Raw genomic sequence first — 72,089 nt, 5'->3', positions numbered from 1 at the left:
GGAAAAGTTGGGGTACTAAACATGTGCAGTAACCCCTTCGATCCCCTAAATGAAGCTGTGAGCTAGGTGATCTCTTCCTGATTGTATGGCACTGTACCCAGATCTCCTGAACAACTTCTCTCAGAGTACAGGAGCATTTCAATTAGTTTCTAATTTCTTACAAAGGGAATTTGTCTGTGAATTGTGGCTGAAGCAGTGCATTTGTAGGGGAGAGGGAACGAGGATCTAGAGCTTCCTACACTCCCATCGTGCTGAGGTCATTCCCTCTATTTTATTTATCTTTAGTCTAATTTCTACTATTTCTTTCTTTCTGCTAGTTTTAGGTCTAAGTTGCTCTTTTCTCTTCTAGTTCCTTTATGTGTAAAGTTAGGTTATTGACTTGGAGTCTTTCTTTTTTCTTAATGTATTTAAACTATAAATTTCCCTCTGAGCACTGCCTTCGCTGCATCCCATAAGGTTTGATAACGTGTTTTTACTTTCAGTCGTCTCAGAGTATTTTTTAATTTCACTTGCAATTCTTCTTTGAGTCATTGGTTTCCAAAGAGTATACTTAATTTCCACATATGTAGAATTTCCAGTTTTTGGTCTGTTATTGATTTCGTGTTTCATTCCATTATGGTTGGAGGAAATACCTTGTATGATTTCATTATTTTGAAATTTATTGAGGTTTGTTTTGTGGGCTTACTATGGTCTATCCTAGATAATTGTCCATGTGCACTTGAGAAGAATGTGGTTTTTTTCTGTTGTTAAGTGGGTGTTTTGTATATGTCTGTTAGGACTTGTTGGCTTATAGTGTTCAAGTCCTCTCTTTCCTTATTGATTTTCTGTTTAGTTGTTCTATCCACTATTGAGAGTAGGGTATTGAAATTTCCAGTTATTATTGTATAACCGTCCATTTCTCCCTTCAATTTGTCATTTTTTGCTTCATGTATTTTGGGGCTCTGTTATTAAGTACATATATGTTTAAAATTATAATATCATCTTGATAAATTGACATTATCAACATATAATGTCCTTCTTTATAACAATTTTTGACTTAAAGTCCATTCTGTCTGTTATTGGCATGGCCACCTCAGTTCTCTTTTGGTTATTATTTGCATGGAATATCTTTCCTTATTCTTTCACTTTCAATCTGTTTGTGTCTTTGAATATAAAATGAATCTGTTTTAGACAATGTAGAATTGGATCATGCTTTTTCAGAATCTGTTCTGCCTATCTGCCTTTTAATAGGAGAGTTTAATTCTAATAGCCATGTTTTCTAGTTTCTGTGTTTGGTACTTTGACATCTGGGGCCTTGTTGACAATAGAAGAACTGGTTCTCCCAGGCTTAGCTAATTCCTAGAGATAGCAAACAACTCAGCTGTGAGCACCCCTTTCATTTGCAAACCAACCAATTCAGAGCCTATACCACCAATCACATCCTTTATCAGGCTCCCACACTCTGGACCACTATCCACTAGCCCTAATCACTGCAGGGCCAGGTAACAGACAGCTAGAGGTACCACTGAGCCACTGAAATTATTCAGATTAGCCAATCCCAAACCTGCTTACGGTACCACACCTGTTCCTTCCCACAGAAGCCTCAATAAAGGCTCTTGCCTTCATCTTTTCCTCACTTGTTCTGCCTCACCACTGACGTTAGTGCTTCCCCATGTGGCTGTGTGTGGCATGCTGTACTTTCTGTTTCTAGGGAACTGTGATTATAAAAACTTCTTTCTCCATGACAGTTATTTCTGTATCTGTGTATCTTATCATACGTGATTAAAACAAATCCTGGGTACCTTGAAAACATTAATTCATTTACATTTATTGATAGGGAAGAACTTACTTCTGCCCTTTTGCTATTTGTTTTCTATATATCTATACTTTTTTTGTTCCTCAATTCGCCATTACTGCTCTTTTTCTTTGGGTTAATTTATTTTTTCTTGTGTACTCTTTTGATTCTGTTCTTATTTCTTTTTCTGCATATTTTTTAGTTTTTTGTTTTTTTTTTTTTTTTTTTTTTTTTTTTTTTTTGAGACAGAGTCTCACTTTTTTGCCCAGGCTAGAGTGAGTGCCGTGGCGTCAGCCTAGCTCACAGCAACCTCAAACTCCTGGGCTCGAGCGATCCTTCTGCCTCAGCCTCCCGAGTAGCTGGGACTACAGGCATGCGCCACTATGCCCGGCTAATTTTTTTTTTTTAATATGTATATCAGTTGGCCAATTAATTTCTTTCTGTTTATAGTAGAGACGGGGTCTCGCTCTTGCTCAGGCTGGTTTTGAACTCCTGACTTTGAGCAATCCGCCCGCCTCGGCCTCCCAAGAGCTAGGATTACAGGCGTGAGCCACAACGCCCGGCCTAGTTTTTTTCTTTATTGGTCCCCCTGGAGAACACAATTAACATCTTAACTTTGTAACAAGTTTTTGTTTTATGTAACAATATCAATTTTTTTTTTTTTTTTTTTTTTTGAGACAGAGTCTCGCTTTGTTGTCCAGGCTAGAGTGAGTGCCGTGGCATCAGCCTAGCTCACAGCAACCTCAAACTCCTGGGCTCGAGTGATCCTTCTGCCTCAGCCTCCCGAGTAGCTGGGACTACAGGCATGCGCCACCATGCCCGGCTAATTTTTTATATATATATCAGTTGGCCAATTAATTTCTTTCTATTTATAGTAGAGACAGGGTCTCGCTCTTGCTCAGGCTGGCTTTGAACTCCTGACCTTGAGCAATCCGCCCGCCACGGCCTCCCAAGAAACAATATCAATTTATATTCAATACAAGAACTCTATTCCTTTATAGCTCCATCCCCCTTTTATTATTGACACAAATAGTATCTTTATACTAAGTGTGCATATTAACATGGCTTTCTAGTTATTGTTTTATGCATTTGTCTTTTGTCATATAGGGAAAAAAAAGCACAGTTATAAATCATATATACAATACTTCTTGCTTTTATATTTTCCTAAGTAGTAACCTTCACTGTTCTTTATTTCTTTATATGACTTTGAGTTACATGTCTTGTATTCCTTTATTTCAGCTTGTGAGTCTTATAAGACTTGGCAGATGTCAGTAAATACAGATGCAAATGAATCTGCCTTCTATAATATGAATGTACTTTAAGTTATTCAACCAATCCCCTATTAATTGACATGAAATTATTTCTATGTTTTACCACTAACTTGCTTGTACACATGCTTTTGCTTTTATAGATTAGATTTCTGAAAGTAAAATTGCTTCATCAAAAAGGTATGTGTTCTCTTACATTTCCTAGCCTCTCTTGCACATATGTTGAGGCCATAAAATGTAATATAAGACACTTCTAAGGCTTATAAACAACCCTAGGTGATCCCTCTTGCTCTTCTGTCAGTAACCTTGGAAACCATGTTTGCCATCTGGAATACATCACTACAAGAAAAGTGCAGGCTAGATACCTGAAAAATCAATGAAGCAGAGCCATGCAAGAGAGCCAATAACCCTCATTGAACTGTAACATGAAAGAGTAATCAATTTTTTTAAGACACTGAGATTTTTGGATGTATTTTTATTAGTTAAGCATCCTAATATACTACTTTAATCTCACCTCCAATTTCAATCTTCTCTTCACAATTAAATACTTATCAGTTTGATACACACTCATCCAGAAATTTATATATCTCTGTTTTGCAATTTAACTAAATTTTATCATAGTAAATCTACCATCCTCTTGTATGTATTCAACAGTATTGCTGCAGATGCCTCACTATAAGAATCTCATTCTTTTTAACTATCATGTGATTTTTCTTGGTATAGACAGACAACAGTTTGTTTGACTAAATTCCTATTGATGACTTAGTCTGATTTCAATACTTTGGCTCTTACAAACAATGCCACAATAAACATCCGTCTCTGCTTTCCTGTGCACATGTGTAAATATGTCACTGCAGTAATTCAAAGCAATGCAAGTGTTGGGCTGTATAGTATACACATATTTTTACTGGTTTATTTTTTTCTTTTCCATTTATAAGAGCTATTGGGATATTAGGGATATTTTCCCATTATTTATCATGGTATTAAAATATTTTCTCAGGCTATTTCTTGCCTTGGCACCTTTTATATTTTTTTCCTTTATGACTTCTGGGTTTTCTTGCTTGCTTAAGAAGATAATAACTATCATACAATTATAACAATTTTTTATTAATTTTTATTGTAATATTTTATTTTTGTTTTTCACATTTTCACATTTAATACACTTGGGATATATGTTTTTGTATGTGGTGAGTAGGAATCCATGTTCATTTTTCTTCTGATTGCATGGCCCATGTTGCTTGATTCTTTTGTTAAGAAAACAAAAAACTATTTGCAAATATGTGAAATCCTTAACCACTTCGGTATGGCGCTCACCGGCCACGAAACCTTGCCCACAGCCGGCACTCATAGTCCGCACGATAGTTTGTGCTGTGCATTGACCACGAATGTGTTTTGCTCTTGTGTGATGAGGAAAGCTTTAAAGCACTGAAAGCTTGTTTTACTTTACAGGCAGCTTTACTTGTAGTGTAAATCAGAATAGGTAACACACACACACACATATGTATATGTTTTCATTATGTTATTTTTAAATGTTTATAATATTATTTTGATAAATGAAAAATTAGAAAAGTCATATCATGGCTGTAGGCTAAAGTCGACAGTCTGTGTGCCTTCATATCACGGCTGTCGGCTAAAGTCACTGTGCGCATTCCTCTGTGGCTATCAACTATAGTGGATGCTGGTACCGAAGTGGTTAAATAAATATGCTTATAGCTAAACATTTGCTCATCATCATGATTACTTCCTTAGGACAAATTTGAAGCAGTAGAATTATTGGAACATGGAGTATATAAAAAATATGCAGCCTTTGGGATTTATTGTGAATAGGAGTACAAAAATGAATGTAATTATTTACTCTCTCACTGAGTATGAGAATGCCTACATCCTCAATAAAATTTGAGTATTATACGTAAAAATATGTTTGCCTGTTTAATATGTAGATAGGAATACTTTGTCATTTTCATTTTTTTAAAATTTGTCTTTGTACCTATTAGGCTGAATAATGTTTATTCTCCACATAGATTTATTTGGTGGATACCCTATTTATGTCATTTCCGGAATTTTCAGGGTATAATAATCACCATTTTGACTTTTGGGAGCCCTTAATTATGAATTATAAACCAGTAGGGTCTTTGATTATAAGAAGACTCCCTCAGCATAGTTCAGCTGAAACAGGGATCTATAGTGAGGGTTTATGAGGCAGTAGTGGAGACCATGATTTCATAGGAATTGCAAAATGGAGATTCCAGGGCCAAATGCTCAGAGATTCTTATTCAGTGTGTTGGTAAGAGTATGTGTGTGTATGGGGAGATGTGCGCCAGAATTGTGCATTGTAAATAAACACTCCAGATGATTATAATGTAAGGAGATGACTCTTAGAGTTATACAGTGTTAGAATAATTTTATAGACTAAATTTGGGGAATAATCCTTTGCCTGATAGGTTTCTTTTGAAAATATAAATTATAGTTTCTATAAAAGTAGAGACATTGCCAATTTTATATCATCAGAAGCAAAACTGGGCACTAGAATTCTAATTAAAATAAGTATTTATTAAGTACCCACTATGTGTTAGTCATTGTACTAATCGATAGTATAATGAAAAAATATGACATATTTTTTGAAATGCAAAATATAAGAAGTCCAGTTTAAATGTTTAAATATATATGTACATACATCTACACATATATGCTTTGTAAGACTAATATATATGTCTAAGTATATATATTCTTAATATATATTAGTTATATATTAGTCTTAATATATATTAGTATATATATTAGTCTTACAAAGCATATTATGTGTATATGTACATATACATTTATATATATTAGTACATATGTACACACACATATCTAAGTCTTATGACACATTTTTACACATGTTTCAGGAAGGGAAAGGATGGAGAGCAGGGAACTGTTTCTGCATCAGTTTGGGCAATTTACACATGTACCCCCGAGGGTCATCTGAACCAGTAAAGCAGGCCTACCAGGAACCTTCAGGGAGAGATCACCCCACAAGAGAAGGGGGACAAAATCTCATTCCTTAGACTTACAGCAGCAACTGAGTACAGCATGATGCCTCACTCAAACTTGTACCTTGGTCCAACTCCCAAATGGACTCATAACGTCCGATTCCCTGTGGAGAGGAAAGGTCCCATGATTGAAAACAGAAGGGGCTGTTTGGGAAGGACTCTGCGAGAAGACATTGTGGTCCAAGCAACCCTAGAGAAGTCCCACTTCTGTTAAGTGGCACTATAAAGCAGAAAGAGACCTTTAGAAGATAGAGTGGGAGTTCAACCCACTGGGGACTCCAGGAAACTCAGTGGGGTTTGGCACTTAGGGACCCCACTGCACTAGCAGCAGTGGGGCCAGCAGAGAGCAAAGGACACAGCAGAAGAGGCAGAGCAGTGCCCAGCAGGCATGGCAGGACCCCGGGGGAGGAGACAGGGGTAAAGGGCTCAACAGCAGAGGACTAGCATGAAAGCCCCCACCTCTGCCTAGTGGACTTGTTGAGTCCACAAGTTGATTCATGCCAGGCCCTCCCTCAAATAATTGGTGCTTCTATCCTATGGTGGTTTGGGGGTTCTGTATGCACAGGTGGGGACAAGATCCCATCAAGCGCCCCTCAGAGTTACTGCCTCATTTCTTCCTCACAGCAGCCCCGTGAGGCAAATATTTTCCCCATGAAAAGACTGAGTCTTAAACATGTGCATCTATAATAACAGCCAGTTTATTCCTCTGGCTAAGAGATCCAGAGGCAATCTGAAGTTTACATTTCTTTTTTATACATCTGTTATTGAGTTTATTAAGTGTTTCACTGCTTTCCAAAGGTGATTGACAAGTTGTTATATTGTGTCTATTTTAGAGGGTATTTTTTTCTTTTGGTGGCACAAGTAATACATACACACAAACATATATTCATTTTTTGGAAAATGAGAAGATGTAGATAGTCAAGAAAAAAGAGAAAGAAAATACAGATCGCACAGAGATTCACTGTTAACCTTTGGTGTATAATAAATCAGACACTTTCCTCTGCATTACGTCATATAGAAATGTACATATAAAGTGTATGTATACACATACATATATACACACTGTTTTTTCAATTTGTTATTTTCACTTTACAATATACAATGAGCATCTTCTCATGCAAATGAATGAGACCCTTTATTAAGTGAGTAAGATTGGGTCAAAAGATGAGATGTTGACAAGTCATATGTAAATCTAAGCAACACCGAAGGACTGGGGTAAACTAATGACAATATTTAGCAAGGAAATGCAAACAGAAAGCAGTGGCAATATTAATAACAGAAAATAACTGAATTTTCAGAGAAATGCATTAAATGGGATAAGGACGGTCCCGAGAATGCCTATTGTTAGAATGCAGAGCCCTGAATCTCTTTCTCAGCCCCCTTATCTCCTCCAAACACCTTTCCATCTCATCTCCCTCTCTTGTCATTTCCTCATCCTTAAAATGCCTATAGTCTATGTCCTCTTTAAATTCTTCAAGAGACTGAAGCAGCCTCTGTCTGAAATTCCATTCGGTTTGTTGGCGTTCAAATTCTCCGTAGGGGCATTCTTCCTCCCTCTTTGGCACGCTGCATTTGGGCTTTCCTTCATTTTCTTTGCAGGGTTTTTGCATGATGTTGTTGTTTCCTGCTTAATGAAGGGGAGAAAATGTAGAGACGGATTGCTTAGTCACTTTTAAATGGGGATTGTCAGTTTCTCTTTGAAGCAAGATGCTCGCCTTAATCTCCCACCCCCGCCCCACAGGTCCAGCCTCAGACATTCCGGCAGCGGCTGCAACGCGGCTCCCGCGTCCCCCGCCCCTCCCCCACCTCCCCCCACCCCTCCCCCACCTCCGCCCCCACAGCCGCCCCCACCCCTCCCCCACCGCTGCCCCCCACCTCCATCCACCTCCGCCTCCTCCTTCCTTCCCCTCCAGGAACCCACCATTTCCCCAGCAGACAAGGTTAATGGCCTCTCTGATGGGCGGGAGAAGGGGAGCAGACGCGGAGGTGGACGAGAAGAGGTGAACCGTGAAGCCGCAAATTTTACCCTGCTTTCGCCCTTCCCGACTCCCACCCTCAGAGATCTCGGTCTAAATGCCTCCCTCACACTGACCTGTGCCGACGCGGGGTTGTTTCCTGCTCTTTTTCTTGCTTCAGATGTCTGTTAGCACAGACCCTCCGACCTGCAAACAAAAAGGAAGGGGGCGGGGAGAAGGGAGTTCTCCGTGGATCAACCGGCAGCTCCAGGGACGAGACACTCGTTATTATCTTGAATCCGGGATTCTCATCTCCATCGGTCGCCCCCAATTTTCCTACCTCCTTGTTCCCTTCCGATCCCTACCCTTCGCGCCAGGATTTCTGTTCCCACCTCCCACCCCTCACCCTCAGGCCTGGTCCTTGCAAGGCCCATGGTCGCCCTCCTCCTTCTGCCCCACCCAACCACGGCGGCAGGCCAGCATTGAGAAAGCGAACTATTTTCAAGGTATCTCTAAATTTCTCTCGTCCCCATCCCAGGATGATTTCAGCCTTTCTCCACCTACCAACCCACACCCCAGGCCTACCATTTTATCCAACGGAATTGGAGAAAGACCAGAGAGAAGGATAAAAAGAAAGCTTGCCAGGATGAGAAAAGCTGATTATTTCTAAACTATCACTGAATATCTGGGTGTCTCTCAAGAGACTTCAACCTCCCTCTCCCCCCCACTTAAAAAGCTACAATTATCTCCGACGATTTTGCAGGGGAGCAAGCCTGGACCTATTCCAATAACTAGATTCAGCCACTACTGTCCCCGGGGTCTCAGTTGTTCCTTCATACCAGCTTGCTGGGATTTAAGGAATTTACCTCTTCCTTCCCTTCGCCACAAGCACCCACGTCTGCAGAGCAGTGAGGAGCTGGTACCCAGAGGAGAAAGAAGCCCAGGAATATAAGGACTTCAGTTCACAGCAGCTCCTGATCACGTGAGGATTATGTCATCCTCCAACTCTGGTCCCCACTTTCCCCTCCCACCAGCAATGCTGCAGAAGTGGATGGCTTACCAACCTCCCACCCCCAACCACACCAGGCCCTGTCACTCACTTTTGTCTTTGCTAATTCCAGAGGTCAAAAGTGGCCCCTTCTCCTTGTGATTGGAATTTGCCTTTCTCTAATTACCAGGGAGGGACTGCATCTTCCCATAGTTATATTAACCATTGTTACTTTTTTAGTGGTTGCATGGAGAGAGAGGATTACTTATCCTTTCCTAGGCTACAGGAACAGAAAAGTAGCTACCTTTCCTCTACCCACCCTCTTCTCAGCCACTAACAGCTACCATTTAACTTGCAAATCCTGGAAACCCAATTGGAGGGAGTGGGATGAGTTAGGAAAGGAGGCAATGATTAGGATTGTGTTTTTTACTTTTGTCCTGATAATTTCTTATTATTTTCCAATCTTTCCATAAACTTATTATAAACATTTAATCATCACAAATATGATGAAGATATGTACCTTTGGAAATATTCAAGATAGGAAGATAAAAAGACCCAGCCACCTGTTTCTGCTGCTGAATTCATAACATAAATATAAACCCTTCAAGCAGACACATTTCTGGAAGTTTAAAATGGACAGGGAGGCTGGGTGCAGTGACTCATGCCAGTAATCGTAGCACTTTGGGAGTCCAAGACAGGAGGATTGCCTGAGGTCAGGAGTTCAAGACAAGCCTGAGTAAGAGTGAGACCCCTATCTATACATAAAATAGAAAAATTAGCTGGGTGTCTTGGCACACATCTGTGGCCCAAGCTACCTGGGAGGCTGAGACAGGAGAATTGCTTGAGCCCAGGAGTTTGAGGTTGCTGTGAGCTATGCTGACACCACTATAATCTAGCCTGAGCAACAGAGAGGAACTTGTATCATAAAAACAAAAATGTACAGGGAGGTTGGAACCTACATTTTGAGGGGCTTCTGAGTATGTGAGGTTCTTTCATTTAGTGAGTCACTGAGACCATAATCCCATAGCACCTTGCCCTTAGATTTTCAGATCTCAAAAGTCAGTCACAAATTTTTACTACTTTGATATCAGTATCATACCCACTCTTTCCCAGTTTGTCCCATGCCCATACTCCCTTTTTTCCTTCAATACTATGCCCAAAATATCCCAACTTTCCTCAACACCCTCATTCAGAACAGAATAGCTTTTCATTTTCCCCAAACATCTTCATCCTAGTTATCTTTTCCTAGACCTTATTCAGCCATTGAGGAATTAGAAGTTACTTGGAGCACTAACAGACACTGGTCACATTTAATCATTCAACACACAAAACTCTTTGTTGCTAAGGACTTTGGTACTCATGTAAGTATATTTGTTCTTGATTTCTTAGCTTGAAATATATACAATGAAAGAAAGGGGGATATGTAAAGTTCTTAGAATTTGTTTTTAGAAAGACCGTGGCTCATTATGAATGTAAAATTGCCACCAACCAGTTAGATGTAAATGGCTCCAGAAAAGGGTAAGTGGTCAGAAAGAGAAGAGGTCTTAAATAGAGTGGAGCAATGTTGTCACAGATATTAACAAATGATTAGTTGTGACAAAGGCAGAAAATTACTTAGGATGGAAAGTTCCTAAATCTTCTGTGAACAGCTTTTCATGCAGATTGTTAGACTCAGAGTTATGAAATGGCTGGAAGGATCTAAGTGCTGAAGAATTTGCATCTTTTTTTTCCACTAAGAAGGTTTTTGAAATTTATATAGAAAAAATACAATAAATAAAGCCAGCCATAAGACAAACATAGAACTCTGAGAAGGATTTGCTAATGAGATCATGGACAAATGGCTATAAACTGTAAGAAATAGGCCAACAATTCAATAAGCAAATAAGCAAAATATATGAATATCTTAGTAAGAAGAATGGCATTGGACAGATCCTAGTTTGAATGAATTGCACTTACCTTTTGTGTAAACTTGGATGTAAAACTTGGGTACTAAAACTTCTCTGTGCTTCATCTATAAAATGGAGCTAATAGTTTTAAATATCTCAGAGTTGTCAGGACTAAATGACATAAGTTACGTAAAAGTAGTATTACTGCATACAATTACCAAAAGCAGGCCTGGTACTGGGGTGGGAGGCTGAAGCCTAGGGCTGCTGAGGTCATCTTGGCAGTGGAGCAGGCCCAGAGACTGATCCCTCAGCGAAGGCCTGGAACCTGGGGCTGTGGGATTCAGCCTGGTGTGGAGGTCGGCTTGGAGGCTCAGCCTGCAGTTACTGGCCTAGAGTCTGAGGCCATGGGGGCCTGCCCAGTACAGACTATTACTGGGGTGGGCTCAGTGTTGAGGTCCAAGGCAAAGTCTAGTACTCACTTCCCTTTCCTTCCCCCAGGTGGTTGGTATCTCTCTCCATGCTGTGCAGCCTGGGGTTGAGGAAGGGGTAACATGGGTAATGTAAAACTGTCCTTCCCACCCTCTTCAATGCATGTTTTCTTATTTCTGTGCTACACTCAGGTGCTGTAACCTCTCATCTGGTCTCCTCATTTCTTATGAAGGCATTTTCATGCATGGATAGTTGTTCAAATAGATGTTTCTTTGGGAAAACGAGTACTGGAAAGTCCTGTTCTGCCATCGTGCTGACATCCAGCTCCTCACATCTCAATTAATTTTTTTTTTTTTTTTTGAGACAGAGTCTCGCTTTGTTGTCCAGGCTAGAGTGAGTGCCGTGGCGTCAGCCTAGCTCACAGCAACCTCAAACTCCTGGGCTCGAGCGATCCTTCTGCCTCAGCCTCCCGAGTAGCTGGGACTACAGGCATGCGCCACCATGCCCGGCTAATTTTTTTTTTATATATATATATCAGTTGGCCAATTAATTTCTTTCTATTTATAGTAGAGACGGGTCTTGCTCTTGCTCAGGCTGGTTTTGAACTCCTGACCTTGAGCAATCCGCCCGCCTCGGCCTCCCAAGAGCTAGGATTACAGGCGTGAGCCACCGCGCCCGGCCTCAATTAATTTTTAATAAGGCAGAAAAAGAGGGTAAAAAAAGGAATAATGAAAAGATGAGACATATGAAAGCAAATGGCAAGATATAAGGTTTAAACCTAGTCGTATTAATAATTACATCAAACATTAATTGCCTAAGCATACCAAGTCAAAAAGGAGAGTGTGATAGTTGATTTTGAGTGTCAACTAGACTATATTAGGGGATACTCAGCTGATAAAGCATTATTTATTCTCAATGCTTTAGAAGGCACTGAGTCAATCCCTCTTCTGCTGAAAGTGAAACCCAAGTGGTTTTGCTTTTGATTAGAGTGATTGGACTGCCATAGATGTGTTTGTGAGGGTGTTTCCACCCTCACAACTTGGTGGACTGAATGGGGAAGATCCACCCTGAGTGTGGATGTGCACCATCCAATCAACTGGCTGACTGATGGAACAAAAGAGTAGAGGAAAGGTAAATTCTTACCATCGCTCCAGTGGAGCCAGGATGATCTTCTCCTGCCCTTGGACATCATAACTCCAGGTTCTCTGGCTTTTGGACTCTAGTACTCACCACCAGCAGCTACCCAGGCTCTCAGGCCTTTGGCCTCAGACTGATAATTACACCATTGATTTCTTGGTTCTGAGGCCTTTGGACTTGGACTAAGCCACTACTGGCTTTCCTGGTTCACTAGCTTGAAAATGACCTATTGTGAAACTTCTTAGCTTCCATAATCAAGTGAACCAATTCCCCTAATAAATCCCTTTTCATGTATCTGTCTACATATCCTATTGGTTTCATCTCTCTGAGGAACCCTGACTAAAACAGAGAGGTTGACAGATTGGGTAAAAATGCTAAAACACTTATGTGCTTTCTATGAGAAACATACTTTGGGCTGGGCATGGTGGCTCACACCTGTAATCCCAGTGCTTTGGGAGGCCGAAGCAAGAGGATCACTTGAACCCAGGAGTCTGAGACCAGCCTGTGCAACATAGTGAGATCCCGTCTCTAAAAAAATATTTTTTTTCAGATTAGCCGAGCATGGTGGCATGTGCCTGTAGTACTAACTACTTAGAAGGCTGAGGCGAGAGGATTGAGCCCAGACGTTTGAGGTGAGCTATGATTGGGCTAGTGCACTCCAGCCTGGGTGACAGAGCAAGATCCTGTCTCAAAAAAAGAAAAAAAAGAAAGAAAAGAAGAAAGAAAGAAAGAAAAAGAAAGACACTTCAAATGTTAATATAAAGGCAGAGATTGGTTAATAGTAAAGGAATGAAAAAAATAGCACGGAAACACTAGTCATACGAAAGCTGGAATGATTAGATGAAAATCAACACAGTAGATTTCAGAGCAAGAAATGTCCATGGACAGATGAATGAATAAATAAAATGTGGTACATACATACAATGGGATATTATACAGAGTTAACATGTTTATCCCTGGGGTAATAGAATTAGAGAAATGATAGGACCTTACACCTTCAGAACTCAATGAAAGATAGTCACAATGATTTATTAGATATCCACTGGTATGTGTCAGATGGGTAGGTAGGGAGGCAACAAAAGCCAACCACAAGGACATAGTGTTTACACTCTAAGAGACCTCTGAGAACCTTAGCTTTGGTGGCATCTGCTATGTGCTGAGCATAGGCTAGTTGTGTAGGCTAGTGGGCTACACCATATGACCCCCTCATCAACCTATGAGGTAAATAACCTTTTCTATATTTGACACATGAGAAATTTGATGTTTGTCCATGGTTACAAAGCAGGTCATCTGTCTGTGTTCTGTTCTTCATGCCCATTTTCCTCAGTTATCAGCCAGTTCCTAGCGGGCTTGTAACTGAGCTTTTTTAGCCGCTCCTTGGTGGTCATCAACGACATAAGAAAACAGATGCTGAGTAAATCAGTATCCATGGGTAAATGAAAGTGTTGGGGATACTGGCACAATTAGAAATGCAATGTTTTAAAATTTTTATATATAAATATAAAAAAATATGTTAAGGCTGGTCAACTGGAGCCATTTGGAGAATTAGAGAAAGGGGATAGATAGGCCTTCTTGTCAAGGGTTCATAGCCAGATGCCTATATTACTCAAGGTTCTCCAGAGAAACTGAAGCAAAAGGATGTATGTGTGTGTGTACATATATATATCATATAATGCATATATAATATATATATAACATATATACACACACATATATACACAGAGAGAGAGAGAAAGAAAGAAAGAAAAAAAGAAGGAAGGAAGGAAGGAAGGAAGGCAGGCAGGCAGGCAGGCTCAAGATGGCCAACTAGATACAGGTAGTATATGCCTCCTCCATGAAGAGGAACCAGAATAGTAAGTACTCATGTTTTGAACAGATTGTCTAGGAGAGAACACTAGGATTCACCAGAGAAGTGACAGGAAACACCAAAAGTATTTCTAAGGAGAAACTAAGGAGAGGGGTCAAGGCAGCTGCCTGACTGGGGACTGGCTGAGATCCAGGAGAAGCTCTTGGACGTGGGGAAACAGTAAGAGAGAAATCTCCAAGGCTTCACATTCTGAAACAGGCTTTTATAATCTTGGCTATGGAAGAAAACCTCAACTCACTTGAACCTCAGGCCAAATATAGGGAGCTGCCTACAGAATGCACAGAGATGTTGCACCAGAAAGAAAACCCACACAGAATCCCACAGGCATCAGAGCCTAGAGCTCCTCCAGTCGCATGCCATTCTGAGAGCCTAGATACAGGAGATCTATAGAGAGGGCTGGTGCCCCTGAACTGCTCTGAGGAAGGAGAGGGGAAACTGAGGGCTCCCATACAACCCTCGGAAGGGCTCCACCACCTTGCTTCAGGCTGCTGTTGAGATTGAAATGTGAGTTGATCACACTCTGCACAGCTTCTTGCTCACACTGTCTGCCTGGAACGGGCCCCACTCTCTCTTGTCACAGGCTCAAGGTACCATTTTGAGAGTTTAATGCTGTGATTCACCCCACCCTCAGGTCAAGTGTAGGCAAACACAGCTACAGCCACCACCTGGCTGAGGAGGGACATGGAAACCAGGCATATCTAGGATAATACCCACCACTCCGCAACTGGCTGCTGTGAGACCAAGACGCGGATGGATTGTACTCCCTACTGCTTCTTGCCTGCACTGCTTGCCTGGGTGGGGTCCTACCCTCTCTGGTTGCAGGCCCACAGCCAGTGCCATTTTGAGAGTTTAATTCTGGGCTGTGCCCTGCCCTTGGGCTGAGTTCATGCCAATAGTTGCAGCTGCTGGCTAGCCAGGGAGGAAAAGGGAAACCAGGCTCTCCTATGCATGCCTAGTACAATACCCCATCCTGCAATGAGCTGCTGTGAGACTGAGACATGAGTGGACTACATTCCCTACAGCTCTGCCCTCAGGCCAAGTTTCAGGTGATGCAGCTGTAGCTGCCACTCAGCCAAGGAGGGACAGAAGAGACCAACCTCTCATAAGCATACCTAGGACCATACCCACTGCCTGCTACATGTGGCTTTTGGACTGCAGACTAGCCCAAAGACTAGCCCACACAACCCACTGCAGCTACCACCGACACCAACATGGACCTTTTGGTGTCAGTGGGTTACTCAACCACTGCTACTGCCATCACCCATGTCACATCAGCTGCCCAGGGGCCTGAGAACCTGCCCATACACTTGGCCAACTCCTCCCACTATTAGCTTCTAAGCAAGCCACCTGGGAGCCTAAGAGTTGGCCCTCCAGGGCCCACTAACACCATTGCCAGTATGAGCTGCTCTGGTGCCTAGAAGCAGGCACACTCAGCCCATTGCTTCAACCACTAAGGCCCGAAGACTGGCTCAGTTGGTGTCCAAGTTACCAGTAAAACTTCACCATAGTCTGAGTAAATCACAGATACCACTAACCCTGCATAACCGCTGAAGAAATCATATAAAGATCACTACCACGGGCACCCCAAACCAAAGCCAAATTGTCCTACCAAACCAACAACATATATACATCTTTAGGAAAAGATTCTTCCCTACAAAAGCAATTTCAAAAAATTGGAAGAAATGACAGCTATACCAAATACACAGATAAAACAGAAGGACACAGAAAACATGAAAAAGCAAGGAAATATGACACTACCAAAGGGCCAAAACAATTGTCCAGCAATAGATCCCAGTGAAAAAGAACTCAAAATGCCAAAGAATTCTAAATATTGATTTCAAATAATCTCAATGAGATGCGAGAGAAATCTGAAAACCAGCACAAAGAAATCAGAAAATCAACTCAGAATATGAATGAGAAATTTACCAAGGAGATAGATATCTTAAAAAAAATTCTGGAACTGAAAAATTCACTGAAGTACATACAAAATACATTTGAAATCTTCAATAATATACTATGACCAAATAGAAGAACAAATCTCAGAAACTGAAGATAGGCCTTTTGAAATAATCCAGTCAGCCAGTCAGCCAGAAAAAGGGAAAAAAGAATTAAAAGAAGGAACAAAGCCTTCAGGACATCTGTGAATACATAAAGGAACCAAACTTATGAATTATTGATATCCCTGAGGAGGAAGAGAGATCAAAAAGTTTAGAAAACCTATTTAAGGAAATAATTAATAAAAGCTTCCCAGGTCTTGTAAGAGAGTCAGATATCCAGGTACAGGAGGCTCAGTGATACCCAGGCAAATACATTGCAAAAACGACTTCACCAGCCGGGCGCGGTGGCTCACGCCTGTAATCCTAGCACTCTGGGAGGCTGAGGCGGGCGGATCGCTCAACGTCAGGAGTTCGAAACCAGCCTGAGCAAGAGCAAGACCCTGTCTCTACTATAAACAGAAAGAAATTAATTGGCCAACTAATATATAAAGAAAAAATTAGCCAGGCATGGTGGCACATGCCTGTAGTCCCAGCTACTTGGGAGGCTGAGGCAAGAGGATTGCTTGAGCCCAGGAGTTTGAGGTTGCTGTGAGCTAGGCTGACGCCATGGCATTCACTCTAGCCTGGGCAACAAAGGGAGACTCTGTCTCAAAAATAAATAAATAAATAAATAAACAAACAACAAAAACAAAAAAAAAAACCGACTTCACCATGGTATATTACGTTCATAATGTCTAAAGTCAAAGTGAAATAAGGAATTTTAAAATAAGCAAGAGAAAAATGTCTAGTCATCTATAAAGGAAACTTCATCAGAGTAACAGTGGACTTCTTATCAGAAGCTTTACAGGCCAGAAGAGAATGGGATGATGTATTCAAAGTGGTGAAAGGAAAAAAAAATCTGTCCGCCAAAAATTTTATATCCTGCCAAAATAAGCTTCATAAATGAAGGAGAAATAAAGTCTTTCCCAGAGAAGTAAATGCTGAGGGAATTCATCACTACTAGACTGGCCCCACAGAAAATACTCAAAAGGGTCTTAAACATGGAAACAAAAGGTTGGTACTCACCATGACTTGCAAGTCTTATAAAACAATCACACAAAGGAGGAAGAGAAAATAATCAAATGACAGCATCACAGAATTTCTTCAAACCACAAAGATGAAAAGACAGAAAAATAGAAACAAAGAATTTATAGAACAGCTAGAGGATAATTAACAGTATGACAAGAATAAAGCATTACATATCAGCATTAACCTTGAACATAGAGGATGGTGGTCTTTTGAGATGCTAATATGCCACCTTCCTTATTTGCTGGCAAGTCAAACTTCTGTTTCCTTTTCCTCAAACCATTTGTCTTCATTCTTCATTTTCACTGATTCAGCCTCAGAGACAAGTACCGAACTTTTGGTAACAAAATTTGGCATTGCTGGGTGGGCCTGTCAGCACCCCAGTGGGATGGCACCCATGATCGACTGCTGCCATGGCTGGAAGAGGTGGGGAGCAGCTCCAGTCAAGCCATGGATCTTCGCCAGTAGGAGCATTGTCTTTTCAGGATGAGAGATTGAGGGACTGGCCCAGCAGCTGCCAGCACCTGTTTAGCTCTGGGGAACTCCCATCTCTTCTTTCCCAGATTAGACACAACTCCTCGAAGACTGAAGCTTGTTGAGGAAAAGGAAATGGATTTGTAAAGAGTCGCAATGCCTTGGCCCTTCAAGTGAGTCCCCTGGTATATTACGTTCATAATGTCTAAAGTCAAAGTGAAATAAGGAATTTTAAAATAAGCAAGAGAAAAATGTCTAGTCATCTATAAAGGAAACTTCATCAGAGTAACAGTGGACTTCTTATCAGAAGCTTTACAGGCCCCTGGTATGCACACCAAGACCCTTCCCCATTTGGGGAAGGTTGTGAACCTTCCAGCTCTGTGATAGAGCATTTGTGGCACTGCTGGTGTGGGAGTCATGATTGAGCAGGACTAAAGAACCTGGGGGGGGGTTCATCCCCTTTTTGGTTAAGAGAATTCATTCTCTTTTGTGCAGCTCCCATTTGTTTGGTAGGCCTTGGCATTGAGATTGCTTGCCTTAGAAATTTCCTGTACCACAAAGAAGACAGAATAATGGCCTGCAAACATATAAAAAATGCTCAACATCTCTAATCATCAGAGAAATGCAAATCAAAACTACAATGAGATACCACCTAACCCCAGTGAGAATGGCCTATATCAAGAAATCCCAAAACAACAAATGCTGGCGAGGATGCGGAGAGACAGGAACACTCTTATGGGACTGCAACTATATGGGACTGAACACTCTTATGGGACTAACAGGAACACTCTTATGGGACTGCAACTCTTATGGGACCGAACACTCTTATGGGACTAATGTGCAACCTTTGTGGAAAAGAATTTGGAGATACCTCAAACAGCTAGAAATAGAAATACCATTCGACCCAGCAATAGCATTGTTGGGCATCTACCCAAAAGAGCATAAGACATTCTACTATAAAGACATCTGCACCCGAATGTTTATGGCAGCACAATTCACTATTGCACAGTCATGGAAACAACTCAAGTGCCCGTCAATTCATGAGTGGATAATTAAAATGTGGTATATGCTCACAATGGAATATTACTCAATCCTAAGAAATGACAGTGAGCTAGCACCGTTTATGCTATCCTGGATTAAGCTTAAGCCCGTTATCCAAAGCGAGGCGACACAAGACATGGAAAATGGGCCCCACATCTACTCGCCATCAAATTGGTACTAATTAAAACTATGGTTCTCAAATGGTGGTAATGTTCACCAGGGATTCGAGGGGGAGCGGGATGTGGCGAGCATTTTGGAGGGGAAGGGCATAACTCTAACCCTTCTTAGGGAGAGGCAGATATACAATGTAACCAAAATGTCAAAAAAAAAAAAAAAAGAAGAAGAAGAAAAACTTTTTATCCGGTGGTGGACAGGCGGGAGGGGGGAGGGGGAGAAGGGTGTATACTTACATATTGTGTGCGGTGCGCACCACCAGGGGATTGGACACACTTGAATCTCTGGTACATTAGGGGGAGAGAGGGGGGCAGGGGCAATATTTGTAACCCTAACAATATTTGTACCCCTATAATATGATGAAATAAAAGGAAGAAAAAAAAAAGAAATTACCATCTACTCATCAACTTGTGCTTGTCATTGTTGTTTGTGAGTTTTGTTTTAACATGGGAGACTCCATTTCTATTCCATGTGTAAGTCCCTTGGGGAGAATCTTGGCTGAATGGCCAACTTATAGCTATAAGCCTACATCTAAAAAGAGAATGGTGTTTTATTGTAATACTGCTTGGCCAATGTATGTCCTGGAATGTGAGGAGAAGTAGCTGTTGAATGGAACCTTAAATTATTATTTGTCAAAAGTCAGGTAAATAGGATGAGATTCATATGTACAATCTTTCATGCAATTGCATAATAAAGAGGCTAAAAGGCCTGGGACAGAATTGATGGTGTAAAGGAAACCACCACTAGCGTGTGAGGATAATCAAACCCTGGGTAAGAAAATTGACGAGGAATTAGCCAGGTTGAATCTCATGAACCCTTTCAATCCAAACCTCACAGAACCCATTCCCCCACCACCAGCTTCCCTCTACCTGCCGCTGCTGGTGGAGGGGCTCCCAATTAGGGAGGGCATGACTGGAACTAATTCTTTGGTCCCATATCTACTGGGTTATGACTCAGGAGCAGGAATGGTCTCTCCTTTCAAGACCCAGCAGGGAACGCAATTTGGCCAGAGGGCACCCATAGCCAGGGCAGGGCAGTTTTCACTATGGCAATGTCTGATGGGGGCTTGAATGCAGGACAACTGGCAGGGTATTATTGGGCTTACACCTCATTTTCCACCTGAAAATTTACACATGGCTAATATGACATTTATAGGTCAGAGTGCTCTCCAGATATAAGGAGGAAACTGCTGCGTGTAGAAGGGGTAATAATTGGCATGAATCCCTCACAGTTTGTTGATATGCCTTTAAAGTATATAAGGCTAGAGAAGAACAAAAACTAAAACCTATGTGTGTTTTGTCCCAACCAAGGGTCCTTTGAGACAGTCAAAAAATGAAAGGATGGAAAAGGCCACCCAAGGTTGAAGTACAATCAGGGTGCATTTTGTAAATAAAGAGGAAGGATGTTGGAAAGAACACTGCCTGAAATTGTAGAGAGCTCTGGGTAACAAGAAACTTTCAGGAGAGTAAATGGTTTCTGGAGTCCAGGACTCAGATGGTGAATGAGGGGACCAGAGCTCCATGCATCATTGGTGGGTCTCATCCAAATATTCCCACAGGAGCCCCAGGCACAATTGACAGTGGGGACTCAATTGTTGCACTTTTAATTGACACAGGAGCTACCTTTTCTGTTCTAAACTCTAAACTAACTTCCCTTAGCAAGGACACAGTGGCATTGGTTGGGGTAACTGGTCAAACCCAGCAACAACCCATGCTCCAACCTCTTGAGTGTCGACTGGAAGAACAAAAGTTGAGACACAGTTTCTAGTATATGCCAGACTGCCCAATACCTCTCCTAGGCTGTGATTTGTTGTGCAAGTTGAATGCTCTAATAACTTTTTTTCTGGAAAAGAAACAGCTCCATCTGCAGGTCCCACCCAAAAATGCTGTCCAGTTTCAATTTCTGCTCACCGACAAAGAAGCAAATTCCATTCTTCCTGAGGTCTACCAAAAAGCGAGTAAAGCCATATGGGCCAATTGGACCCCAGAATGTGCCATAACAGCCACCCCAATTACTGTTCTGTTAAAAGAAGGAGCCTCATGCCCTCATAAGAAACAATACCCCCTTAAAAAGAAAGCATTGGAAGGAATTGAACAAATTTCTAGAGGATAAACTAATTCATCCCTGTCAGTCCCTTATAATATGCCAGTTTTATCTGTCAAGAAGCCTCATACCGATGAGTACAGATTTGTACAGAATCTACCCACCATTAATGATATCATATAAAACATACACCCTATGGTGCCAAACCCATACACACTTTGTACAGCAGTACCAAGTGACTGTGAATGGTACTCAGCACTGGATTTAAAAGATACTTTCTTTTGCATTCCCTTGGAAAAAGAGACCCAACTCCTTTTTGTATTTGACCAAGGTATGGGCCCCTTTCCTTCATACAGAGTGACAATGGACTTTCCTTTATATCAGAGGTAACTCAACAAGTAAGTAAAGTCCTGTATCTAGAATGGAAATTGCATGCATCCTGGAGACCTCAATCTATGGGGAAAATGCAGAAAATAAATCATACTTTAAATAAAACTATAACAAAATTGATGCAGGAAACTCATGTAAAATTGGATAAGGTGTTGCCACTGGCTCTCCTCCAGGTAAAGGTAGCCCTTAGAAGCAGGCTTAAGTTAAGCCCCTGTGAAATAGTTTATGGGAGACTCTTCCTAGCACCCCAGGGTAAGTATGATAATATAACCATAAGTGGAAAAGCAAACAGAGTAAAACAATATGTCGAATAAATAAATCAAATTCTAACTACTATATAAGAGTTTGCCTCTTTCAAGTCCTCACCCCAGTTGGAAGCACCCCTCTATCCTTTCAAACCAGGTGACTGGATGTTGCTTAAAGCCCAGAAAGAACATGTACCCAAACAACAACTGGCAGAGAAGTGGAAGGGACCCTATGAAGGTCCCTAATAATTCACACCTCATTGAAGTTGTCAGAAGTAAAACCTTGGGTCCATAATACCAGAGTAAAGAGGTGTCTCGTGGAAGAGGAGGACACAACCCTCCAGTAGATGGGCCAGCCTTTAGGTGATCTAAAGTACCTGTTTAAGAAAAAGGAAAAATGAAAACATTGATATTTTTGCTAACCCATTTTTGGCTATTCTGTCTATAGGATGGAGAGACAACTCCTTAATGAGGATTTCCCAAACTATTACCACTTCTGCTGATCTGTCTCACTGTTGGGTTTGTCATTGCAACTAAAAGTTCTGTATTCAGAGGTTCCATGTTTCTTTATTACCCGGCCCCACATCAGACATTATGTACAAGGTGACAATAAGGACCCACTGTCCTTGCATACCAAGTGGGGCAAAACCCCTCTCATCAGGTATCCTCCATTTCACCTTGTCAATCCTCATGGTTGTAATTGTTACTTATGCCCTTTTTCACCTGGTAATCTGTTACATTCTTTATTTTTTGTAAATCTACTGCCAAAGCTTTGATAAACCAGAAAAAACAATGGCATAAACAAGTACAAAGCTTCTATCTAAAATGCCCTAATTCGGTAGGAAGCAGCTTGACGAATACACCACCCCTTCTTCCATAGATATGAGAGGATAAAATTGACAGTGGGGAATGTGTAACAGAGGTAAAAGTATGAGAACAGACAATAAAATATTTTATGAATTGTCTCTTTAACCACCCCATCCCACCCTTCTTGGAAATTAAAACCTGCATTCCTTCCCGACACCAGTAATCAAAGAGGCAGAAAAATATTCTTTGCTGTTTATTTTCTAGTATCTTAAACCACAGGAGATGGCACAGCAGAATTGTCAAAAGATTATAGTTAATGGAGATAAGGTCAACTGAAACTACCAACTAGAATTAAACAACAATAGCATGAAGCCATGACATGTGACCTGGTCACATAGACCCAAGCCCAACCTCTGAAAACCCTCATTTAAAAAGCCCTGTTTTTCTTCTTAAATGTAAGATGATGGTCTTTTGAGACATTAGTATGCTGCCCTCCTCATTTTCCAGCAGATTAATAAACTTCTCTTTCCTGTTCCTAAATAAATAAATAAAATTTTAAAACTTTTGAACAAAATGAGTTAAATGTTCCACTCAAAATAGATTGGCACAATGGATTAAAAAAAACAAAAAATATGATTTAACTATGCTGCTTACAAGAAACACACCTTACCCATAAAGACACACATAAACTGAAAGTAAAAGAGTGGAAAAAGATATTTCATGCAAACAGAAACTGAAAGTGAACAAGAATAGCTGTACTAAATACTAGATAAAACAGACTTTAAATAAAAAATAGTAAGAAAAGTCCAGGCGTGGTGGCTCACATCTGTAATCCCAGCACTTTGGGAAGCCGAGGTAGGAGGATCGCTTGAAGCCAGGAATGCAAGACCAGACTGGGCAACATAGTGAGACCCCATCTCTAAAAAATAAAAATAGCTGGGCAAGGTAGCATGCACCTGTAATCTTAGCTACCTGGGAAGCCAAAGCAGGAGAATGGCTGGAGCCCAGGAGTTTGAAGCTGCAGTGAGCTATGATCATGCTACTGCATTCCAGCCTGGATGACAGAGAAGGAGACACTAACTAAAAAAAAAAAAAAAAAAAAAATCAGAAAAAAAGACAAAAAGGTCCTTATATAATGATAAAGAGATCAATTCAGCAAGAGGATATAACAATCTAAAATATACATCCACCCAATATCAGAGCTCCCAGATTCACAAAACAACTATTACTATACCTAATGAAAAAGTTAGACAACAATACAATATAGTATAATAATAGTTGGGGATTTCATCACCCCACTCACAGTACTAGACAGATCATCAAGACAGAAAATCAACCAAATAATATTGGATTTAAATTGGACATTAAATCAAATGGTCTTAACAGACATTTACAGGACATTCTACCCAACAAATACAGAATATACACCCTTTTCAGCAGCACATGGAACATTCTCTAAGGCATACCACATGTTAGGCCAAAAAACAAGTCTTAAAATTTGAAATAAATCAAAATCACATCAAATATCTTCTCAGACCACAGGGGAATGATGCTAGAAATCAATGCAAAAAGGAACTTTAGAAACTATATACATATATACATGTAAATTAAATAGCATACTCCTGATTGATCATTGGGTCAATGAAGAAATTAAGACAGAAATTAAAAATTTTTTTGAAACGAATGAAAATGAAAACACAATATACAAAAACCTATGGGACACAGAAAAAGCAATGCTAAGAAAGAGGTTTGTAGTATTAAATACCTACATCAAAAAAGTAGAAAGATCACAAGTTAACAACTTAACATCATACCTCAAGTAACTAGACAAACAAGAACAAACGGAACCCAAAGTTAGCAGAAGAAAAGAAATAACAAAATCAGAGCAGAGCTAAATAAAATAGAGACAAAAAATATACAAAGGATCAATGAATTGAAAGTTGGTTCTTTAAAATGATAAATAAAATTGGTAAACCACTAAGTAGACTAACCAAGAAAAGATCAGAGGATATCAAAATAAACAGAATCAGAAACAAAAAAGTCAAGTGATACCACAGAAATACAAAAGATCATCAGAGATTTTAATGAACAACTATACACTCATAAACCAGAAAACCTAGAGGAAATTCCTAGAAACATACAATCTTCTGAGATTGAACCAAGAAGGAACAGAACTCCTAAACAGACATATATAATGAATAGCAAGATTAAATCAGTAATTTAAAAACCTCTCAACAAAAACAAGCCCAGGACTGGATGGATTCACAGCCAAATTGTACCAAACATAGAAAGAAAAACTAATACTAATCCTCTTGGAACTGTTCCAAAAAATTGAGGAGGAGGGAATTCTCCCCCACTCATTCTATGAGGTCAGTATCACCCTAATAACAAAACCAGACAAGGACACAACAAAAACTAAAAAACTATAGACCAATATCTCTGATGAACATAGATGCAAAAATCCTCAAAAAAAAAAAAAAAGTAACAAACTGAATCCAACAGCACATCAAAAAGGTAATACACCATGATCAAGTGGTTTTATAACAAGGATGCAAGGATGGTTCAACATACACAAATCAACACATGTGATATATCACATAAACATAACTAATTATATGATCATTTCAATAGATTCAGGAAAAGCATCCAATAAAATTCAGTATCCTTTCATGATAAAAATCCTCAACAAACTAGGCATTGAAGGAAAATATCTCAAAATAATAAAGGCCATATACAACAAACCCACAGCCAGCAATCATACTTAATGGTGAAAAACATTCCCCCTAAGAATTGGAACAAGACAAAGATGTCCACTTTCACCACTCTTATTCAACGTAGTACTAGAAGTCATAGCCAGAGCAATCAGGCAAGAGATAAAAATAAAAGGCATCCAAATTGGAAAAGAGGCAGTGAAGTTTTCCCTGTTCACTGATGATATGATCTTATTTCTAGAAAATCCTAAAGACTACACCAAAAAAGCTCTTCGATTTGATAAATGACAAAGTTCAGGAGACATAATCAATGTACAGAAATCATTAGCATTTCTGTACACCAAGAACAATCTAGCCAAGAACCAAATTAAGAGGGCAATCCCATTTATAATAGCTACAAAAAAACACCTAGGAATGTATTTAACCAAGGAGGTGAAAGATCTTTACAAGGAGAACTTAAATACTGATGAAAGAAATTGAAAAGGACATAAACAAATGGAAAAACATCCCATGCTCATGAATTTGAAGAATTAATATTGATAAAATGACCATACTGCCTCAATCAATTTGCAGATTCTATGCAACCCTATTAAAATACCAATGCCATTTTTCACATAATTAGAAAAAAAGTCTGAAATTTCATATGGAGCCAAAAAAGAGTTGAAGAGCCAGAGCAGTTTTGATCAAAAAATAAAACTAGAGGCATCACATTGCCTCACTTCAAATTATACTACAGGTTTATAGTAGCCACAACAGCATGATATTAGTATGTGAATAGACACATATATCAATAGAACAGAATAGAGAACTAATAATAAAGCCATATATTTACAGCCAATTGATCTTTGACAAAGTTGACGGGAACACATAGTGGGGAAAGGACACCTTTTCAATAAATGGTGTCAGGAAAATTGGATTGCCATATGCAGAAGAATGAAACTGGATTCCTTTCTTTCACCATATACAATAATCAATTCAAGATTGATTAAAGACTTGGAATGTAAGGCCTGAAACTATAAAAATACTAAAAGAGAACTAAGGGAAAACTCCTCTGCTGGACATTGATCTAGGCAAAAAGTCAATGGCTCAGACCTCAAAACCACAGGCAACAAAAATAAATATAAACAAATAGGACTTAATTAAACTACAAAGCTTCTGCACAGCAAAAGAAATAATTAGCAGAATGAACAGACAATCTACATAATGGGAGAAAACTATTTGCAAACTATACATTTGACAAGAAACTGATATCTAGAATTTACAAGGAATTCAAACAACTCAACAACAGCAAAAATACAAATAATTCCATTAAAAAGTGGCCTAAGGACATAAATAGGCATTTAAAGAAAAGACAAATGGCCAACAAGCATATGAAAAAATGTACAACATCACTAATCATCAAAGAAATGCAAAGTAAAACCAAAATGAGATATCATCCTACACCAATCAGAATGACTATTATTAAAAAGACAAAACAGATTGTGGTGAGGATACAGAGAAAAGGGAACATTTATACAATTTTTGTAGGAAAGTAAATTAGTGCAACCTCTATGGCAAACAGTATGGAGATTTCTCAAAGAAGTCCCATATAATCCAGCAATCCCAGTTCTGGGTATCTACCCAAAAGAAAAGAAATAAATATATAAAAAAGATGCCTACACTCATGTTTATCACAGCACTATCCACAATAGCAAAGATATGGAATCAATCTAAGTGTCTATCAGTGGAAGATTGGATGGAGAAAATGTGGTGTGTATATACACAATGGAATACTATTCAGCTGTCAGAAATAATGAACTTATTTGTCTTTTGCAGCAATGTGATGGAACTGGAGCCCATTATCTTAAGTGTAACAACTCCGACACAGAAAGATAAATGCCACATGTTCTCATTTATAAGTGGGAGCTAAATAATATGAACATATGGAAGCAGAGTGTGGAACAGTGGACAATGAAGACTTGGAGGGGTGGGAGGTGGGTGAGATATGATGGATGATGGGAGGTTGCTTAGTCCTATGGGTACTATGTGTGTTTCCTCAGAAATGTATGCACTCAAGGCCCTGGCTTCATCACAATGAAATAGATCAATGTAACAAAACTGCGCTTGGATCCAATGAATGTATACAAATAAAAAATAAATGGAATGAAACATAACAAAAAATATATATAAAGAGATTTATTTTAAGGAATAGGTTTATGCAATTACGGAGACTGGCAAGGCCAAAATTTGAAGGGTGAGCAGGCAGGCTGCAGACTCAGGAAGAGCTGATATCGCAGTGCAAGTCTGAAGGCTGTCTGCCGCCAGAATTCCCTCTTGCTCAGGGGAGGTCAAGCTATAGCTCTATTAAGGCATTCTACTGATTATATGAACCCCACCCACATTATGGAGGGCATTCTGCTTTATTCAAAGTCCACCAATTTAAATGTTGCTCTCATCCAAATACACCCTCACAGAAATATCCGGAATAAAGTTGCAGCCAGTAGTAGAGCTCACCATAGGAAGGAACAATTAGAAAAATATTTTAAATATTTAATGGCTTAATATTTTAAATTCAGGTTAATCATGAAGACATTTTTCCTCCTCTAACCAGAGTGCACTTTCTATGCTATCTGGATTCACTTGAATAGCACTTACATAGTGTGTACGCTGAATACCAAATATTTAATTAATTAAAAACCAGAAACATTAAATATCTAGAAAAAGCACAGATATTTTCTTTTCTTTCTTTCTTTTTTTTTTGAGACAGAGTCTCACTCTGTTGTCCAGGCTAAAGTGCTATGGCGTCAGCCTAGTTCACAGCAACCTCAGACTCTTGGGCTCAAGCAATCCTTCCGCCTCAGCCTCCCGAGTAGCTGGGACTACAGGCATGCGCCACCATGCCCGTCTAATTTTTTCTGAATATATTTTTAGTTGTCCAGCTAATTTCTTTCTATTTTTAGTAGAGACGGGGTCTTGCTCTTGCTCAGGCTAGGCTCAAACCCCTGAGCTCAAACAATCAATTTGCCTCGGCCTCCCAGAGTGCTAACAAATATTTTCAATAACACTTACAAGTAACCCATAGGTCATAAAAGAAAGAAAAGAAATCACAGGCAAATTTGGAAAATTTCAAACTCAATGATAACATATCACATTTGGGAGATGCTGTTAAAACAGTGCTTAGGGGTAAATTTGTAGTTTTAAATGTCTATATTACTAAACAAGAGAGGCTAGAATCAATTATTTAAGTTTCCATCTACAAAAACTAGAGAATAAAAGGATGTTAAACCCAAAGTAGATAAAAGAAAATAATAATTAAAGCATAAATCAATGAAATAGAAACTAATGTTTAACAAAAGAAAAAATGAACAAATCCAAATGTTGATTCTTTTAAAATATTAATAAGATCATTAAACTGCTAATAAATAAACAAAGAAAGGAACAAAGAAATCACAAAGTGCCCATATCGGGATTGAAATAAGGATATCATCATAATAATTAATAGACATTGATGTCATACAGACATTAATATACAGTAGGGGAACCTTATGAGCAGTGTTATATCAATAAAGTCAATGATATAGATGAAATGAACAAATTCCTTGAAAAGCAAAACTTCCTATACTAATTTAAGAAGAAATAGAAAATCTGAGTAGCTCTACATAACATAAACTCATATCCAAAAAAACTTTCCACAATTGTACTGGTGACCTGAAAAAAAAATCAAAAAAGCAATATTATTGATAATAACTACAAAAAATAAAATACTGAGGAATAAATTTAACCAAGCAGGTAGAAGACCTCTACAAGGAAAACTACAAAACACTGATAAAACAAATTGAAGAGGACACAAACAAATAGAAAGATATCCCACCCTCAAAGATTGAAAGTATTAATATTATTAAAATGACCATACTTCTCAAAGCTATCTACAGAATCAATGAAATCCCTATCAAAATACCAATGACATTTTTAATAGAAATTAAAAAAGCAATTCTAAAATTTGTATAGAACCACAAAAGACCCTGATAGCCAGAGCAAGCCTAAGCAAAAAGAATAAAGCTGGAGGCATCACACATCTGACTTCAAAATATACTGCAAAATGGCCGGGCGCTGTGGCTCACGCCTGTAATCCTAGCTCTTGGGAGGCCGAGGCGGGCGGATTGCTCAAGGTCAGGAGTTCGAAACCAGCCTGAGCAAGAGCGAGACCCCGTCTCTACTATAAATAGAAAGAAATTAATTGGCCAACTGATATATATATATAAAAATTAGCCGGGCATGGTGGCGCATGCCTGTAGTCCCAGCTACTCGGGAGGCTGAGGCAGAAGGATCACTCAGGCCCAGGAGATTGAGGTTGCTGTGAGCTAGGCTGACGCCACGGCACTCACTCTAGCCTGGACAACAAAGTGAGACTCTGTCTCAAAAAAAAAAAAAAAAAAAAAAAAAAAAAAAAAAAATATACTGCAAAACACCTAAGTGGACACATAGATACTACAGTAATAGGGTATTGGGCAGGGGGGAGGGGGGCGGGTGTATACATACATAATGAGTGAGATGTGCACCATCTGGGGGATGGTCATGCTGGAAATTCAGACTTGGGGGGGAAAGGGCATTTATTGAAACCTTAAAATCTGTACCCCCATAATATGCCGAAATAAAAAATATATATATACTGCAAAAGTATATAGTAAATAAAACAGCATGATATTGATATAAAAACAGATATGTAGACCAATGGAACAGAATAGAGAACCCAGAAATAAATCCATGTATTTACAGCCCACTAATCTTTGACAAAGCTGACAAGAATATACATTGGGGAAAAGGACACCCTCTTCAATAAATGGTGTTGGGAAAACTGGATATCCATATGCAGAAGACTGAAACTGGACCTCATCACTCACCATATACAAAAATCAACTCAAGACAGATAAAAGACTTAAATGTAAAACACCAAACTATAAAACTACTAGAAGGAAACATGGGGGAATTACTTCAGGACATTGGTCTAGGCAAAGATCTTATGGCTAAGACTTAAAAAGCACAGATAACAAAAACAAAAATAGATAAATGGGACTATATTAAACTGAAAACTTCTGCACAGCAAAGGAAACAATCAACAGAGTGAAGAGACAACATGTGGAATAAAAAAATAATTATTTGTAACTATTCATCTGATAGGGGAGTAATATCTAGAATATATGAGAAACACCACAGTTAAAAAGATAATCAGATTTAAAAGTGGGCAAAGAATATGAATAGACATTTCTCATAAGAAGACATACAAATGGCCAAGAGGTATATGAAAGAATGCTCAACATCACTAATCACCATGGAAACACAAATCAAAACCACAATGAGATGTTATCTCGTACCAGTGAGAATGGCTCTTAGCAAAAAGATGAAAAGTAACAAATGTTGGTGAGTATATGGAGAAAAGGGAACTCTTATACACTGTTGATGGTAATGTAATTAGTACAGGCATTATGGGAAATAGTATGGAGGTTTCCCAAAAAACTAAAACTAGAACTATCATATGATTCGGCAATCCCACTACTGGGTATTTATCCAAAGGAAGCAAAATGAATATATCAAAAGGATACAGGCACCCCCATGTTTATTGCAACAATTTTCACAATAGCCAAGATACAGAATCAACCTATGTGTCTAACAACAGATGAATGAATAAAGAAAGTGTGGCATATATACACAAGGGAATACTATTCAGCCACTAAAAAGAATGAAATTCTGTCATTCACAGCAACATGGATGGAACAGAAGGACGTTAAGTGAAATAAGACAGGAACAGAAGCTTAAATACTACATGTTGTCACTTACATGTGGAAGCTTAAAAGAGTTGATCTCATAGAAGTAAAAAGGAGAACAGAGGATGCTAGAGGCTGGGAAGGGTAGGGGAAAAGGAAGGATAGAGATTTGTTAAAGGATACAAAATTGCATCTAGATAGGAAGAGTAACTTCTAGAGTTCTATACCACCATACGATGACTATAGTTAACAATAATATATTACATAGTTTCAAAAAGCTAGAAGGAGGACATTTAATGTTCCCAACAAACAGAAATGATAAATGTTTAAGATGATAGATATGTTAATTAGTCTGATATGATCACTATACAGTATATGTATCAAAACATCACTATGTACCCCATAAACATGTATACTATTTATGTGTCAATTTAAAAATTTTAAAAACTATAACTAAAACTACCATACAGTCCAGCAATCCCACTATTGGGTATTTATCCAAAGGAAAGGAAATCAATATATCAAGGGGATACCTGCAATGCAGCCCCATGTTTATTGCTGCACTATTTACAATAGCTAAGATATGGAGTCAACCTAAATGTCCACTAACAGATAAATGGATAAAGAAAATGTGGTATATATACACAATGGAATATTATTCAACCATAAATATCATTCGCTGCAACATGGATGAGCATGGAGGACATTATGTTAAGCAAAATAAGTCAGATACAGAAAGATAAATACTGCATGTTCTCATATGTGGCAGCTAAAAAAAAAAATTGAGCCCATGGAAGTAGAGGGTAGAATTGTGGGTACTAGAGACTGAGAAAGGTAAAGGGGAAAGGAGGATAGGGAGAAGTTAGTGGATACCAAATTACAGCTAGATAGGGAAATGAGTTCTGGTATTCTGTAGCAATGTAGGGTGAATATGGTTGAATATAATTTATTGTCATTCTCAAAAGGCTAGAAGAGGCCGGGCGCGGTGGCTCACGCCTATAATCCTAACACTCTGGGAGGCCGAGGTGGGCGGATTCCTCGAGGTCAGGAGTTCAAAACCAGCCTGAGCAAGAGCAAGACCCCGTCTCTATTATAAACAGGAAGAAATTAATTGCCCAACTAATATATATAGAAAAAATTAGCCGGGCATGGTGGCGCATGCCTGTAGTCCCAGCTACTCGGGAGGCTGAGTCAGCAGGATTCCTTGAGCCCAGGAGTTTGAGGTTGCTCTGAGCTAGGCTGATGCCACGGCACTCACTCTAGCCTGGGCAACAAAGTGAGACTCTATCTCAAAAAAAAAAAAAAAAAAAAAAAAAGGCTAGAAGAGAGGATTTTGAATGCTCACAACATAAGGAAATGATAAATGTTGAGGTGATGCATACGCTAATGATCCTGATGTGATCATCACACACTGTATACAAGTATCAAAACATCATTCTGTATCCTATAAATATGTACAATTACGACATGTCAACTAAAAGTAAAAGGGGGAAATGTGGTAGAAAGAAGTTCTACATGGGCAGTGCACATGTAGGTGTAATAGACAATAAGCCTTTGGCTTATTACCCATGTTAATGTAATTGTTTTCATGATTCTCAAAAAAAAAAAAAAAGGGCTAAATATTTGGATACAAATTTCACAAAAGTAGGTTGGGCATGGTGGCTCATGCCTGTAATCCCAGCACTTTGGGAGGCCAAGGCAGGAGGATCACTTGAGTCCAGGAGTTTGAGACCAGCCTGGGCAACACAGTGAGACCCCATCTCTACAAAAAATAAAAATAAAAAAATTAGCTAAGTGTGGTGTTGTGTGCCTGTAGTCCTAGCTACTTAGGAAGCTGAAACAGGGGGATTGCTTGAGCCCAGGAGTTTGAGGCTGCCGTGAGATATGATGACACCACTTCCCTTCAGCCTGGGCAACAGAGTGAGCCTCTGTCTCTGAAGAAGAAAAAATGTCATAAAAGTGGATATGCAGATTTCCAATACGCATATGAAAAGATGCTCAACATTGTTAATCCTCAGGGAGATGCAAGATAAAGCCATATTAAGATACCACCATGCACCTACTAGAACTACTAAAATTATGAAGACTAATAATATCTAGCATTGACCAAGATGTGGAGCAACTGAAACTTTCATATTTTGCTGGCAGGTATTTTTTTTACACTCATTTATGTTAATTTCCAAAATTCAACCATTTTGCAAAACTATTTGGTAGTTCCTTAAAATCTCAAACATACACTCACTGTAAGACTCACTAATTCTGCTATTAGGAATCTATTCAAAATAAATTAAACTATATTTCCACAAAAATATTTGTACATGAATTTTTACAGTAATTTCATTTATAAATGCCTATTATTCGAAAGAGTCCATCGACAAGTGAACAGCCAGAGAGGAAATAAGGTCACCAGCCAAAAGCCCACTAGAAACTAAATCCTGCCAACAACCTTGTGAGTTAGGAAGTGGATCTCCCCTCAACTGAGCCTTAAGATAAAACTGCAGCCTTGTCAACACCTTAATTGTAGTCTTGTGAGAGCACTTGATGTAAAGCCGCCCAACTAAGCTGTACCTAATTTCTTGACCCACAAAAACTGAGATGATAAATGTTTGTTGTTTTAAACCACTAAATATTGTGGTAATTTGCTATGGAGCAATAGATGACTAAATACATAGTGATAGGAATCAGGTTACTGGTTTTCTGGAAGGTTATTGGGGTACTGACTGCAAAAAAGTATGACTTTCTGGTATAACAGATATGTTCCATATCTTTTAAAAAATGATACATAATATTTGTGCATATTTATAAGGTACATGTGATATGTTGTTATATGCATAGAATGTGTAAAGATCATGTCAGGGTATTTAGGGTATTCATCACCTCAAGTATTTATCATTCCTTTGTGTTGGGGACATCTCAAATCCTCTCTTCTAGCTATTTTGAAATATAAGACATATTGTTGTTAACTATAGTCACCCTACTCTGCTATCAAACATTAGAATGTATCCCTTCGATCTAACTGTATGTTTGTACCCATCAGTCAACCTCTCTTTGTCTCTCTCCCTTCCCAGACTATAGTGTCTATCATTCTATTCTCTATCTCCATGACATCAACTTTTTTAGCTCCCACATATGAGTGAGAACATATGCTATTTTTCTTTCTGTTCCTGGCTTATTTCATTTAACATAAGAACTATTTTGATCCATGTTACTACAGGTCAATGGGGGCTAACATTACTTTCTAGTCCTCTGTTGCTAATTTAAAGTCATCTTTAAGTGAGATTCTGTGATGTTAACATTAATTAACTCAACCTGGCTTATTAATTTTTCTGGTCACTCAGTCCTGAAATATCAGAGCCTTGTTTGATTCTCACCCCTTCCATAAGCGGCAAGTACCTGTCTTTCTTCACTGTGACAGCTGAATCTGTCACTCTCCTGGTTTAGGCCCTTATCATCTTACATCTGAACTATTAGGGCAGCCCATTCTCTGGTGTCCCTCCTTCCATCCTCTCCCCATTCCCTTCAGAGAGGTTTAAGATGTTCAAAGTTACATAGCAGGTTAGTACCGAGCCTGGGGATCAATCCAGGTTTTAGAATGAGAACTGGCTTAATATATCTGTACTTTTTCTCCCATTTCTCTCCATTCAACCTCCCTCCTTTTGTTCACTGATGAGCCAATAGTGATTTGGGGGGGTTTCCAGATGCCCAGCACTGCCCTGTGTGCATTGAATGAAAAGGAATAGGTCTCAGAGGAGGGCTCTACACTTGTGAGAAATATGTTCTCTCTGGGTAGGATGAATACCCCTTCACATAAGGCCATTTGGAAAAAGACCTAAAGGAAAGGGTGGACTGTCAGGCTGATGGGTTCGAGAAGACAATGGCCAAGTTGGCCCAGAATAGAGAAAGCCTCAAGGAGAAAAAGTACCTTGATCTTGGTCTCAGATGATGGGCAGGACCTAGAATTAGGATGTAAAGGAGGGAGGAGACTTGTCTGAAGAAAGTCTTACTGTGTCCTTATCGTGGACTGTCTCATAGTGCTTATGGATAGAAGTCCACTTGCTCCTTCTTTAGAAGTGTCTATTAATGATGCCTATTGTCTGAAGTTGGTTCCATGCAAGCACTAACATGAAGTTAGGAAATCTGTGTTCTGCACTCTCTTAAGGACTTTCTTGCTTATTTCCAAGTCATGAAATCTGGATTTGTCAACTTTTCTGTACAGAACTTAGACAATTGCACTAAAAATATACATCTCTCTTGAGCCCATAAATCCATTCCTAGGCATCCATCTTAAGGAAATAATCGATGATACTCCCTAAAATTTAACTACAACAAAATTATAGTAAATATAGGTGGTCAGGGTTGCTTTATACCACATTGGTATTTACCCAATTTTTCGTAGACATAGAGAAAACTTTATGTTTTGCACTATACTGAGTTGTGTGTGGATGTATTCCAGATTATTAACTTTGCCAAAGTTTGGCCACTGATTGTAATGTTACTGCATCTCTTATTTAGCCAAGACTGCTAATTGTCCCCGTGACAATTTCCTTCATCATGTCCTAAGTAACAGGTCTTCCTTCCCTAAAGTTTTAGAAGAACTCTTTTTTTCCCAGCATATTATGGAGGTACAAATGTTAAGGTTACATATAATGCCCTTGCCCCCCTCCCCCCTCAAGTCAGAGCCTCAAGTGTGACCATCCCCGAGACGGTGTACATCTCACTCATTATGTATGTATATATCTGTCCCCTCCTCCCCCCCTCACGTGCGCAACACCTGATAAATGTTATTCCTATATGTCCACTTAGGTGCTGATCAGTTAATACCAATTTGCTGGTGAGTACATGTGGTGCTTGTTTTTCCATTCTTGGGCTACTTTGCTTAGTAGAATGGGTTCCAGCTCTATTCAGGAAAATACAAGATGAGCTATATCACCATTGTTTCTTAGAGCTGAATAGTACTCCATGGTTTACATATACCACATTTTATTAATCCACTCATGTATTGATGGACACTTAGGTTGTTTCCACAACTTTGCAATTGTGAATTGTGCTGCTATAAACATTCCAGTGCAGGTGTTTTTTTTTGTAGAGTGTCATTTGTTCTTTTGGGTAGATGCCCAGTAGTGGGATTGCTGGATCAAATGGTAGATCTACTTGTATCACTTTAAGGTATCTCCATATTGCTTTCCACAGAGGTTGAATTAGTTTGCTGTCCCACCAGCAGTGTAGGAGTGTCCCTGTCTCTCTGCATCCATGCCAACATTTATTGTTTTGGGACTTTTTGATAAAGGCCATTCTCACTGGAGATAAGTGATATCTCATTGTAGTTTTGATTTGCATTTCCCTGCTGATTAGAGATGTTGAGCATTTTTTCATATGTTTGTTTGCCATTATTCTGTCTCCTTTTGAAAAGTTTCTGTTCATGTCCTTTGCCCACTTTTTGATAGGGTTGTTTGATTTTTTTCTTGCTGATTTTCGTAAGTTCTAAATAGATTCTAGTTATCAGCCCCTTACCAGATGTGTAGCATGCGAAAATTTTCTTCCATTCTGTAGGTTGTCTGTTTGCTCTCATGACTGTTTCTTTGGCTGTGCAGAAGCTTTTTAGTTTGATCAGGTCCCATTTATTTATTTTTGTTGCTGCTGTGATTGCTTCTTAAAAGAACTCTTGATCACTCAACTAGAAACTAACATTTCCTGGCCTTCCTTGAAGCCAATTATGCCTACATGTCCAAATTCTTTGCAGTGGAGTGTAAGCAGATATGGTATAATAAAATATAAGAGTATAACAATGGGAAAAGCAAAATATGTCAATATAGATTATTTGGCTTAAATAAAATGATTATCTATTCATACAATTGAGTGGAGTGTACAACTTCTGTATAATTTCTTTAAAAGGGAAATTGTTTGCCTTCTACTTCCTCTTTCCTCACTCCTGTGTTCTAAAACTGAAAGTACAAGAACAACAATCTTCAGAGATGTCAGAGCAACAAAGTAGAAGGCATATGCTTCATGGGGTCCAGGTGCATCCTGATAGCAGAGCTTCCTGAAGTGCTGCCTGAAGAGTTCCCTCCTATGGGGAATGTACTTTTGTGAGATGATGTCCTGTTCCCAGTAGTCCTCTGCCTTAATCATCAGAAGTCCTTTTTGTTCCTCAAGTTCCAGGGCTGTAGACATTCTATGCTTTGTCAGGAGGTTAATCCTCTATCTGGGATTGATTCAAGGAGACTCTCTTAGGATCCTGCCCCAGAGACACTCCTTTTGCACAGACAGCCATTTGGTGAACTTTTAAATAAAGTACAAAATATATATGTAAAAGTGTCCAAATCATAAGTACATAGCTCAATGAAGTTTTACAAAGTAAAACCATTTAACCAGCACTTAAAACAAAACAACAAAAAAGGAAAAACAGAACATTACGAACACTGCAGAATTCCCATTCCAGTCATTACTCAGGACTGCCACTACCCCGAATTCTAACATCACATAGTAGTTTTGCTTATGTTTAGACTCATAAACTGGAATTATACATTGAATATTCTTTTTCTTTCTGGCTTCTTTATGTCAACATTAGGTTTGCAAGATCTATCTATATTGTATGTAGGTGTAATTTGTACATTTCCATTGTTGAATAATATTCCATTGTGTAAATATACAGTTTATTTATACATTTTCCTGATAAATAACATTTGGGTATTTGCTAATCGTTAGCAATTTAAAAAGTGCTATTATGGATATATGTGTAAATGCTGTTTAGTAAACCAATGCATGCATTTTTATTACAGGTATATTTAGAGTGAAATTGCTGGGCCATAGAGTACACATATGCTTACTTTTAATATATTCTGCCAGTTTTCCAAAACAGTAGTACCAGTTCTAGTTATACCACATCCTTGTAAAATAGCTAGTATTTTTGTCTTTATTATTTTAGACATTCTGGCAGGTGGTGACATCACATTTTGGCTATAATTTGCATTTTTCTGTGAACAATGAAGTTTAGCATCTTTTCACAAATTATTGGATATTTGGATTTTCTGTTTTGTGGAGTGCCATTTTTAAGATGTCTGCTCATTTTTCTATTGGATTTTTCTTTTTCTTATTCATTTATAAGAGTTCTTTATACATTTTGGATATAAGTTATTTGTTAGATATATATGTTGCAAATATCTTCTCCCAGTTTGTAGCTTACTTTCTCATTCTTCTAATGCTGTTATGATGAATAGAAGTTTTAAAAAATATATATTAATAAAGTACAATCTACAACATTTTCCATCATGGTTACTGCTTTTTGTGTCCTCTTTAAGAAAATTGCTGGCCGGGCGCTGGTGGCTCACGCCTGTAATCCTAGCACTCTGTGAGGCCGAGGCGGGAGGATCGCTCAAGCTCAGGAGTTCAAAACCAGCCTGAGCAAGAGCGAGACCCCATCTCTACTATAAATAGAAAGAAATTAATTGGACAGCTAACATATATATAGAAAAAAAATTAGCCAGGCATGGTGACACATGCCTGTAGTCCCAGCCACATGGGAGGCTGAGGCAGCAGGATTGCTTGAGCCCAGGAGTTTGAGGTTGCTGTGAGCTAGGCTGATGCCACAGCACTCACTCTAGCCTGGGCAACAAAGTGAGACTCTGTCAAGAAAAGTTTGAGGTTGCTGTGAGCTAGGCTGATGCCACAGCACTCACTCTAGCCTGGGCAACAAAGCGAGACTCTGTCAAGGAAAGAAAGAAAGAAAGAAAGAAAGAAAGAAAGAAAGAGAGAAAGAGAGAAAGAGAGAAAGAGAGAAAGAGAGAAAGAGAGAAAGAGAGAAAGAGAGAAAGAGAGAAAGAGAGAAAGAGAGAAAGAGAGAAAGAGAGAAAGAGAGAAAGAGAGAAAGAGAGAGAGAGAGAGAGAGAGAAAGAAAGAAAGAAAGAGAAAAGAAAGAAAATTGCTTACTCCAATGTCATGACGATGATCTCCTGTGTTTTTCACATTAAAATTACATTTTTACCTTTCCCATTCAGATTTGTGATTCATTGGGGGTTTTCTTGTGCGTGTATTATTTAAGGTGGAGTCAACATACATCTTTTCTCCATATGAATATCTAACTGATCTGGCACCACTTTTTTAATACTTTCCTCCCACTTCATTGAACTGTCATCTTTATCATAAATCAAGTGACTGCATGTGTAGGTATGTTTCACAGGTCCATATAAGATGGATAGATAGAAAGATATATACACATTTTAATCTTTGAGACAGTATCATACTATATTATACTCATAGTATTATGTAAAGTTTTGATATCTAGTAGTGAAGCCTTGGAGCTTTCTTCAACTTCAAAGTATTCTTGGCTATATTTGGCTCTTTGTATTTTCATATACATATTTGAAATCTGTTCATCAACAAAAGATGACCTGCTGATATTTTTACATGGATTGCACTGAATTTATAGATGAACTTGGGTATAACTGTCATCTTTAAAATATTGAGTGCTTAATCCATGATCATGGTAGATCCCCACACTTATTTAGTTCTTCTTTAATGTTTCTTAAAACTATGTACAGGTCTTACAAGTATTTAATTAGATTTATTCACAGATATTTGATTTCTATCAACTTTATTGGACTATAATTTACATAAAATAAGATATGCACCTTTTAACTGTATAGTTCAATGATTTCAACAAATATATTCACCAGTGGAATCACTATCCCATCAAGATACACAACATTTCCCTTAGCTGAGAAAGTTCCATTATGCCCCCCCCCCTGGTTTTTTTTTGAGACAGAGTCTCGTTTTGTTGCACAGGCTAGAGTGAGTGCCTTGGCGTCAACCTAGCTCACAGCAACCTCAAACTTCTAGGCTCAAGCAATCATGCTGCCTCAGCCTCCCAAGTAGCTGGGACTACACGCATGTGCCACCATGCCCGGCTAATTTTTTTTCTATATATATTAGTTGTCCAATTAATTTCTTCCTATTTATAGTAGAGACGGGGGTCTCACTCTTGCTCAGGCTGGTTTCGAACTCCTGACCTCGAGCAATCCGCCCACCTCGGCCTCCCAGAGTGTTAGGATTACAGGCGTGAGCCACAGCACCCGGCCTCATTATGCCCCTTTGTAGTCAGAAAAACCTCCAACCTTCAAGCCAGGCAAACATTGATTTGATCCAACTCATATCAGCACAGATTACTTTTTCCTGTTCTAGAATTTATATAAATGCAGTTATGCAGAGTACACTCTTTTGTGGCTAATATCTTTCCCTAAGCATTTTTCATAATTTTTTTGAGATTCATCTATGCCATTGTTTCTATCAGATTATTCATTTTTTATGCTTAGCAGTGTTTAAAGGAATACAGCACAATTTGTTTATCCATTCACTTATTGATGGACATTTGGATTTTATCCACTTTGGAACTACTATACATGAAATTGTCATAAACATTCCTGTACAAATATTTTCGAGGAAATATGTTTTTATTCTGCTGGGAAAATTTCTAAGAGTGGCATTTCTGAGATATATGGTAAGTATAAGTTTAACTTTTAAAAAAACTGCCAAAAAGTCTTTCAAAGTGGTTGAACTTCTCACCAGCAGTAAATGAGAGTTTTAGTTGTTCAGTATCTTCAGAAGTCAGACTTTTTAACTTTAGCAATTCTAATAGGTGTGCAGTGGTATTTCATCCTGGCTTTATGTTATATTTCCTTGATGATTAATGAGGTTGAACATCTTTTCATTAGCTCATTGGTAATTTGTACATGTACTTTTGTGAAATGTTTAATCAAATGTTTTGATCATTTTTGTTGTATTATTTGCCTTTTATGTTGAGTTTTCAGAGTTCTTTATATATGTTCTGAATTCAAACCCATTGTCAGATAGACATATTGTTAATATTTTCTTCCCGCTTCTTCCCACTTCATTTTCTTAACCATGTCTTTTAAAGGTTAGAAGTTTTTCATTTTGGTAAGTTCAATTTCTCATTTTTTCCCTTTGTGATCTGTTCTTTTCGTGCTCTATCTAACAAATCTTTATCTTCCCAAAGATTGTAAAGTTTTTCTCTCTGTTTTATTCTAGAAGTTTTATAATTTGGGCTTTTATACTTAGGCCTATGATCCCTTTTTAATTAATTTGTATGTAATATAAAGTAAAAGGCAAGATTCCTTTTTTTCTGTAAGAATTTCCAGTTTTTTCAGCTCCATTTGTTAAAAAGACTATACTTTCCCCAATGAATTACCTTGACATCTTTGTCAAAGATGAATTAGCAAACTATATACGGATCTGCTTCTGGACTCTATTCTGTTTCATTGATCTCTATATTATTAATACTCCATCTTAAGTCTTGAAATCATATAACATAATCTTCTAGATCAGTGGGGTTTTTCTTCAAAAATATTTTGTCTATCCCAGGTCCTTTGCATTTCCATATAAATTACGGAGTAAGTTTATCAATTTATGCAAAGATGCTTGCTGGAGTTTTGATTTTGATTGCACTGAATTTATAGACCAATTTGAAGAGATGTGATATCTTAACGGTATTGAATCTCCCACTCCAGAGCCATGGTTTATCTTTTCATATATTTCAGTCTTTAGTTTCTTTCAGCAGTATTTTCTAATTGTGTATAGGTTTTCTTCATGCTTTTGAAATTTATTCCTAAGTATTTCACATTTTTGGAAGCTACCATAAGCGATTTATTTTTACATTTCAATTTTCAATTGTTTATTAGTAGTATATAGGGATATAGTTGAGTTTTGTATATTTATCTTATAACTGCAGTCCTCCTAAATTCAATTTTTACTCCTATAGTAAATTTGTTGTAGATTTCTTTGGGTTTTCTGAATACATAATTATTTGATCTGCAAATAAAGACATACTTATTACCATTTGAATCAGAAATTTGTGAAGTAGGTTTTATTTCTTTTTTTTGTTTGTTTTTTGTATTTTTAGTTCCGAAAATCGAACAAGGCTCTGTTGTACTACATACTCATTGGCTCACTTCATGGAAGGGCTTCATGTGTCCAGGGGCCCTTTATAAGGGGAGCCATCAGCTGCCCTGTCCTCTTCCAAGTTCTAAAAAAGGAGCTGCCTGTAGAGTCTATATTTATATAATGACTTAGCAGAACAGACAGGTGGTTGAGATTTTTTCCCCCAACTTTAATCCTGTTTTTCAAATAAAACTATTTTTTCCTTTTAAAAGAAGTATATTGAAGTTTTGTTTAATATAAAAAATAAAACAGAAAGGTATTAAGAATGAGAAAAATCCACTCCTTAGGACTCTTCCTAACACACCTCTTCTATGCATTTTAGGATTGGTAGCAGAGAGGACAGCAGACAGAAGGAGGTGCATTCTGGGAGCAGAAGAGAGGGAGAGGAAGTCCCCAGAGAAGTGGAAATGGCCAACACCCCGCCCCAAGAAGATACTGCCCTTACCTGTAATGCAGATAAAGGTCCACTAACCCACAAAGAAGGGAAGGTGACAGGGCCTGGCCCAGGGATGTTAAAATGGACTTGGGGTGAGGATGCGGGGCGGACCTGGCCAACAAGCCCCGCCTGGCTTGGTAGGAGGGGCCAAAGGCCGGGGGCGGGGCTGCTGGCGGTGACAGCAGCCTCACGTGACCGGCCAGCGCTGACTCGCGCCTCACTCTGGTATCGGACCCGCTGTCGCTGTCTCCCTTCTCAGCGGCTGTACCTGCGCCCGGTGGCCCTAACGGTGTGCGGGCTAGGGGCGGCCCCGAAAGCAGGAGGCGGCGGGGGAGCAGGTAAGGGACCCGGAGGTGGTCCCTGGGGTTGGCGTGGGAGAACGGCCCCTGTCTGAGGACCCCAACCCCCGGGGGTCCGGCTGCCCCGCGGCGGAGACGCCGCAGGTTGGCGACTACAGTCCCTAACCCCTCACGCGGGCCTACCGAAGATGGCAGGCCTTTCGTGTGCGGAGGGGCGCACGGTCCCGCAGGAGCAGGTGGTTCCTGAGGCTTCGACCCTTTGGAAACACCTGCCTTCGCCAACGACGCCAGCTTTTCCTACATCCCGCCCCGCCCCCGTCCTTCTTGGCGCAGAAAATGGTGGGCTGCGCGCGGGGCGGGGCGGGCGCCGGGAGACGCGGGGCGCGGGCGGCGACGAGGGGGGGAGGGAAGGGGCCGGGAGCGCTCGGCTGCAGCAGCCCCCGCGCCCCCGACCCCGGGTGTCTGCAGGTCTGCGGGACCAAGTGTCGCAGCGGCGCACCTCGCAGCGAGGATCGGAAGGAGGAGGAGACTGCGAGGATAGGCCCAGGTCGGTGCGGGGACAGGGGGGGTGCGGGGGAGGAATGTGCGGAAAGCCCAGTGTGAGACCCCAACCCTCGTCGCCCCCCCCCCCACACCCCCGCCCTCGTCATCCCCGTCCTCCATTTTGGTGCCTGCAGAGGCCTGGACGCGGATCTGCAGGGAAAATGGTGGGCTTCGCGGGAGGGAGGGGCTCGGAGGGGGCCCCTAGAGGGCGCGCGGGGCCTCTCAGGTGGGAAAGGAAATTCTCGAAAGGCCTTTGCAGCGCAGGGCTCTGAATTGTGAAAGGTGCGTAGTAGGGCCTCTGTCCTCGGTGCTGATCCGTCCACCTTTTCTCTCTCTCGTCTCCTAGGAGTAATGGAGTCCAAAGAGGAACAAGTGGTAGAAAATCTCAACATGGAAAGTGCCAACCCGGAAAATGAAGAAAAGGAAGAAAAGGAGCAAGCTGCTAATAAAGGGAAGCCCTTGGCCCTCCCTCTGGGAGCTGGGGAACACTGTGTGCCTAGAGGGAATCGTAGGCGGTTCCGTGTTAGGCAGCCCATCCTGCATTATAGATGGGAGGTAATGCATAAGCTTGGAGAGCCACAGGCAAGGATGAGAGAAGAGAATATGGAGAGGATTGGGGAGGAGATGAGACAGCTGATGGAAAAGCTGAGGGAAAAGCAGCTGAGTCATAGTCTGCGGGCAGTTAGCACTGACCCCCCTCACCATGAGCACCATGATGAGTTTTGCCTTATGCCCTGAATCTTGATGTTTTCCCTGAAGTTAATAGGGAGACCCCTGCTTCCTAAACTTGCATATTTGTGATGTACCTTTGTTGTAAACCTTTTGATGTTACTGGTTTCATGTGGGTCTCCTATTAACAGCTTCTAATCAATGTTGTGTTTTTGACCCAGTTTGTAAGTTTCTGTCAGCAGGGGAGTTTACCTATTGCATGGAAAGATACCCATTATATATTGTGAAGTTAATAAAGCAGTTTAAAAAAGCATTCTCTGTATTCTTTTTACACTTCACATCTTATATTTATATGAACATAAATAGTCATTTATATAAAGTAAATAGTGTTTATCTCTTTGTGGTAGAATTGTGAGGGATTTTTATTTTCTTTCTGCTCATCTATACCTTCGTATTTTTCAAAACAGAACACAATACTTATATATGACTACCTTACAAAAGAAATGTGAACACTTAATAAACACTTATGATAGAATCTCAATTTTACCTTACCCCTGGGATATCTTATTTAGAAATATAAGATAATGAGAAGAGACCCATCTCTTTAAAGATCATTATATTTATCAGTAAGATGAAGATAATAATCACTTTTCAGGGCAGCTTTGTGGACCTGATGAGGTCATAAGTTTGCGAGCTTCCCCCAAGTTCTTGTTCCCAGTGACACATATGACCCAACCCTTTAGATATTCCCCTCAGTTATTAGAGCAAGTTTCTAAGGCAAGGTCTTCCCTATACTCAAAAGTCTAGTGGGCTAAATAGTAGGTAGGTTCTTCCATTCCTCTGTTGCTGTGCCCCATTCCCATCCTCTCCCCTGGGCGTTGCTCTATCTGCTAGATCTTGCTGCCCACACTGGCCCCACCACTGTAGATGTTCAGGAATCTTCAAGGTAAGAAGGTCCCACTGATTTCTCTGGGACTTCCAGTGAGTGAATCCTTGTTCTCCAAAGGTGTGGAAAAATCCCCTCTCCCCATTTAGCTTCATGGAAAGACCTTGTCTGTCTAGTTCTTTCCTTAGGGGTAGTTCTCTTCCAGGAACTTCAGTTCAGGCTACATAAGATGTCCCAGTTCAGACTACACAAGATGTGTGAGAGAACACAGCTCACTTTGAATCTGAGACCGTCCCACCTCATACCAGCCCACATACACCTGAAACCTATGAATGTATAGAATTTTGTTATCCTTTATTGAATTGGATACCAGGAGATCATGTCAGTGAATCAGTGGATATCCAAATGTGAGGTTCTTTATGAGAAATCCATGGGAGGATGATTGGGGTTAAGTGTCCCAATAGAACTTGGGGAAAAAGCCCCCCTCAGTTTGTGCTAAACAGATGAAATACACACATTTTGTATATGAAGACAATCTTATGGAAGTAAACTTAAAAGTTCTGATTGTAGAACAGGAGTTAGCAAATAGCCCATGGGCCAAATCTGTCCCAGTGCCTATTTTTTGGCCTATAACTAAGAATGATTTTTACATTTTTTAATGGTTGAAAAAATTAAGAATATTTTATGATGCAAAAATATATGAAATTCAAATTTTGGTGTCCATAAATAAAGCTTTATTGGAACATAGGTATGTTTACTCATTTAAATATTGCCTATGGCTGTTTTTGCACTACAGGGAAAGAGTCAAGTAGCTGTGAAAGAGACAGTATGACCTGCTTGCAAAGACTAAATGTTTTTTTATCTTGTCCTAACAGAAAAAGTTTGCCACCCTGTGCTCTAGAATTTAACATTGCAATAGCACTTACAAAACCAAAGGGAAAAAGTGGATAGGCAGGTAAAAAGGTCATGTAGCATCACAAACTCCAGACATCTTGAATCAGATGCCTAGGTAATTCCATAGCCCCTCTTCCTCTTGGAGGCACTTGAGACACAGGGCACATTCATGCAAGACAGAAGTTTATACAGAGAAAGGCTGGAGTAGAAGGGGTAGAAGAATGGATGAACAGCAAGGCTTATACCCTGCCAGACATTTTACTCCTGGTTGCCAATGTTAGCATGAGCTTCAGTGGGGAAAAAAAGGGGTCTGCCTGTACTGACCTAAATGTATTCAGCAGTTCCTTCATAAAGAGAAATGAAGCTCACACGTGAATTGACAGCATATCCACAATAGAAGGTTAGACACACAAATGCCCAGAAAAATATGTACCTCTTCCACATCCAGGCAGAGCCAAATTGTCCTGTCAGTTTCTCAGAGAAAGTTGGGTTTAGGATTCTAGTCTATGGAAAGAGTCCTCTGCTAACCTGTTTTTCTTGGCTCTTAACAGAGTGGTTGTGTCCAAAGGGGCATCTGAAAAAGTAGCATGTGAGTGCTCAGGCTCCTCATAAAATGAGCAAAAGGCAATAGAGAGCAAGGCATAAGATTCCCTTAAGGGGAGAAGCCATATCTAAGGTTCTGGACGCATTTGCCTATATATCATTTCTTTCTGTTATGTGGTAAGCATCATTTTCTGCTTCAATGTGGACATTCTTCACAAAAGAAATAAGACAAATTCTTCCCATAAAAGCCTAAAAATTCTGACAAAGAGCAGGCAGTGAGATTGGGGAGTTTGCTTTGGTTCTTAAAAAAAAAAAAAGATGTTCAGAAAGAAGGTTTGAGATGTAGATATGGTAGTCCCAGGCATTCCTTGACTTGTGGCAGCATAACTCCTATATCTGCTTCTCCTATCTGTGTCTTTCTGTGTATCCTTTTCATCTCTTATAAAGATATGCTCCTTGGATTTAGGGACCACCCTAATATAATATGATCTCATCCCAATCCTTAATTACATCTGCAAAAACTAATTTCCAAATAAGGTCAATAAAGTCACATTCTGAGGTTCTGGATGGACATAGATTTGGGAGGGAAATATTCAACTCATTACAAGCAATGAATAGCCAGATTAAAATTTAAAACAATATAATTTATAATAACACCAAAAATATGAAATACTTTGGGATGAATTTGACAAAAGATGTGCAAGGTTTGCACACTGAAAAATACAAAACATTGATGACATAAATTAAATCCCAGAAGTTTTTTATAGCAATCGATAACCTGATTCTAAAATTTATATCAAAATACCCAAAAGACTGAGAATAGCCAAAACAACTTGAAAAGAAGAATATTTTAGAGGACTTTCATTATTTTATTGCAAGACTTACTATATAAAGGTACTGTAATCAAAACAGTGTTCATAGCTCACTGTAACCCTGCAGTATTTATCAGCATAAATATAGACCAATTGATCAATGGAACAGAATAAAAAGTGAAGAAATAGACCCACACATATATGCCAATTGATTTTTGACAAAGATTCCAAGGTAATTCAATGGAGCGCAGGCATTCATTTCAACAATTGGTGTTGAAACAAATGGATTGCCAGTTTCAATAACAATAATAATAATTAGAAGAACTATGTTTCACATCATATAAAAATTGGGATCAAAGCATATCATAGACCTATATGTAATAGATAAAACAAAGTTATTAGAAAAAAAACATAGGAGAAATTCTCATTGACCTTTAGTTGGTAAAACATTTTAAATTAGAACTCAAAAACATAAACTCTAACAAAAACATAAATCAATATGTTGGATTTTATCAAAGTTTAAAGTTTTTTTCTCTTCAAAGGACAATGTTGATTCTCAGAGATGGATAAAGATGAATTGGTAGGAATCCCATAGCTCCTCCCTACAACAATAAATAAGGACACATGTTAAGAGAGTACAAGTGACTTGCTTGAAAGCCACATAGCTAAGAAGCTGTAGGGCCACAGCCAGACCTGAGCTGGACCGGAACTTATTCAACAGCAAAAACCTGACATTCAGTCTTCTAGTTCTAGACAAAATGGAGTAACCTCATCCCTTCCATGCCTTCCCTCTTACAACTAAAAACCTGTAGATGTAACACAACAAACAAGCCTAGGAAGACTCTGAAAGGTGGGAAGAAGTAGACGGACTAGGAACCTTAAGGAATGACATAGCAGTGAGTTCCCTTGGTTTTCTTATTGTCTCCCACATATATCCTGAATAGGACATTGCAGAAACCTCTTATCAGGAGCATCCAACCATCACAAACAAGAAAGGCTTCAAGAAAAAAAGTTCCTTCTAGCCAATGACCAAGAAAATGGTTATTTAACAGAAAAAATTTTTGGCAATAACTACCCTACTCCAGAAAAATGCAAACAGAAAAGCTCTTTCCCAAACTTGCAGTTTCAGGTGGAGTAAGAGGGAACTAACTTTCCATCTCACTCCACACCTCACCACTTGGAAACTCTCTGACTCCACAGCCCAGATACTATTGGAAAGACTGAAAGGAAGCCAGTCTTCCATCTTTGGCCAAGGGTATGCAGGAAGTGCTCCAATTACCTCTCCAGGGTAGTGTCAGAGGGGTCCAGTGGCAAGCAGAGCCTCTACTCCTACCCAACAGCAACTAGATTTAACAAAGCTACGCAAGGTGAGACTAGTCATTATAGGGTTTCACCCCCTCCTCAGTTCAGCAGGGTCTAGCGGGGAGCTAAGTCTGGGCCTCCATCTGGTATCAAGGAGTCATTCAATAGGGTGGGAGGTGGAGCCAATTAGCACTGGCTTCCCTCCTTCCTCTCCTCTGGTGTGAGTGGTGCCAGACGGGAAGTTGAGTTTCTGCTCGCACCCTACAGCAGCAAAGGGGTGTTGGTCAGCCTACTACTGGCACCTTCCTTTGTGGCAGCTGAGCCCAGCAAAGAGCTGATCTTAAACCCCTAATGAGAGGCAACAAGGCAATGACAGTTGGTGCCCCACTTTAATCAGAAAAGAGTCAGCAGAGCTAAAGGAGGAGCTGAACTTCCACCCCACATATCTGCAATGATGCAGTGTGAGCCAGCCCTGCACTTTGCTGGGGTAAAGTCAGCAGAGCCCAGGGAGAAGTTGAACATATACACCCACCCATTGTTCATGCTACACTTTAACAGGGGAACTGCCTGCTTAAAAATAAAATCAAATAGGCTACATTATCTCATAATATCCAAAACACCCAGAATATGATCAAACCTGTACACAAATGTTCAAAGCAACTTTATTTGTAATAGCCAAAGACTAAATACAACCCATATATTCTCCCATAGGTGAATGATTAAACAATCTGTGGTACATCCATGTCATGGACTATATTACTTAGCACTAAAAAGTAATGAACTATGATGCACATAACAATTGGATGAATCTCAAAGAAATTATACTGTTAAGAAAAATCTCAAATAGTACGTTATTATTCCATTAATAAAACATTCTTGAAATGACACAAATATAGGGATGGAGTACAGTTTAGTGGTTGGCAGAGGTTAGGAGGAGAGAAAGGAGAGAAGGTGACTGTGGTTATAAAAGGGTAGGACCCAGAATGGCTGTGATGGATCTTAACTGTGGTGGTAGTCATACAAATCTACACATCTGAGAAAATTGCATAAAGCTAAATACATACATACATGTGCAAATGAGTGCATGTAAAAGTGGTGAAATCTGATAATGGATTGCAGTTATGTCACTTTCTTGGTTGTGATATTGTACTATATTTATGCAAATGTTACCATTGAGGGAAACTAGGCAAATGGTACAATGAACAGCTCTATATCATTCCTTTTTGTTTAATAACAACTTTATTAAGATATAATGCACATACCATATTATTCACTTATATAAAGTATACAATTCAATACTTTTTGTACAAATCTGTACAACCAAAATCACAATAAATTTTAAAACATTTTCATCACCTCAAAAAGAAACCCCATATTCTTTAGGTATGACCCCTACCTCCTACAACCATGAAGTCCTAACCAACCGCTAATCTACTCTCTTTCTCTATGGATTTGCCAATTCTGGACATTTACTATGCATAGAATTAGGTAATAAACCCATTTTCACAGACTTATTGGTCATTTGTATATCTTTTTTTAAACTGACTATTGAGATCCTTTGAAACATGTTTGTTTTTTCTTTCACTTTACTTTGTATTGTAGTAAAATATACATAATGTTTGACATTTTAGCCACTTTTAAGTATATAGTTTAGTGGCATTAAATACATTCATATGGTTGTGCAACCATCATCACTATATATATATTTAGGACTTTTTCATCATCCCAAACTGAACAATCCAACTCCCTGAATGTTGAAGAAATTCTAAATCTTAAAAGGAATGCTACAAGGACTGATGCTGATGCAGACAAAGAGTGGTAGCTGGAAGATGCTGTCTGTTAGTTCCTGCTAGTTGGATTTCTGTCCTTACTGGGTCTAGTTCTTCTGATTGTCCCTCCATTCTTTGAGATAACCATGTCACCATTTCACTTTTCTCCCTATATTATCCTGATGATTTGATTTTCTATATAATCCTACAAATACACACTAAGGACAAAAGATTATTTTATTCTGGAAATATTGTTGGTTTCTGAAAAAAAAAAACCCTTTCTTCAAGTTGTACCTAGTATATAGGGGCTATTTTGTGTAGTAATAATAAAATACATGATCATATTTTGTGATGTGGAAGTGATTACTCTCTGTGAAAAATATCAAAGCTTGAGGCAGGGCAACCAGCAAGCAGGTTGCTACAGTATTATAGAAAACAAATATGATGGTGACCTAAACCTGGGGAGACAGTGAGAATAAAAAAAAGTGGACTGAAGAGATATTAAGAAGGAACAGTCAGCAGGCCTTGGCAATTGATTGGATGTTGGGAGTAAGATAGAGTGAGGGATGATACCCCGTTTTCTTGATTTGGCAACAGAATGGATCTTTGTGCAATTTATTTATATAGCAGATGGAAAATGAGGGATCATGCTGCAAATTGGAGGGGGAGATATTTTTTTAAAAGGGGGATATGATGAAACCAATTTTGGAACTGTTGAGATTGAAGTGCCCTTGTGACGTCCACAAGAAGAGGTACAGTGGAGAACTGGATAAAGGCCTGGGGGTCTGAAGAAAGAGGTTTGGGCTGGAGATATGGAGTTGCATGTCCTCATCACTAGGATGACAGGGAAAACTATGGAATTTAGTGAGATCAGCCAGAGAACATGGAGACAGAATTCCAGCATTAGGGAAGCAATATAGCTCAGGTGCTAAGAGCCAGCTTGCAATCTGTCAGACCCAGCCAGGTCCACATCCTTTCTCTGTCCCTTACTAGCTGTGTGATCTCAGGCAAATCCTTCAAACTCTTTGTGCCTCATTTTTTAAATCTGTGACAGGGAGATAATCATTGAACCCACATCACTGGGATGTTATGAGGATTTCATGAAGATATTTATGTATAAAAAAAAGTACAGGCCGGGCGTGGTGGCTCACGCCTATAATCCTAGCACTTTGGGAGGCCCAGGAGGGCGGATTGCTCAAGGTCAGGAGTTCGAAACCAGCCTGTGCGAGACCCCGTCTCTACCAAAAATAGAAATAAATTAATTGACCAACTAAAAATATATATACAAAAAATTAGCCGGGCATGGTGGCGCATGCCTGTAGTCCCAGCTACTCAGGAGGCTGAGGCAGTAGGATCGCTGAGCCCCGGAGATTGAGGTTGCTGTGAGCCAGGCTAATGCCACGGCACTCACTCTAGCCTGGGCAACAAAGTGAGACTCTGTCTCAAAAAAAAAAAAAAAAAAAAAAAGTACAGAGTAAGGGTTTTATAACTTGTAGTCCTAGTGATCAATAAACATTTCTTATGTTAGCAAGAAGACTGCTATTGGTTAACTAATCAATAAAAATATTAAGTTCTTTATGTGAGCATGCTCAACACTGACTGCTATTCCTTTTCAACTGTTCACTCAGCTCACCAAGGCAGGGGAACCACAGGGACACTGAGCCCCAAACTGACATGTTTTAACAGTGAAGTGTGAATTTGTATGGATTTTTCCCTTGTGCTGTATGTGCACTGGTACTTATTAGATGGCCAGCACATATTTTGCTAAGAGAATGAATGAATATATTTGTGCACTGTTTAGGATATATTTCACAACAACTGTGTATTACTTTTGATGTCAAAAGAAAATAAACAGAATAATGGCAGGGAAAATGGCAGAGTAGGGAACTCCAAGGACCTGTCCTTCCATAGAAACACTGGAAACAAAGGCAATAATTAGAGAATAGATTTTTTCATAACTCTGGAAAAAGGTCAAAGGTTTACTGCAAATGATAAATGTTGAATCAAGAAAATGGCACATTCACCATGCTAGAAGAGTTTTATGGCATTTTAACCTAACCTTGCCTCACTCTACTTGGCTGGTGCAGTAGTGGTCTTGAAGATAGGACCCTGTGTTCCCAGTGTGGGTACCTGGATCCAGAAGTTACTGAGCAAATCTTATTCCCAAAGATTTGTGTTTGAATGTTTTGACTTGTTTGGGGATTACCTGATGGACCGAAGTAAGGTGGACTGCTTTTGTTTTGAAAATCTGGGGAGAGAGTTATTTTGGTGAATAAGGGCTTTGACTATATTCTATATATTAATAAAACACCATACACAAAGAACTAAAGGAAAACAGGAGAACAAAATTTCACCACATAGAGACTATCAATAGGGAGATATAAATTATCCAAAAGAAATCAAATATAAATCTGGAGCTGAAAAGTGTAATAGCCAAAATGAAATTTTCACTCAAGGGTTTCAAACACAAATTTGATCAAATATAAGAAAGAATCAGTGAACTTGAAGACTGGTCAATTGACATTACCCAGTCTAAGCAGCAAAAAGGAAAAAAAAAAAAATGAAAAGAGCCACAATGACCTTTGAGATACCATCAAGCATGCCAACATATGCATAATGTGAGTTTCAGAAAGAAAGAAGCAAAAGAAAGTGGCAGAAAGAATATTTGAAAAAAATAATGGCTGAAAACTTCTAAAATTTGATAAAATGTATGAATCTACTCAATAAACTCCAAGTAGGATAAGCACAAAGGGATACAGACGTGACCATTATAATCAAACTGTCAAAAGCCAAAGACAATGAGAGAATCTTGAAAGCTGCCAAGAGAGAAGCAACTTATCATGTACAAGGCATCCTCAGTAAAATTAACAGCCAATTTCTTAGCAGAAACGTTGGCGGTCAGAAGATGGTAGGATGTCATATTTAAAGTGCAGAAAGAAAAAACAGCCTGGGAACCAAGAATTGTATAACTGGCCAAATTGTCCTTTAAGAATGAGAAAGATGCAAGATGTCTCTAAGGAATAAAAAAAAGAGAAAGAAATGAAGACGTTTCAGATAAATAAAATTTGAGAGAGCTCATTAATACTAGACCAGCACTACAAGAAAATGCTATAGGGAGTCTTTCACATTGAAATGAAAAGCATGGGCAAATAGAAAAATCAGTGTTATTGTAATTTTGGTTTATCATTCCTTTTTTTTTTTTTTTTTTTGAGACAGAGTCTTGCTTTGTTGCCCAGACTAGAGTGAGTGCCATGGTGTCAGCCTGGCTCACAGCAACCTCAAACTCCTGGGCTCAAGCAATCCTGCTGCCTCAGCCTCCCGAGTAGCTGGGACTACAGGCATGTGCCACCATGCCCGGCTAATTTTTTCTATATATATTAGTTGGCCAATTAATTTCTTTCTATTTATAGTAGAGACAGGGTCTTGCTCTTGCTCAGGCTGGTTTCAAACTCCTGACCTTGAGCAATCCTCCCGCCTTGGCCTCTCAGAGTGCTAGGATTACAGGAGTGAGCCACCGTGCCCAGCCCATTCCTTTCTTCTTTCTATATAACTTAAAAAGTAAATGTATAAAAAAAAATTAGAAAAAATAAAAGACCTGTAACAAGTAGAAACATTGAGTCAGTAATTATAAATTCAGCAAAATTTCAGGGTACAACATAAATACAAAAAACTAAGTTGTGTTTTTATAAACCAGATATGAACAATCCAAAAAGGAAATAAAAAGCATTTTTATTTACAAAAACATCAAAAAGATATTAATAAAATACTTAGTAATAAATTTAACCAAGGAGGTGTAAGACTTATACACTAAAAACTATAAAAGATTCCTGAAATATATTAAATAGACCCTAAATAAATGGAAAGACATCCCATATTTATAAATTAGAAGACTTAATATCATTAAAATGGCAATATTCTCCCAATGGTTCTTTTTTTGCAGAAATAGAAAAGAAATAGAAAGTTAAAAATAGAAAATAAAAGAAAAGTAGAAAGCCAGTACTAAAATTCATATGGAATAACAAGGATTTTTTTTTTTTTTTTGGTGTACCTACAACATAGATTCTGAATGAACTTTAACATTTGGTAAATTGCATCAATAGGCAGTTTCATGGACTTTATCAGTACTGGTATTCAAAAGATAGTTATTCCTCGGCATCCCACTAAATTTAAACATGGTAGTGTCTATAATCTTGTGAAAGTAACCAAATATAAGATAGTATGCCTCATTTTAACTATATCCTTGCCAAAATTTCCCATAGTAATAGAATCTATTATCCTAAAATATGCCATAGTGAGCATAGATACTCTGACACAATGAGTGTCTTTGGCACTTAAGAAATTGGCTTGATAAAAGGAATAAAGTATTGTGCATGCTACAGTGTGGATGAACCTTGAAAACACTATGCTAAGTGAAAGAAGCCAGACACAGAAGGTCACATATTATTAATAGATAAATCCTTTTATGTGAAATATCCAGAACATGTAAATCCATAGAGACAGAAAGCAGATTAGTTGTTTCTAGGAACTAGGGAAAACAGGGAATTGAGAATGACTGCTTCATCGTTATGGAGTCTTCTTTCAGGGTGGTGAAACTGTTTTGGAACTAAATAGAAATGATGGTTGCACAACATTTTGAATGTAGTGTATGTCACTAAATTCTACACTTTAAAACGGTTAATTTTTTGTGAGCATAGAGTTGTTCATAATATTCCTCGATTATTCCTTTAATGTCCATGGGATCTATAGTGATGTCCCCGCCTTCATTTCTGATGTTAGTAATTTGTATCCATTCTTTTTGTTTTCTTAGCTTGGCTAAAAGCTTACCAATTTTATTGATCCTTTCAAAGAATCAGCTTTTGGGTTCATTGATTTTCTTTATTTAGATTTCCAGTTCTCAATTTACTGATTTATGCTCTACTTCTTTCTGTTTTGTTTCTTCTGCTTACTTTGAATTTAATTTACTCTTCTTTTTTCTGGTCTCCTAATGTGGAACTTAAATGATTAATTTTATATCTTTTTATCTTTTCTAATATAAGCATTCAATCCTATAAATTTCCTCCTAACCACTACTTTTGCTGATTCCCACAGATTTTGATAAATTGTGTTTTCATTTGCATTTAGTTCAAAATATTTTTAAATTTCTCTTAAGATTTCTCCTTTGACCTGTGTGTTATTTAGAAGTGTGTTGTTTAATCTCCAAGTGTTTTGACATTTTCCAGCTATCTTTCTGTTATTGATTTCCAGATTAATTTCATTGTAGTTTGAGAACAGACATTGCATGATTTCTATTATTTTAAATATCTTAAGGTGTGTTTTATGACCCAGAATATTGTCTGTGTTGGTGAATTGTTGCATATGAGTTTGAGAAGAATGTATTTTCTGCTGTTGTTGGATGAAGTAGTTGATAGATATCCATTATATCTAATTCATTAATGGCATTGTCGAGTTCATCAGTATATCCTTTCTGATTTTCTTCCTTGCTGGATCTGCTCATTTCTGATAGATAAGTGCTTAAATCTCCAACTATATAATTCTGGCTTCATCTGTTTCTGGCAGTTCCATCAGTTTTTGACTTATGTATTTTGATGCTCTGTTATTAGGCACATATACATTAAGGATTATTATGTCTTCTTAGAGAATTGACCACTTTATCATTATATAATGTTCCTCGTTGCCTCTTACCACTTTCCTTGCTCTAAAGTCTGCTCTGCCTGAAATTAATGTAATAGTTTCAATATGATAGGCCTAGGGTAGGGTTTGTTTGGGATTTTGTTTTGTTTTCTTTTCTTTTCGTTTGATTTTGCATTTATCCTACATGGTGTTCTCTAAGACTCCTATATCTATAGTTTGATATTTGACATTAATTTGGGGGAAATTCTCAGTCATTATTGTTTCAAATATGTCTTCTGTTCCTTTTTCTCTTTCTTATCCTTCTGGTCACATTACATATATATTACACCTTTTGTAGTTATCCCATAGTTCCCGTATATTCTGTTCTGATATTTTCTATCTTTTTGTCTTTGCTTTTCAGTTTTGAAGGTTTCTATTGAGATGTCTTCAAGCATAGAGATTCTTTTCTCAGCCATGTTCAGTCTACTAATAAGCCCTCCAAAGGCATTCCTCATTCATTACAGTGTTTTTATCTTGAGCATTTTTTTCATTTTTCTTAAAATTCCCATCTCCTTGCTCACATTGACCATCTTATCTTGCATACTGACTACTTCATCCATTAGAGTCCTTAGCGTATTAATCATAGTTGTTTTAAATTCCCAGTCTGATAATTCTAACATCCCTGACATATTCAAGTCTGGCTCCAACACTTACTCTGTCTCTTCAATCTGTGTTTTACGCCTTTAATATGCCTTGTATTTTTTTTCTTGATAGCTAAACATAATGTACTAGGTAAAAGAAATTACTGTAAATAGGCCTTTAGTAATGTGGTGGGAAGATGGGGGAGGGGAAGCATTTATAGTCCTAGATTAGTCTTTTAGTGAGTCTTTACCTCTGGATTGTGAACTTCACAAGTTCTTCCCAGTTCCCTCCACTCCCCTAAATGGAACAAGATGGCTAGAGTGGGCTGGAGGTGGGTGTTTTCTTTTCCTCAGGTCAATTAGGCACTGATAAAATCCCAGCAGGCTCAGCTCTGGTGAAATAATTTCTCTTGACGGCAGATCTTGTTAAGAAAAACAGAATGTTCTCTCATATTTCCAAATGGTTCCTTTTACCCTTCTCCTGCTGGAAACACAAGGGGATTTTCTAAGATATTCACTGTGAGAACTAGCTAATGCTCCTGGACTAGCTAACTCACAAAACGGTGAGGGTACCCCTATATGATGGGGTCCCCCTGGAGTTTTTAACTCAGAGTTGCTCACACTGAACCTCTAGCAATTCATCAAACTATACTTTCCTATCCCCAACACTGGTTTCCACAAAGGTTTCTGCTCTGATAAATATGATTCTCTATATCTACTTGTCTGTCTTTTCAGCTTGGGGGGCAGCCCTATGACCTCACTTCTCTATGGATCTAAGAAGAGCTGAGTTTTCAGTTTGCTCAGCTTTTTACTTATTAGGAGAGAGTTGCAATTTTCAAGTTTCTTATATATTGGGCCAGAAACCAGAACTCACATAGAATTTTAAAATCTCTTAAATTTCTCAAAGTAGAAAAGAAATTATTTTACAAAAATATGAACTAAGCTTACTTATAAATTCTCACATTTTTCAGTTTATATATTTTCTAAATAAATACATGTAAGCAAAAAAATAAAATGGTTAATTTTATGTTGTGAGAATTTCTCCTTAAAAAAGAAAATAAATATAGTTCTATTTGAAAAAAATGTACATAAAAATATATTATCTAGGCCAGTGGCCTTCATAATTTTTATTTTATGTACCTCTTTGACCATTAATGGGAGTAATGGACCCTATTCTCTATGTGCAAATGTGCACACCCAATAAAAAATACATATATCCTATTCCTCCCCACCACACACACACGTACATGATTTTGAACATAATTCCAGGGGATTCATAGGTTAATAATGCCTGAACCCAAGGAATAGGTGAGCTCCCTTTAACATGGCTTAGCTGTTATTTTTCTCTTCTCATTCCCATCTCATTCCCAAGTAGCTCCTTCTTTCTGTCTTTTCTCTACCTCATAGTTTCTGCTTCCTTATGATGTCAATCTGCTTCTGTATTAGCATTCCTCAGGTTCCTAGGGTACAGATCTTCCTACAAAGTGTACATACTCCACTATTTCCTAAACATACACAACCTTGCATACCATTTCAGGTGGTCCACAGACTTCATCAGTTGGGAACACTTGGTCTAAGCCAATGTTGATCAGCATGTCAGAATTCCTTACCCACTAGCCTTAATCTGACTGAGAGAGCCATAGGGTGGTCTAGACTGGCAGACAGCAACTCTCCAGCAAGGTGAGGCTCCTCCTGGGTTCCCTGGAGATGTAGTTTTAGGTGAGAAGCCCACCAGACTGCACCCCTTAGGCCAGGTGGGTGGCAGCAGACAGGGTCCAGGGAGGCTTCCGCCCAAGCACGGTGGATAAGGGCAGAGACTGGGCAGGACTGGGGATGTCTCCCCTTAGCGATCACTTCTCCAGGCATAATGGAAATCCTCAGCTGCAGGGATATAGAAGGGATCTGTTCTGGTTTTCAGTGGCAGGAATAGCGCTCCCTTCCCTGCTGGGGCTAAGTTATCCCTGTGGGAATTTGGGGGAGGGAGGAGGGAAGGAGCCAAAGGCATTTACTCAGGTCTCCACCTTGGTCACTTGTCCAGGTATATTTTTGGATTGAGCAACAAAGTCCAGCGCCTGAATGCGGGGGATGAGAGGCTCTGGGATACCAGAGGGGGTAGGAGGGAAGCACCTTTCCCCCCACCTTTGAGAGGGCTGGGAAGATGGGATCATCTTTGCACCTCTTGAACCTCCAGCTGCCTCACTTTCACAGCTCTTCCTTTTGTCCAGAGCCAAGCCTCTGAATGAAAATAGCCAAGGGCAAAATTTGCAAAACTGATATTTTTGAATTTTCTGTCAACCATCAGATTCCAGTAAGTCTACTTGCACTCAGCAGTTGTTTGGGAGCATTAAATAAATGTGTATGTGTTTTAAAACAGAACATGAGAGAACCACCTATTTATGAAAATTCTTTTAAAATGTATACTTCATATGTAGCCAATTGAATTCATTGTCTATATGGCAAAAGTTAACATTATGAATTCAATTTGGTCTCTATTCTGAGTAGAAAATGTTGGAATCTTCTTGGGTTTTGTCTCTAGCCTAAACACTTTGTTCCAAATGAAATAGGTTTATTTAATTTTGTGCTTATAAGAATAACTTATGCTGAGGGGAGTAAATTAAATAAAGCCGAAAAATATTAAAAAGAAAATAAAAGCCCTATTTTAACTACTTGCTTCCCTACTTGACGACACACCCTGTACCAATTATGGGACGGTCTGGACCACAAGCAGAATGAACATCAGTGGCTGAGTGAAGTGGATTGAAGGAGTATGTGCCTTGGGATAAAAGGAGAAAAAGAAAAAAAAAAATTCCTCAGAGATGTGCCAGTCGTCAGCAGTCCTAGGAGAAAATGCAGCTCTTACCTGATTGCCACAGAAGAATAAATACATACCACAGGGTGAAAGGGCCACTTTTGACCTCTGGGATTAGCAAAGACCAAAATGAGTGACAGGGCCCCATGGAGTGTTGGGGGCGGGGTGGGGCTGGAGGTGGGGGTAGGGGTGGGGGTGGGGGTGGGGGTGGGGTGGGGTGGAGGGGCGGAACTACTGAGGGGAGCTGGTATAAAGTGAGCTGGTTCTTGACGCACTTTCTGCCGGAGGGAGGGGAACTAGGGACCCAAGCCCACGGGTGACGTTTTTCTCACGTGATCAGAAGCCGCCGTGTGCAGAAGTCCCTCTCCTCCAGGTACCAGCTCCCTAATTCCGTGGAGGAAGACAGAATTCAGACTGAGAAACAGAGGGGGCAACAGTCCCATAGCCCTGCAGGTCGGTACAAGCCAGGGCCCCCTGAGGTGGGGATGGTAACGGACAGAGGCAACCGAGGATCAGGTCTGCTTTCTGGATACCACCCCCTTCCACCTCCATTCATTTTGGCCCAGAAAATTGTGTGTGTTGGGGGAGAGATCTGGGTACCATCTCTTATTTCCCTCGAGAAGTGTGGGCTTCTGGCGGAAGAATATGTGAGAAGGACTCGTTTCCCCGGGATGGCTACGAATCCATCGCCGCCTGTGGACCCCTGGGGTCGGGGTGGCAAAGGGCAAAGATCAGAGCGGTTCCAGGACTGGATTCTTTCTACTCCTTTCCCGAGGTCCACCCGTTCGGTGCAAGAAATGAAGGGCTTGGCAGGGGAGAGTTCGAGAGGGGTCAAGGGTTGACAATGGGTACCAGTTGGGATCTCCTGGGGAGCAGGCGATTGGGCGACATGTGATGAAGGAGAAGGGCTGGGGGAGGGGACGGCGAGGAAACCGCCACGAGGAACCGGCCTTATCCCAGCTGGGCGACTGGAGGCCGGCATAGTAGGTGACCCCGGGATGCGGAGGACAGACCCTGCAACCGGTCCGTGCCTGAGTTCCCGGTATCTCTTCTCTATACTCCGTCCATTTTGGAGCCGGAAGTGGTGGGCAGAGGGGGTCGGGGGAGGAGGTGCTACAGAAGAGAGGGGCAGAGGTTTGGTCGGGGACCCGCTGCCTATCCAGGAGGAGTGGCTTCTGAGCTAGGCAGGGTTGAGGGGAGGCAGCACAGTCCAAACATTTTACTGAGTTTGTAAATAATTTGTCTCTTGCATTTTGCAGGAAAATGTGGGCTTTCTGTGTATGTGGGGAGAGAGAGGGTAGCAGGAGTGCTCTGAACATTTCTGCCCTGCCCCGTGTGTGTCATCACCATTTTCAGAAAAGTGGTAGGCTTTGTGCTATTCCCTACCCAGAGGTGAGGGTTTCGGAATGCAGAGAACTGAGTACAGCAGGATCTGCTTTCTTAACATCCCTGTCCTGAACTCCACTCATTTTAGTGCCAGAAAAAGTGAGAGAGAAATTTGGGAGGGAGATTCAGAAACATAGAAACACTTTACCAATAATCTATCTCTCCCACTGCCTAGTAGTAGAAAAATTAGAGGCTCTTAGGAAGGAACTGTAGAGGAGGCATCAGAGAAGGCAAGGGAAAGGGTGAAGGGTGGTAAGAGTTGGGAAAGTTTTGACAGAATCAGAAAAAAGCCAGTGTCCCTGTTGCTAGTCACTCACTGTCACAGTCCCTCATTCATCATCTATCTCCTGTCTCTCTGCAGGTCTTCAGCTCTGTGGTTGTGGGCACCAACCCAGACAAGAAAAGGAAAGACCTGCAGTATCAGTGAAGGTCAGTGGAAGGAGGCAACTGCTCCAGGCCCCCTGGGATAGAAGTGACTTAAGCCAGAGCAGAAGTTGGGGAGGCCACTGCCTGGCACCCCTCTTCTAATCTGCCCTTTTGCAGTTTCAAGATACATGACCACTGTCAAAACCCTAAGGGAATATGGTGCTGTATGGCTGGTGAGGATAGAGGGGAAAATAAGGAATTGAGACAAGGGAGGTGTGGCATTTGTGATCCCCCTTGAGGACATAAGAGTAGACCTGAAATCTGAGAACTGCCCATCGTTCTGCTCTGTCTGAAGTTTTATAAATCTTATAACTGCAGATCAGGGGAAAAAAGGAGAAAACTGCCCAAGATTCTTGCAGGTCAATGTAAGTTGGGACTACTCACTTAAAACTGGTCTGGGCATAGCCAAGGTCAGAGCAAAGTTTAGGGACCAATCTGCTCCCCCCAGATTTCTCAGCATACCCCCTTAATTGTAGGGATAAGCACTTGTGGAAGTTTCTACAAGGTTGGCTCATGTGAACATGTGTGAAGTGGGAAGGAAATGAAGGAATGTAAAGGTAGGAGTGCACCTAGAAGGTGGGATAGGGTTAGGAAAATCCTGAGATAGGCAAGTTCAATCCCCTAAGCCCTCAGTGTCCTGTGTCTCCTCTTTGTTTCCTAGCACAGGCAAAGGAGGGAAAATCTCAACATGGAAAAGTTCTACAAAGAAAACGAAGGAAAGCCAGAAAATGAAGGAAATCTAGAAAATGAGGGAAAGCCAGAAGATGAAGGAAGTACAGAAGATGAAGGAAATGGAGACGAGAAAAATACGAAAGTGGAGAAGAAGCCAGAATACAAGGGAAAGCTAGAGGATGAGGGACAGCCAGATGACAAGGGACAACGGGAAGATGAGGGAAAGCAAGAAAAGCAGGGAAAGTCGGAAGGTGAGGGCAAGCCACAAGGTGAGGGCAAGCCAGAATCCCAGGCAAAGCCAGAGAGCCAGCCGCCGGCCGCGGAAAAGCGCCCAGCTGAGGATTATGTGCCCCGGAAAGCAAAGAGGAAAACGGACAGGGGGACGACGGACGATTCCCCCAGGAACTCTCAGGAAGACTTGCAGGAAAGGCATTTGAGCAGTGAGGAGATGATGAGAGAATGTGGGGACCTGTCAAGGGCCCAGGAGGAGCTAAGGAAAAAGCAGAAAATGGGTGGTTTTCATTGGATGCAAAGAGATGTACCTGATCCGTTTGCCACAAGGGGCCAACGGGGTGTCAGAGGGGTGAGGGGCGGAGGTAGGGGCCAGAAGGACTTAGAAGATGCTCCATATGTTTAATGTCTTTGGCCTTTAATTCCGATTTCTCTGATGGGAATATTGCCAGTCCTGCTTTCCCTAGCAGGCATTTGCCGGGTATGTGCTTTAACCTTATGCTGATACTTTCCTTTAGGTGTCACTCTTGTTACCAGCAGACTTTTGACTCACCTACGGCGCTCTTTTGGTAGAGGATTTTCACCCATGTGCATGGAAGAGATGTTCATGGTACATTATAAAATAATAATAAAAAATACAATTTTCAGAACTACATATACAGTATCAGCCCATTTTTGAAAGACAATAATATATATGGTTACATAATACATCCATGCACAGGGAAAACTATGCAACTGAGTAAACTAAAGAGAAATAACAGTTTTCTCTGTGTGGCGGGACTGGAGATAATTTTTTTATTATTATTATTTGTACTTTTTTCTCCTAAAAACCACCAGTTGCTTTTGTGGTAAAGGAAATAATAAACGATAAACAAAGTAGGAAAATAATACATACTAGGCAATCAAAACAACTATTCATTGAGCCTATGAAGGCAGTGGAGACACTTAAAATTCTTGTTGTTAGAATGCAAAATGATAAATAGAACTCACATTACCCCTGGTACTTGAAGTTGGAGGAATCAACCTGGCAGTTACTAAAGATTCACTGCTGTAAGGGACAGCCTTGTCATCTGTGAAATGGGGATAAAACTTAACCTCCTAGGACAGTGGAGTAGATCAGATGTGACACTAAGTGTGAACTGTCGTGGGCTGCTCCTGTGGTCTCCTCTGCACTAGCAGTACTGGGTCAGACAGTTGGGAGAGGGCTGAGGGAGGTATTACCTATGCCCAGGAATGGGTACAGGAAGCTGAGAAGTGAGCACCACCCTTCCCTGGGTAATGCCATATCTGCTGGGCATTGTGCCTCCTCTCCAGGGTCCTGCACCCTCTCAAGGCCCCCACTGCTGCCAGTGGGCTGGAGTCCTCAAGGTAACAAAGCCCCTTTGATTTTCCTGAAGTCCCTGGTGAGTTGAATGCCCACTATGTTCCTTTCTGAACTGTAGAGAATGTCCTTCTCACTTTATAGTTATGTTAATACTGACATGGAATGTGGAAAAATGCTTTGTAAAATCTTAACTAGGTTGCTGTGAGCTAAGCTAACGCCATGGCCCTCCGGCCCAGACAACAAGAGTGAGACTCTCTCAAAAAAAAAAAAAAAAAAAATTCTTAACTAATACATTTCTCAGGCATTATAATTGCCCCACTAGACTTGCCCTTTTGAAAGAAAAAAATTTATCTTATTTAACTCATTTTGGTACCCCACAGCGCATAATAGAAGTTTAAAAAATAAATATATTAATAACTGAGTCAGAAGGCCTTAGTTCTTGGCCCAGTTCTGCCCCTGACTGAATACATAGCCTTGAGCCTGTAATTTTGTTCTTTAGCAACTAAAACTTGCCACTTCAAAAGGAACACAGCAGATGGATTATACCACAATTCATTGCTAAATGATGTTAACACTGGGTAGTGTTTTTCAATGTTTGCTACCTACTAGCAGACCACCTGCATCAAAATCACCTAGCTGTCTTATTGAAAAATGCAGAAACCTGAATCCCACCTCAGACTCAATGCATCAGAATTTCTTCTGATTTAACTATATAACATGTGTATCTTTTGCTTTTAGCTCATTTTAATTTTTATCAAATGGATACATGCACAAAATCTTAAAATCCTATAGTGCAAAAGAGTTAATTATTAAAAACTGTAGTCTACCTTGTCATTCCACATTCCTATTCCTCAGAGGCAATTACCATAAACATTTTCAGTTTCTTATGGTATTTATGTCCATATGTCTGAATAATCTGTATATACTGTTATTTTTTTTAAGTTTTAGTAAAATGTAATTCACATACCATAATATTCACTCTTTTAAAGTACACAATTCATTGGTTTGTAGCATCTTAGAAGAGTTCTGAAATCATCATCACTATCTAGTTTCAGGATATTTTCATCACCTTAAAAATAAATCCCATACCCATTAGTACATAATGGTGTGCCCATTCCCTCATGCCCCTAGCACCTGGAAAGCGCTGATCTCCTTTCTGTCTCTATGGAATTTCCTATTCTAGACATTTCATATAAATAGAATAATATGATATGTAGTCTCTTGTGTTTGGCTTCTTTCACTTGCCATAATGTTTTAAAGGTTCATCCATGTTGTAACATATATCATTACTAAACATTTGTGTACAAGTTTTTGCGTATAAATATATTTTCAGTTCTCTTGGGTATATATATACCTAGGAGTGGAATTGCTAAATCATATGATAACTCTATGTTTAACTTTTTTGAGGAACTGCCAAACTGTTTTCCAAAGCAACTGTGGCATTTCACAATCCCACTAGCAGTGTAGGAGTTTTCCAATTTCTCCATATTCTTGCCAATGCTTGTTATTATCTCTATTTTTGATTAAAGCCATCTTGGTGGATATGAAGTGGCACCTTATTGTGGTTTCGATTTGCATTTCCCTAACAGCTAATGATGTTCATCATCTTTTCATGTGCTTATTGGCCATTTGTATATATCTTCCTTGGATAAATGTGTATTCAAATCTTTTGCCCATTTTTAAATTGGATTGTCTTTTTATTGTTGAGTTGCAGGAGTCCTTGTTTATTCTGGACAGAAGTCCCTTATCAGATCTATGACTTGCAACTGCTATTTCTTGTCTTGTCAATTTTTGTTATTATCTACTGACTTTTTGATATGGTAATGGATTAATCCTCTCTTACCTTTATAATCTCCACTATCCCCCCAATCTTGCCTAACCCCCCCAATACAGCTTTACCACATGCAATGTGTTTTTTAACAAGTATCCCAGTGATTCTGTTGCTTAACTCTGAGAAACACACCATTTATGTGTTTGTCAGGTGAGGCTAAGCTTATGCTAGAGTAGCTAACAACCTCAAAACCTCAGGGGCTTAACACAAAAAAAGGTTTTATTTCTCAGACTTCATGAAGGTTGAGGAATGGAGAAGTTCTGCTCCTCATAGTCTCTCAGAGATACAGACTGGCTGTGATGCTACTGCAGCAGAGGAAAAGAGTGCTAATCCTAGCACTCTGGGAGGCCGAGGCGGGCGGATTGCTCAAGGTCAGGAGTTCGAAACCAGCCTGAGCAAGAGCGAGACCCCGTCTCTACTATAAATAGAAAAAAATTAATTGGCCAACTAATATATATATGTGCAGAGATCTCATATTCACTTGTTACACTGGGGTCTAGAAGTGACAGAAACCATCACTATTTTCAGCCTACATCTTCATATTTCTAGCTCCTTTAATTTTGACAAGCAATTCTGAGAGAGGTATTATTATGCCCTCTATATGGGTGACCAAACTGAGGCTCGAAGAGGGTAAATCATTTATTCAAGACCACATACTAATAAGAAGAATGGCTCAGATTGAAACCCTGGTATATCTGGCTCTAATGTAATAATCCTTAACCAGTTTGCTTTTCTAAACCTAAGGATTTAAATTTTATCTTCACTTTATTGTCCAAACAGTTCTTTAAGATGTCAGAAAAGTGGTAATGTTTCCTCAGGTGCCAAATCTAAAGAGTAAGGCTCACAATGGCATTCCTTCCTCTATCATTAATGCCTTAATAAGGCATTTTCACACCAATTCACAGCTTGATTGTGTCGGCCTTCAAATCATGAGCTGTTTCTGCAGTGAATGTGGGTGTTTAGGCAGGTGGTGGCACCTCTTTTCTCTTGAGTTGTAGGGCTGCATGCTCCTACAAGCAAACTCCCTTTGCCTGGGGTCTCAAACTTTTGAGCCTGGACTGACTTGAACATCAGATACACTGTACCAAAACAGGCACCAAAACAGGCCCAGACACAATCAAAGCCCTCCTGGGAGTCTGAGCAAAGTGTGCTGTGGTTATTTTCCTAACTGCATTCCTTCCCCAATTGTTCTGGTGGCTGTTTCAGCAGACTCTGAGAGAAGGATTCAACTCTATTACCTTAACCCCAAATTATCTGGTTAAACCCAGATTGCAGCTGATTCCGACAAGGAAAAAATGCTTTAAATTTTTACGCTATGGATTTTATTTTCATCCCCACAAAAGTCTCCTACATATTCCAAAAGGAAAGAGAACAGGAAAAAATGCAAAGCTTTATGACTGACAATGAAGGGATTTCTTGTTATTGGAGATTATTGAACCTATCACTCAATCCATTTGAGCCAATAGACAGTGGCCAGTGTTGCTAAGGACAACCATATAATAGAAAATATCTCCTTTACTTTTCCCTCACTCCCCTGCCAAACCTAAGAAATTCTTTTAGAATAAGGAGAGAAATATTCCTGAGAATAGACCCCAACTTTCTGTCCACTACAATCCACTAAAGAGTCTGTGCTGCTTATGGGAACCAAAAGGAACTGTAAATTGAATACAATGTTTAAGTTGTAAAATAAAATAATTTCCAGTTTCTGCTCCAAATGGAGAGCTGAAAAGAATGGCACTTGCACATTTATGACAGGAAAAAAAGTTGGACAAACTGCAGTATAACACATTTTCTTAAAACCATCAGAGAACTCAGGTCACAGGGCTAACAATTATCCCAAAATCTAGAGAGAGAGACACTTGGAGGGAGAAATAGTACCTCAACATTTGCTTACCTGAAATAGATACCACCAAACACCATGTAGACCAGTAAGAAAATTGAGCTAGAAATTGTCAATGGATTTCTAAAGACTGAGTGAAGGCTAGCATGAGAATATGTGAAGTCCCTGAGGGCCACAGACATAAAGAGGCTTGCACTCTCCTTCAGGCTTTACTCCAGAAACCTCACTAGGTGCTCCTAGAGAAGATTAGTGGGAATCTGAAAAAGCTTGCCCCATAGTGCCAGCAAAGAGAGACAAATAGTTGTCACTGCTGACATTTTAACTAGACCCATTTCCCATAGTAAATAAAAGTCTTAATCTGCAGGAAGAGGGACAACAAAACCCATACCCTGAAGTCACTGGTGGAAATTCACTGGAACTGGGAAAATGAAACAGAAAAATAAAAGCTCTATGAGGAGAAGAGGGCAGCCATGTGTGCTAGGCTCAGCATTATTTCTGAAGAAGAGACATGAACACATGTGAAGTCTACACCACCAAGACTCAGGCTTTCAGTGCCTACCTATGATGAAGACCTGATTAAAATATCCTAGAATGCCCTTTCTGCTCCCCAATGCTATGCTAACAAATAATGTATAAAAATGCAGTGGAGGACAACAAGAAGAGACAGATTCTTTTTGGGGGACAGCACAAAGGGAAAATGCAAAGCCAAGTGGAAAGACATAGAGGCAAATAGGGAAAAAAAAATCCATCAAACTCAGCCCAACTTCTGACCAGATTTAAGTAAACCTCCACACTAAAACTTAGCAGAAAGAAAGACATGGACATATCCAAGCATAGTGTCTATTTACCTCAGTAATTACTACCTTATACACATCCAGCTTTCAAGTAAAAAATATGAAAAATATAAGAAATCAAAACAGACAAAACAATCATCAGAAGTAGAATCAGACATGACACAGATCTTGGAACTATGAGACAGAGAATTTAAAATAACTATGATTGAGGTTCCTCTTCTGGCATTGGCAAAATGAGGAGCTCCGTGGATACACTTCCCAGTGAAATTAGTGTAGTTATTTTTTAAAGAATAGAACTATTTAAAGTCTTTGGAAATGGTCCTAAGGGCAAATAAAGAAACATTTCTTCAAGAATATCTACTAAAACTTAGTAAGAAAAATGAAAACCTGTGGCATATGAATCTGTGGCATTCTTTCCTTTTCTTCTTCCCAGCTTAGCATGATAACACTCCAGAAGGGTGCAGCCCAGAACACAGGGCTGTCTCTCCCTTAAGCTCACACTTGGAGAGTCACACTGTCATTCCTGGAGAGACAGAAATTCTTGTCCTGTCTTGAGCCATCTGTTGCAGAGGCTAAGTTCTTGGTGAGTGCAGCTCAGAGCTTTCCTTCTGCCCAGACTCCACTCATTAGAAGGTGGCTTTATCTCCAGTACAGAATGCTGAAAACACTGGAGATCCAATTGCCCGGGAGAGGCAAGTTGGAAAGGCATGAATGTAGTACCCACACCCAGTCAAGTGCCCAGTTTGTAAAGTAGAAGTGTCATTCAGAGAGGATTCTGCCACTTTTCCTCTCCCCAGCTCCAGAGACTTAGGTCAGAGATTTTGCCCAAGGGGAGAGGCAGGATTTAAAATAGAGAGCTCCAAATCTCTTTCCAAAGGAACTGACTTTATTTGACACGCAATGTGGAGAAGTTGAGGGCTAAAGTGCTATAAAAAATGGAGGTTGTGGTGAAAAGCAATTAAGAGGAGGTCAGTAGATTCATTAGAGAGGTAAGCTAAATGTTAGACCACCTAGTTTACTAGGAAAAAAAAAAACAGGTAAAGACACAGCTAAGTAGAGTCCTCCTGGGATCAAAACAAATTTCAAACATTGACCTCAAAAACTATTTCTGCAAAGGAGTCCAAATTCAATTCCATGAATCTGTGGAATATTCTCTGCTCCAATGCATTGTCAAAAGCAATAGGGAAATCAACCAGCAATTAGTGGAGCTTAACAGCCAGATGTGTTCAGGGAAACAGATGGTGAAAGACAGGATTTCAAAAACCCAGATTGACTGTGGACATACCCAAGGCCGTGCCCTATGAAGAGCAATGTAAGAAACTGTACACTGCAGGGGGTAGGGGAAAACAGACTTCACTAAAATAATCCAGCCAGAAACTAAACAAACAAGAATATAATAATAATAAGTCCCAGAGGGAGAAGACCAGTGCCTAGAGTTCCTAAAATTCATTCTCTAAAATGTCTTGTTTCAAATAAAGTTATGAGATATGCAGAGGAACAGAAAAATATGACCCACATATGGGGAAATAAAGAGACAACAAAAACTGTCAATGAAAGTGACCAGGTGTTGAATTTAACAAAATCATCAAAATAGCCAATATAAATATGTTCAAAGAAGTTTTTAAAACCCTGTGATTAAAGGAGTAAAGGTGAGAATGATGACAATGTCACATCAAACAGAGAAAATCAATAAAGAGATAGATGTGATAAAAAGAACCAAATGAAAATCTGGAAAGTACAAAGATTGAAGTGATAAATTCAGTAGAGGAGCGCAACAGTGAATTTAAGCTATCAGGAGAAAGAATTAGTAAACTTTGAGATTGAGAGAGTTTATATAATCTGAAGAAGAGAGAGAGAAGAATGAAGAAAAATGAAGAGTCTTAGGAAATGGAGGACACCATTATTTGCACCAACATGTACATTCTGGCAATACCAAAAGGAGAGAAGAAAGAGAAAAGAGCAGAAAAAAAATCAAGAAATAATGTCTGAAAGCTTCTCAAATTTGATGCAAAACATTCATATACATATTCAGAAAGCTCAATGGACTTCAAGTAAGATAAATGCAAAGAGATCCACAAACAGACACATCATAGCAAAAATTCTGAAAGTCAAAGACAAAGAGAAAATGATGAAAGCAGCAAGAGAAAAAGGACTCATCACTTATAAGAGAACACCAATAAGATTAACAGTTAACTTATCATATCAAAACAATGACTGCTGAAACGAAGTAGGATAACATATTCAAATCACTCAAAGATAAAAATAAAATAATTGTCAATCAAAAATCTTGTATTCACCAAAGCTCCCTTTAAAAAATGAAGGCAAAGTAAAGACATTATCAGATAAGCAAACAGTGAGAGAATTTGTTGCTAGCATACTCACCTTACAAGAAATACTAAAAGAAGTTTTCTAGGCTGAAAGCAAATGACTCCAGACAGTAATTTGAATCCACAAAAAAGCACACATAAAGGTAATTATGTAATCATAAAAGACAATATGAATGTATATTTATTCCCTTCTCTTAACTTATTTTAAATAATAATTATTAAAACAATAGGTTTATAAATGTATTGTTAGTCCTATAACAGAGAGAAACAAAATATATTTGTCAATAACAGCACAAAGAAACTGGGTGAGAAGGAAGCAGTATTAGGCTAAGAAAATGAATTCAGATGGTAACTAGAATCCACAGAAAAAAATGAAAATAACCAAAAAGTGATAAATAAGGATAACATAATAAATTCTACAAGTATACACTTGCTTTCCTTTTTCCATCTTGCATATAAGGCATAAAATTTTATAAAATAATAACCATGACAGTAGTTTGGCTTACAACACTTACAGATGCAATATGTAAACAATAATACCACAAGCAGTGGGAAAAGAGAATAGTGCTATATAGGAATGAGGTTTCTATATCTCACTAGAGTTAAGTTAGTATAAATCTGAAGTAGGTCCTGATAAGTTAATATGCATATGCTGAATCCTAGGGAAATCAGTAAGGAAATAATTCCAAAAATATAATAAAAAGTATTAAAGATATTTAAATATTTAATTAAAATATATACACTTAATTCAACAAAAAAGCAAGAAAGGTGCAAAAGAGGAACAAAAAGACAGAAGACATATGACAAAAAGTAAATTGGCGGACATAAATCCAAGTATATCAATAATAACATTAAATGTGAAGGATTAAGCAATTCAAAAAAAAGTAAAGATTGTCAGACTGTATTTTTTAAAAATCCAACTGTATGCTGTCTACAGGAGACACACTTTAGATTCAAAGATACAAATATATTGAAAGTAAAAGGATAAAAAATATATATTATGCAAACAACAAAACTAAGAAAGCTGGAGTGGTGATGCTATCATCAGGCAAAATAGAATTTAAAATAAAAATATCACTAGAGATAAAGAATGATGTTTTATAATAATAAAATGGTCAATCCATCAGAAAGATAAAACAATATTATACATATATGCAACTAACAGCAGGGCCTCAAAATACATGAGGCAAAAGCTGGCAGAATTTATGGAAAAAATAGACAATTCTACCATAATATTTGGAGAATTCAATTTCAATAATAGATAGAATAACTAGGCAGAAAATCAAAAAGAAAATTTGAAGACTTAAAGAATGCTATAAACTAACTATATTAATAGAATAAAAACAAACAACCCATGATCTCCATAGATGCAGAAAAAGTATTTAACAAAATCCAACATCTCTCATAATTTAAAAAAATTACAACAAACTAGGAATAGAAGGGAAGTTTCTCAATCTGATTAAGGGTATCTATAAAAACCTCACTGCCAACATTATACTTGGTGCTGAAAGATTGAATGTTTCCCCCTAAAATATGGAAGAAAATGAGAATATCTACTCCCACTACTCTTCAACATTGTACTGGAGGTTTTAGCCAGGACAATTAGGCAATAAATTGAAATAAAGGGCATTCAAATTGGGAAAGACTAAAACTTGTCCATATTTGGAGATGACATCATCTTATATATAGAAAACAGTAAGGAATACACTAATAAACTTAAAATTAATACACAAATTCAGTTATGTTGTAGGATACATCAGTATACAAAACCATTTGTATTTGTATATAAGATCAGTGAGCAAACTGAAAATCCAATTTAAAATACAATTCCATTTATAGTAGCATCAAAAAGAATAAAATACTTAGGTATAAATTTAACAAGAGGAGTGCAAAATTTATAACCTGAAAACTAAAAAACACTGTTGAAAGAAATTGGAGATCTAAGTAAAAGGAAAGGCAACCTATGTTTAACAATGGGAAGACTTAATGTTGTTAAGATAATACTTCCTATTGATTTACAGATTAAATTCTATTCCATTGATCTAAATGTTCATCCTTATGGTAGTACCAC

General features: G+C 39.2%; 3 protein-coding genes across 5 annotated transcripts; 2 read left to right on the top strand and 1 right to left on the bottom strand.

The window, feature by feature from the left end:
• Positions 1-6,753: 6,753 nt before the first annotated feature.
• TCEAL7 (transcription elongation factor A like 7) lies at positions 6,754-21,986 on the bottom strand. 2 transcript variants are annotated; one of them, XM_075999325.1, is made up of 3 exons: positions 21,962-21,986; positions 8,167-8,236; positions 6,754-7,698 (listed from the first exon to the last, which is right to left on the bottom strand). In XM_075999325.1, the coding sequence occupies exon 3, from the start codon at positions 7,682-7,684 to the stop codon at positions 7,382-7,384; it is 303 nt and encodes a 100-aa protein (XP_075855440.1). In that variant the 5' UTR covers positions 7,685-7,698; positions 8,167-8,236; positions 21,962-21,986; the 3' UTR covers positions 6,754-7,381. The 2 variants fall into 2 exon arrangements, with proteins under 2 accessions (XP_075855440.1, XP_075855439.1); XM_075999324.1 differs by lacking the exon at positions 21,962-21,986 and adding an exon at positions 8,896-9,036.
• Positions 21,987-42,590: 20,604 nt separating this feature from the next.
• On the top strand, positions 42,591-44,234 carry LOC105884200 (protein BEX1). Its single transcript, XM_012787921.2, has 3 exons — positions 42,591-42,748; positions 43,178-43,256; positions 43,599-44,234. The coding sequence occupies exon 3, from the start codon at positions 43,604-43,606 to the stop codon at positions 43,988-43,990; it is 387 nt and encodes a 128-aa protein (XP_012643375.2). The 5' UTR covers positions 42,591-42,748; positions 43,178-43,256; positions 43,599-43,603; the 3' UTR covers positions 43,991-44,234.
• A 15,221-nt stretch (positions 44,235-59,455) lies between these two features.
• On the top strand, positions 59,456-62,557 carry TCEAL5 (transcription elongation factor A like 5). 2 transcript variants are annotated; one of them, XM_012787923.3, is made up of 3 exons: positions 59,456-59,640; positions 60,935-61,002; positions 61,666-62,557. In XM_012787923.3, exon 3 carries the CDS (start codon positions 61,688-61,690, stop codon positions 62,306-62,308), a length of 621 nt encoding a protein of 206 aa, XP_012643377.2. In that variant the 5' UTR covers positions 59,456-59,640; positions 60,935-61,002; positions 61,666-61,687; the 3' UTR covers positions 62,309-62,557. The 2 variants fall into 2 exon arrangements, with proteins under 2 accessions (XP_012643377.2, XP_012643376.2); XM_012787922.2 differs by having other exon boundaries at positions 61,661-62,557.
• Positions 62,558-72,089: the final 9,532 nt, after the last annotated feature.

Source organism: Microcebus murinus, chromosome X (assembly GCF_040939455.1).
Source record: "Microcebus murinus isolate Inina chromosome X, M.murinus_Inina_mat1.0, whole genome shotgun sequence".
NCBI classification, from domain to species: Eukaryota; Metazoa; Chordata; class Mammalia; order Primates; family Cheirogaleidae; genus Microcebus; species Microcebus murinus.
The sequence above is the reverse complement of the archived record's forward strand: the minus strand, read 5'-3'. Positions and strand labels throughout refer to the sequence as shown.

Bases quoted from the DNA above. Each gene is read 5' to 3' on its own strand.
- TCEAL7 (XM_075999325.1), bottom strand. From the start codon at position 7,684: ATGCAAAAACCCTGCAAAGAAAATGAAGGAAAGCCCAAATGCAGCGTG.
- LOC105884200 (XM_012787921.2), top strand. From the start codon at position 43,604: ATGGAGTCCAAAGAGGAACAAGTGGTAGAAAATCTCAACATGGAAAGT.
- TCEAL5 (XM_012787923.3), top strand. From the start codon at position 61,688: ATGGAAAAGTTCTACAAAGAAAACGAAGGAAAGCCAGAAAATGAAGGA.